The sequence below is a fragment of the Procambarus clarkii genome, chromosome 7, assembly GCF_040958095.1.
Source record: "Procambarus clarkii isolate CNS0578487 chromosome 7, FALCON_Pclarkii_2.0, whole genome shotgun sequence".
In the NCBI taxonomy this organism is placed as follows: Eukaryota; Metazoa; Arthropoda; class Malacostraca; order Decapoda; family Cambaridae; genus Procambarus; species Procambarus clarkii.
This window is the reverse complement of record NC_091156.1, coordinates 11,996,375-12,068,463: the sequence shown is the minus strand read 5'-3', so window position 1 is coordinate 12,068,463 and position 72,089 is coordinate 11,996,375. Positions and strand designations below refer to the sequence as shown.

Genomic DNA, 72,089 nt, shown 5'->3' with positions numbered 1-72,089 from the left:
TAGAAGCAGAAGCTGCGACATCAAGAGAAGCAGCGACATCAACAGAAGCAGCGACATCAACAGAAGCAGCGACATCAACAGAAGCAGCGACATCAACAGAAGCAGCGACATCAATAGAAGCAGCGACATCAATAGAAGCAGCGACATCAACAGAAGCAGCGACATCAATAGAAACAGCGACATCAACAGAAGCAGCGACATCAACAGAAGCAGCGACATCAAGAGAAGCAGCGACATCAAGAGAAGCAGCGACATCAACAGAAGCAGCGACATCAACAGAAGCAGCGACATCAACAGAAGCAGCGACATTAGCTGAAGCAGCGACAAATAGGAGGAGAAATAACACGGCAAGTAGTTGTATCGCAAAGAAAAACGACAGCAGCGCTAATAAGAGCAGGAGCAAAAAGGATAACAATACGTGTCAAAACAAATAATATAACCCGTAAAATAGCAGCCGACACAGTTGACGTAAGAGCAGCAGCCGACACTCTGGAAGCAAGGCAACAGGAGCCCAGTGCACTCAGTAGAGTTTCTTTCAGTCTTGGTATGGTGAGACCGGACGTGGCTATGACCAGGACTGGCAGGCAGGGAGGTCATTAGCCGGTTAGAAATAGCTGTGAAAGCCTCGTAACTCTCTCCTTTACTCTCACACTTCTCCTCTCCTCCTCACTCTCACTTCTCTCCTTCTGCATTGACTTTTTTTCCCCCTTGGTGATGGTGGTGGGGGTATGGTTGTGTTGTTGTAAGGTGTGGTGTTGTGTTGACTCATACATGTGAGTAATGACTACTATCTTGAGATTATCTTGAGTTGATTTCGGGGCTTTAGTGTCCCCGCGGCCCGGTCCTCGACCAGGCCTCCACCCCCAGGAAGCAGCCCGTGACAGCTGACTAACACCCAGGTACCTATTTACTGCTAGGTAACAGGGGCATTCAGGGTGAAAGAAACTTTGCCCATTTGTTTCTGCCTCGTGCGGGAATCGAACCCGCGCCACAGAATTACGAGTACTGCGCGCTATCCACCAGGCTACGTGGCCCCGTCCAGGCTACTATGAGTCAAGACTAACACACTATCCCTAATATATATAATTAGGGACAGTGCTTGCAGAAACGAACATGTATTGGTCATTAGGTCTTCTGCAGTGTCCTCTTATTCTTAAGTTCATGAACCAATAATACTAACACATTGTTTTACACCTCACACGTCACCTTCTTGTATGTATATTCAAGTGTTTGATTTCATTGATTATACACACGTATTTTTGGACTGACATGTGTATAGGTGTATAGTTATATTTTTAGCTTTCTTGTGATTATGTAGTACTGCAAGATAGCCGCAGAGCCGTTCAGTCTCTCTCTCTCTCTCTCTCTCTCTCTCTCTCTCTCTCTCTCTCTCTCTCTCTCTCTCTCTCTCTCTCTCTCTCTCTCTCTCTCTCTCTCTCTCTCTCTCTCTCTCTCTCTCTCTCTCTCTCTCTCTCTCTCTCTCTCTCTCTCTCTCTCTCTCTCTCTCTCTCTCTCTCTCTCTCTCTCTCTCTCTCTCTCTCTCTCTCTCTCTCTCTCTCTCTCTCTCTCTCTCTCTTAATTTTTATTATCTTTCACAGTAGCCTTCTTTCTTGTTCCGTTTCTCAGAGTTCTGCTCTTCTTCTCGACATTTTCTCTCCCATATTCCTATTTCCTCTACAAGTAAAGATGTTAAATGTCACGTACGTGTCTCCACGTCCCGACCGTACTCTCACCACCGCTCCTACTACCATCTTCTCCACATCATCATCATCACTATCCCCATCACCACTGTTATTACCATCACCGTCACTACCCTCCACATATTGACGCCTACACTATAGTCTCTAACTCCTTCGCCTCCGCTTCCATCTTCAACTAGGGGCCCCTATCCTATTTCCCTCCCATTCCTCCTCTCTTCCTCATCCTCATCACTCCCATTAACTTCAGAGTCATCACTCTCCGCTTACCTTTTCATCCATCTATCTCTTCCCTTCCTGAAAATGGAAGAGCGGGGGACCTCCCATTTTCCGATTGGCGGAATCCCGTCTGTCAAAACCAATGAAAAACATCCGGGTTGTGTAATTGGCCAATCATAGCTCGAGTTCAAGACTTTAAGGGTAGGGGGAATGGGAAGCGACGGAGGGGGAGACGAACCGAGGGGTCAGGGGGGTGTGAGGGACGGTAGGAAGAGAAAGCAAGGGAAGGGGAAGAGGGAGGGAAGGTGGGAGGGAAGGTGGGAGGGAAGGAGGGAGGTACTGGTTGCGAGACACCTGTCCGTGGTGTGTTGGCAGGCGGAGGCGCGCCTGGGGCAGGTGCGACAGGTGTCTATAATGCACTCTGTGTTGATGTGCTGGGAGGCTCCTCTTAGCGCTCCTCTCCTTCCTACTTCTCTTTATTGGTTTAATTCCATCTGTATTTTTTTTTATTATTCATTTAACGTCTATACGACAACTACGATTTCTTCTTCTATGACTACTACTCTACTACTACTACTACAACTACTACTACTAATGTTCCACCACTTCTAATGAATTTAAATGCCTGGCAAACGTGATATATACAATTCCCAAAATATGAGAGGAGACGGCGGCTGGGTAGACTGCATCTTCCTAGACTATTAAAAAACATTTTTTTGCAGTTACTTAAGAAAGGAAGAGAAAGAATGGAGAGGAGTTAGAATAACACGGAAAACACTGAAATAGGTAATGGAGTAACTGAGAGAAAATATAGTCACTGAGAGAAGATGTCGAAGAGATCTGGAGAGATGTGGTAAGTGTTGTCTCCTAAGGGTAGCTCCTAGGATCATTATTATTCCTATTTTTTATAAATATCCTTCCCGAGGTAGCGGGCTCGAACATGTCAATGTTTGCATTGACAAAACAAAGCTAATTTTCTAAGTAAATCTCAAGGAAGATTACAGAGAACTGCAGAAAAGCAAATGGTAAACTTGTAGTTAGTAGTGTATTAGAGTTTAATCCAATTAAGTACAAGGTGGTGAAATTGGAAAGGGAGATAGCTTTCTACACCACGAGGAAAGGATAACTGCAGTTATCGAAAAAAAGAAAATGACGTGGGAATGGATATAATACCCGCACTGACACCAGAGGCGCAGATCAACAAGATAACATCCGTAGCAAATGGAAGCTGGAAATTATTAGAGTAGTACGTGAAATTCTTTTTAACATGAAATTCGAACCTTATTAGGCACAAGCGAAAACTTGAAAAGTTGTAAATGTTTTCAGCAGTACAAATACCAGTTTAAAAGGACATTGGCTACGAAAACTGGTTAGGGAAACATAATGGCGGAACCCCAGAGAATAAAGGGAATAGAGTGGATATGATAACCACATGCAGGATACTAAAGGGAGAAAATAAGGTGGACAAAGACAGCCTTTTTTCAACCATTGTGGATATTGGAAATGCAAATGAGACAACGAAACGTAAGAAATTACTCGTACTCTGTACGCATTACTAGCACTATGCGAAGCCGTAGAAGCCTCCATCATTCACATCGTGGCGACAAGAACGTGGACATGGGTTAGTCGCTCCTAAGCCCAAGGCTAAGGCCTGATTCCCACGCTAGAAATATACGGACCTCCACCAGAGTTTCCTCTGGCTTCATCCTGGCCAGGCATAGCTCACCATCTTTCGGTTGCAACAAATGCATCAGGTACAGGAAGGCCAGGAGGCGGAACATGAAGATCTCAACTCTCCTGCCATTACTGTTAAATAAGTACACACTAACAATGTCTTGCACTGTACTAGAAAGGAACCTTGCATATCTAGGTAACGTTTTTAACCTTACAAAACTTTGTGAATTTGCAGACGTCGTACGAGAAAGAGGAAGTATAAACTGGGTCGCATGGGTATTAGAAAGTCTCTGCGTCCCACGTTTGAACAGTTACAGATCATAAAAAGGAGAAAAAACATTTCCTGGAATCAAGAATAAACTTTATCGAAAAGAAAAAGAAATTTAAGCGCCGGGGAAAACATATTGCATCGCAAACCGGAAGACGTTCCAATTGTTTCAGTCTGGATCTTGTCTTGGTCTTAACCACACGCGCTCAAGACATCGTGGAGACGTCTTCTTGTAAAACACAACGAATAAAGTTATGTTTATGCTATTTTCTAGCTCATTCAAAATTTGTTGAATATCACATAAGTCGAGTATTATTGACATCTTTACTTGAGATATACACACACACACACCCTCCCAGTCTCCTGCCACACACACCTTCCCCATCTTTCCTCAAAACACCCTCTCTATTCCCTCCATCACTGAAATAATCACTGTAACTACACGCTACCGTACATAATCACTGTAACCAAAATATTGCGTCTAGAATGCAATTCTGTGATCTGAACATATGTTTTGATTCTTAATATCTGAATACATCAGTATTTGAACAATCACTAAAGTCTATGGACATTTGGCAGCCCATTTCATATCCACCAACTTCGTAAAGAGGGTTCACAGCAGGCAATTCCTTCATGACACTACCCATACCATCACCAGTCACGATACAAAGTTGCGTGAGGCTAGCCTCGAGCATCTGGCTTCATACCTTGGACAGACATTCTATTTTATTGATATACATTTTGTTTATTTTTGGGTGCAGGAGCAGACAACTTCTGACTCCTGTTACCGCCTTAATCTTTATCAATCAATCACTTGCGTGCAGATTTTATATGCTAAAGGCAAAAATCATTCGTTTCAAGCCCCTCGTGGGGTGAAAACATCGGAAATGCTAATGGGAGGCGTGGAAAGGGGGGGGAGGTGGTAGAAGGAGGAAGGGGGAGGGGGAGAAGGAGGGGAGGGGGAAAAGGCGAGGGGGAGAAGGGGAGGGGGAGATGGAGGGGGAGGGGGAGATGAAGAAGGGGGCGTTGCTATTCACGACTCAAATATCACTGGACGTTAAGTGTCACCGCCGCCGCCGGGCCAATGGGGGCGCTGCTGAGTTGTTTACTCTCTGGCTCGGACCCGCGAAGATGTCCACAAGCCTCACGCCTCATCTTCCTTTATGACCGCTTGCGTCTTCTTCATTATTAGCTTCCGGTGGAAAAAAACATCTTTTATAATCAGTGTGTGTGTGTGTGTGTGTGTGTGTGTTTTTATCCCCTTTGAGACGTCAGAGTAGAGTTTAGGTGTACCAAATGAAGTTGCATGTGTAATGTTTGAATGTAAGTCACTGGGCTGACAATGTGTGTGTTTGGGCTGACAAAGATTTTGTTGTTAGGAAAATAAATGGGTTGTGAGAATGGCAGGGAGGTGATGCTGGAACTCCATCTGTGCTCGGATGTGTGATAAAAGAAAAAGCTTCTTCCTTGACATAAATAAACGAGCGTGTTACGTTCATTTATACATGGCACTGCGTCGAGGCTCAACTCCTGGGCTCTTCCTTTTTCGTATTTAGTGAGCCGATGAAGTGATTGCCGCTCCTTATTTTTCTTATCGTATCTACTCTTGAAACGATGTATGAGACTTTTCTCAATTACAAGTCCATTTAGTTAATTCCACTCCTCTCATGAACTCAAGAAGTGTTTCATCACTTGTGTCTCATGTGGGTAACCAGGTCCCAACCTTTCTCTTTCGTACTGTTCTTGCTGCTTAGTTCCCCTGAAAATCTTATATATTTGGATCAAGTCATCCATCCCCGGTTTCTTTCCCTGCAAGATGAAATTTAGATCTTCAGTCTTTCCTCACAGCTTTGCCCCCTCAACACTGGTGCCAAGTCTCTACACCATCTCTTAGTTTCACTCTATGATACTTTAAGAAGGGAACAGAGGCCGCGGGTACATATTCTAACGCTGGCCTCCCAGAAGGACGAGGCTCTTAGCACCCAGCACTCATTAACCCATTTACCTCTCTGTGCCCGGCCTCTTAGCCATTCGTGACTGATGCATTTTTTAAACTTACCTCTCAAGCTCTTTGTCGAAGGTGGCACTAAACTTGTGGGTGGAGGAGGCTCCCTCGACTTCTTCTTTTCAGTGTCTTCCACGTGATGACTACCAGTATAGTGTACAAGTAATTCCTTGCGTTTATTGGAGACATTTGTGCTTCTTGCTTACAATGTTGTCTTCTTTTCCTGTTTTCTCTCAGTGCAACGAGGCTTTCCTTGCCTATATTCCTTATTCCTTTCAGTATTTTATATATAAAAATCATATTCCCTCTGAAGAGATTTAAGTATTCTTCGTCTGTCATTGTAAGTTAACCTCTTAATTCATGTCCTAAAATGTGAGTAAAACATTGTACTTGCGTGTGTATTTGAGCCTGTGGGATCGAGCTGTTAGCTCTTGGACCCCGCCTTTTTAACCGTTGTTTGTCTGATGGATTGACTCCCTATCTATTTTCTATCTACAACATCTATTCCCAGCTCCTCCCCCTCTTCTTTTCCTCCTTATACTTATCGCTTCCTCTGATACTCTCCTCCTTTCTTCCCTTTCTCCCTGGGGCGGGGAGCGGCGGCGTGGGATCTGGCGGGCGAGCCGGGATGAAGCTGTCTATCCTCGTGTTATTGTGGTGTGTTCCACCAGCGGATGGTGTCTGGTGCCTTTTGTTAGCCTTTTCGCTCTCCTTTCCCCCTCTCTCTCTTCCCCCCGGTCTCTCTCTCTCTTTCTCTCTCTCTCTCTCTCTCTCTCTCTCTCTCTCTCTCTCTCTCTCTCTCTCTCTCTCTCTCTCTCTCTCTCTCTCTCTCTCTCTCTCTCTCTCTCTCTCTCTCTCTCTATCCTTCACCTCTTCCCTCCATCAGTGAATTATTAGCAGACAATTTTTTCCCTATACTGAAGATGTTTATATAGGAGGGCCCCACAGCTGTCAATGTCGTGCAGGTGTCACCTCACCGCCTGAACCGGTGTTGACGCAAGACGCTATTTGTGTAAGCCGGAAAAACCTCTCATTGTTGGACATGTTGGCTTTTAGATTTTTTCAATTGAATATTTACTCGCTGGCAACTTGCATGTTGATAGTTTCCAACAGGTCATTGTATTTGTATTATCTCTTCTGTTGTGTTTATTTTTATTCAGTCATTATATTTGTTACTCTCTTATATTCATATATAAATTTTTGTACTCAACTAATATTTTCTAAGTGCTTCCCTTCTTCTTTTTGGTTCGTCTTTACTCACATTTCCTTTAATTCTATTAAGGTTATCTCGTGCTTCCTTAAGTTTCCTCCCACCCAGAGCCTCTGGTGTTTACAATCTCCCACTGTGTTGTCCCTGGCAATTATCTCTCTTTCTCTCCTCTTCATCCTCTACCTTTTGTCTCTCCTCCATCCTCTATTTTCCTCCTCTTCTTTCCTAAGAGGAGGAAATTGATTTATTTTATATAATGTCAAAATTAGTGATAATATTTTAATTCAGTAAATTTCTAAATAGCAAAAACATTAAATATCACGAGTTGTGTTTTATGTACAGAACATTGTATTATATGTGAAGTGTCGGATGGCCAGTGCTATAATTTCATTTATTCAGTCCACCAAAATAAAATTGAGGTCATGTTGGAGCGTTTCACTTTTTGCTTCATCAACCATGTTATTGCTGCCGCAGTGTTTTGACGGTGATCTCATACAGCTCCAGATACAATTTATCGCAGCGGGACAAAAATAGTGTTAATAAAATCAACAGATGAAACGTTGTGGCTGCGTCACGTACTCAAGCAAGGTGGCCAGGTTGACGGGAGGACATAGTGACACTTAGAGTACTTATCCAGTTATCTCACGTTCATTAGAGTTTAACTCCAGTAAGTTCGAGGTAATGAACCTGGGAACAAAAGACCGGACACGTGGTTTCAGATACCATAAAATTTGTCAGTAGAATTGTGATAGAAATAAGAGAACTGAATTGTAATGACATTCTGAGAGAAATGAACTTAATTATCACTTCAAAGGAGAAGATACTGAGGAGATTTGATTATTGCATACATAATATTGAGAGGTAATAGAACATTAGGATTAAAATGAAATGACAGACTCAGATGGGTTACAGGAATATATGGAACTATAAATTCAGTAGAAAATGTATGGAATGATATTGGAGGAGATACAATTGAAGCAAACTTCATCCACAACATCCAGAGCAATTATGACAAGGTGCAAGATGAAAAAAAAGAGAAGTTGCACCAGACAGCGATAGCAGCGAGGCGGGGCCCTAGAGTCGAGGCTCACTTCCATTGACACAAGTATGCACTCACACGCACGTGTAAGCACCCACGCACACACAGATAAACTGCTGGTAAATATAGATATGAACTATGAAATTAAATTCATTACAGTTTGATAAACTAACCTTTCCATATAGATAATAGCAGAAGTGAAAATACCGGCAAGTCGTGCTTGATAAACCTACTAGAGTTTCGTATCAAGGCAACTGTGATAGGGTAGAATAGAATAGGCAAATTCGGCTGTCCTGGGTTGTCCAGAGTCATTTCATACAGTCTCACGCGAAAGGCTTCTATGCAAACTTGTAAACAGATAAATAATAAGCATAACTAAATGGTGATTTTGAAAATATCTCCCTAATTAGACACAGGCTTATGGAGAGATGAGTGACTTCAGAGTGGAGGGAAATCGCAAACTGAGTCCCACAAAGTTTCATATTTGAGCCTACAATGATAAGTCCTTTACATACATACGTAAAGGACTTATTCGAGGAAAATAGATCCATGTTTTCGGGTGCTGTAAAATTAATGACGAGAACCATAACATACGAGGATGTGTGAGAAGATACAGAACAAGACGTGCTGGATAAACTACTAGAATGGTCAAAGAAATCTCTTATTGACTTCAACCCAGGCATATGCAAGTTAATGAAAATTGGAAAGGAACCAAGAGGGCCTACTGCACAGTATAAATGTTCCCTGATGACGATTCCCCGAAACTGCAAAGAAAAAGACTAAAGAGTTTACATAACCCACTGGCACAGCGCCAGGAGCTCCCGTAAATAGGGCACCGAGTTTAGCACAAGGGGAAACCGACAAGCAGGGATGGAGGCCTACAAAACAGTGTGCATGGCGTGTGTGTTAAGCCCATTCTAGAGTAAGGCGCCCAAGAGTGGAACCCCGCCATGAAGAAACGTAACATCCAACTAAAATAGCTCTAAAAGTATCCCACGGGTCGTACCAGACCTAAAAGGACTGTGCTGTGAGGAAAGGGCTAAGGCACCTTAGTAAACCCTCACTACACTTGTTGAGGAACTGAATCAAGAAGACATGACGGTGTGCAAGAGTCTCAGGTGAATGGATAAAGTTGATAAAGAGGAATTGGGATGGAAACTTGAGGCTCAGATGATTCACATGGATGTTAAAATAGCATTTTTTATTTTTTTTTAAGAGTAATGAATAAATGGGACGTACTAGAGGGAGAGATAGTTGAATTAAATTCAGTAAGGTGTTTCAAAGTAGATTTAATCGGAAACATCAGATTGGGCAGGGCTCAGTAGTGTGCAAAAGATCACACACACACACACACACACACACACACACTCACACACTCACACCCACACACACCCACACACACACTCACACACACTCACACACACACACACACACACACACACACTAAATTACTAAGTGCATCTAAAATACAGTAATACAACGTCCACGTAAGACATCGAATTACAAATTACAGTTGAACTTTGAGCATTTTCGTTTTACCAACTCTCCTCTGAGGAATTTTACGACTCATCTTTCCCCTTCTTTTCTTCCTTATTATTTTTATTTTTTCCTCATTATGATATGAACTCCGCCAGCAGTAACAAAGTCAGGTCATTCTTTTAAGTTCTGGTTTGTGTTTACAAACTCGGATGGACGGATTTGTGTGCTGCATGATAGCGGTAATGCGATAATGTCATGGAGAACTCTGTCGTACTGTGAAGGATAGTACCGAGAAGGGCAGTACTGTGAGGGGTGGTACTGTGAAGTGTGGTACTTCTGAAGGGCCGCATTTGCGTGGAATGACAGCGGCTGCTGTTTCGATTTCTGTTACAATCGTTTTTCTTGTATTTTTCTACTCTTCTCACTATTTTTTTCATCTTCCTGGTCTCCTTATTCTTTTTTTTTGTCTCTCCTTGCCCTCTCTCCCTTCTGTATATTCTTCTTCTCCTTCCAGTTTCTCTTATATTTTCATCTCTACGTTTTCGTAGAGATGAAAATATGAAAAGTTTTCTCTACGTCACTTCGCTTGGTGACTTGGTGACGTAAGGCATGTGTTTCCCAAGGTGTTACAATGTTCTGTTCTATATAATTTTGTTCAATATTATTCTCTCTTGCTTTCTGCAGGTTCTGTTCATTTCAAGGTGTGTGTGTGTGTATGTGTGTGTGTGTGTGTGTGTGTGTGTGTGTGTGTGTGTGTGTGTGTGTGTGTGTGTGTGTGTGTGTGTGTGTGTGTGTGTGTGTGTGTGTGTGTGTGTGTGTGTGTAAAATTGTTAGAATAATATATGTTTATCCGTTGAATAGCTTCATACACCTTCACATATGGAATGAATACTTAATACCAGTCCATGTATGCTGATACAACTTAAATAAGTATTATTATAACACATTGTAATTTTTTTACAGGTATGTGATGAGAATAAAGGCTTTTGACACACACCAGAATGTGTCCGTGGTCTACGTACTCCAGGTATGTCTCTCTAACTTGCACTTGTTATCAAGTTACGTTTTCCAGTATGAGAGTTATTCCACACTTATATCCTGTTTGGATTGGCTTATAACCAATTTATGTTAGTGGAGTATGTGATCGACTAACATAAATTTATCGAGTCCTTACCTGGATAAATCATATCCAGGTAAGGACAGGATATAACTATTATTTCAGTTGTGACTTGCCTCTAGATTTCAAGTAATCTTCTAGCAAGTGAAGACTTTTTGTCTACGGTGATATTACAGGGATAAAGTCATTTTCAGCCAGTACCTGGCGCTGCTTTTCCCAGGTCAGCTCCGGCCATTGGCTAGAGCTTAAGTGCACCTCGGCACTTAATGAGTGGCCGAGGCAGGTAACTAAAAGCCTCATGTTTCACTGTACGCTAGAGAGACTCAGAGCCTCCAGAATAACTGTAAACTTAGCCTTTGGTCTTTTAAGTCTCAAACAATTTGCCAGGTGTGTACTTGTGGTATACATCCACAAGTTTCATGTCCATAATGTTCACATATGTAGATATAGATTCGTCACATGATTTGTGAATTGTTTTTATTAGCAATGTACCAATCGTGTTTTCATTATATCGTAGTATCCCAGTTTATCTGAAGGCACTGTTTACAACATGCGACTTTGTTTTGGCACGAGAACAGGAACTCTATGAATTGTCGAAGCTTCATTTGACAAGTTCGAGGCGGTTTGCGTACGGTCGCCAATCCAGTTAACGGTCGGAGCCATCGGTGCTTAACCTGATAGACCAAAGAAGTTCATATGGTCCACAACGCAACGCCAATACATTGGCTTGTAGGTACCTGATAGCCATCACTGTGAGGACAAGGAATCTATGGCTAGTGAAGGCTTCATTCTGTGGCTTCATTGAATCTGTGAATCTGTGTATGTGAATCTGTGGCTTCATTCCTACCTGGGATTTTTTCTTGTTATTGTTTAACTGTATCCGTGTCTTGGTATTTAAGCTTTGGTGAGTTCCATGGGTTTATTACTCTATAGGCTGAGAATCATGGCTTTTTGTCTAGCCTACAAATTGGCTGTGAGAGTTTGAAGATACTTGGTTGATTACCTGTTTGATGGGGTTCTGGGAGTTCTTCTACTCCCCAAGCCCGGCCCGAGGCCAGGCTTGACTTGTGAGAGTTTGGTCCACCAGGCTGTTGCTTGGAGCGGCCCGCAGGCCCACATACCCACAGCCCGGTTGGTCCGGCACTCCTTTGAGAAAACAATCTAGTTTTCTCTTGAAGATGTCCACGGTTGTTCCGGCAAGATGTTGTCTATTTTTGTTTTTTGGTGCGTGTGTGTAATTTTCGTTGGAATTCTTAAGGTTGTGGCCTGATTAAAGTCTTCTAATTTGTCCATGATCTGTAAAGCCTGAATGAGATAAGCCACCCTCCACCCTCTCCTCAAATCTTGTGGGAATATATTTTCTAAGGCCCTCAGCCTGTTTCGGTATGCCTTTCGTCGTCTACCGCTGTACCTTTGTCATTGCAATTGTGTATTTTAGGTAAGATTTACATGCCTGGGTACTGCAGTCTAGCCTGGGACGCAATACGATTTGTACAGTGATGACCAATTTTTGTTGCTTTGGTGTAAAAAAAATAATTTCAATAGTTTTGTGGATTTTTTTTTTACTGCAGCTCTTATTGTTTAGTAACTTCCAGTGAATAATGGGATCATACTGGACTATGATTTAGGTTAACAAAAGTGTATGCCATCTCGGAATGTATAGTATATAATAATTGGTAATTAAAAGAATTCATATAGAAGAGTAATAACAGGGTAATATATTAAAAAACTTTTATTCAATATTTAAACTATTATTCTAGCATGAAACATTAATTTATTTGAATTATGAGCTTCTACAATTTAATTTAAATTTACGCTATAGAGCGCCAATTAAAATGATATAGTTAGTCCTAAAAAACGCAAAATTTTATTTCATTTTCTTTGGCAAACCTCTCACAGAAAATGAAACCAAATGCTTGAAAGCTCAAGGGTAAACTACAACAAACAAATTTCCGTTACTTTGTTAATATTTCTTGCCCTCGACATAATTGTAGCCCAATGATAAATAATAACCATATCACCTCGAGAGTGTCTACTAAAAATGGTTGATGACACTTTGAAAGAGGGTCTCTTTATACTGGCCAAGGAGAGAGGGAGAGTATATTTTAGTTGCCTGATATTTTGAGTTATTTTTATTTGTTTAGGTTACTGTACGCTATTATGGTCCGGTCAACAACAACCATACTGTTGTGGGGACTTTGTTGTGGCTGAGCCTGAGGGCGCGTATACGAGTGCATACAATTGGGCTCTGCAGACCAACCCACCTCTCACTCATGAAAATCTTTTGCAGAGTCAGTTACAGACGCTTGAATTTTCCCTTTAATCCAAGCTAAGATAGCTACAACAACAACCCCCATGTTATAGTTGCTATGTCCGTGTATAATTCGGTTTGTTGAGGACAGGAAGTTTGTCATTCATATAGGCTTGTAGCGAGGTTTCCCTTCAGGTCGAACTACTGACCTCTTCCCTCGATGCTACCCCGCAACAGTTGCCTTAACTCCTGGCCACCTATTTACTGCTAGGTAAACAGATGAATTAGATGAAAGAAAATGTATCTAGATATTTCTGCCCCGCCCGAGAATCGAACCTGCGATCCCCGATTTTGAGTCAAGAACAAAGCCAACTGTACCACGAGACAAGTATTCTACATGTATCATATACTGTTATTGCTGCAATACTAGACAACATCATACCACTGAAGTTCCTTATTGGCTAAAGCTTGGTCGTTTACGTAATCATCGATCCTTTAGTCTATCTCTAATTCGTTCAGCTGTTGAGTGTTCTCGTCCAGTCGTATTGCAGGAACTGGTAAAGTTAACTGAACAATTGAGAATTGTTTTATCTTACAGACTGTCTAAAGATAAGTGATGATGAAATATGGGAGCCCCAAAAAGTGGTCTCTTAGTCATCAATCCAAATTAAGTTTCTGTGTCTCTTAGTCATCAATATTAATTAAGTTTCTGTGACTGAAACAGCGACATAAAGAAAAATGTATGAAGCGACAGGTGGTAATTCTGGTTGACAGCGAGAGCTGTTTATTTTTTTTTCTATGAACTTGGGTGCACAGCATTTCTTTCTTTTTCATACATTTAAACAATGCTAACCAGCATATATATACATTTTCAGCGGCTACAGTACATTGTGAGTTACTGGGCCCTCAGCCACAAGTGACTGAAACACTCATACAATACTGTAGATACATATTTCATGGCGGGGTCCCACATATCCTCTGAAAGCGCTCCTCGTCACAAGTGCGCCGCTCTTTATCTGCAGTAATTATCGTCTCAATTATTTACCAGAATTTGTCTGAAGGCCACCGTCTTTCTAGTGTTCTCAATAGGGGACATGAAGCCGGCGGCTTATCAAAGGTTACCCCCTTTGTTCCTTAGGATATATTCTAACTGGATTTTGAACGTTGGATACAGGCCCTTTTGGTAGTGGGTAATTTGGATACAGCTTAAAGTAACTCGAATTGTGTACTAGCAGCACTTTGATATTATTCTGTACCTAAATAACATGGCTCTTCAAATAATTATATCGAAATAAGTTGTACTGAAATATTGAAGAATGTATTTTAAATAGATAAAATATTAAAAATGATGTATGTTCCGTAGCGTGAACAAATCGATATTTCTTTCTTGCAACATTTTCTGTTCTCGCAAAGATGATTATCAAAGAGAAAACGGGCTTATTAATGTCGCTTGTCAGAGAAAACGGGTCTAGTAGTGTAGAATGGAAGGACTAACATAAGACGAGAATTATCCCCAGATGGTTTTACAGAAAAGTTTCCCTACTTATAATTGTTTGTAGTTCTGAGATAAAGCTGTAACTAAGTAAAATGTAACTAAGTTACACACAAAAGGCAATAAAACACATATTTTAAGCAACTTGAATAATTTAAATACTCAAATTAATGAACGTTATCAAGCATTATTTTTATTATTATTATTATTTTAAAGTAAAAAGTAGGTCGAATTACCCACTTAAAGTGGTTTTCACAGAACTGAAAGGTTCCAGGTTCGATCCCCGGAGCAGGACGAAGCAGTTTGTCCCGTTTCCTTACAATTTATGCCTCTTTTGCCCTAGCGGTAAATAGGTGCTCCGGAGTTAGGCAGCTGTTGTGGGTTGCAATCCAAAGGAAGACACAGTCGCTGCTCTAGACCCTGATTAGGGTTTCCAAACCCCGACAATGATATATATATATATATATATATATATATATATATATATATATATATATATATATATATGTATGTATATATATATATATATATATATATATATATATATATATATATATATATATATATATATATATATATATATATATATATATCCACCCCCCTCTCCCCTGCAAGCGTTAATGCCTCGCTACCTGCTCGGATTACCTGTTGCATGTTAATTATCCCATAATATAGAAGGCGTACCTGGGGCTGTCTCTGTGTTTACCTGATAACATAGAGTGTAATCACTAGTAAACGACACAGGCGAACTAGATCTTTTATATTTTGATAAGCGATGTCAGGATTGGCGATGAATAGTGTCTTTTGTGTGTGTATATTTGTATGGTGGTGGTACTTATCATATAATCTTGGTAGGGTAGGTTGGGGCGTGGAGAGGCACGCCCGTGTGTGGTGAGGAGTGTGATGAGGGGGGTGTGGTGACGAGAGTGGTGGGGGTGTGTGGTGAGGTGTAGAGTGAGGTATGTGGTCGGGATGTGTGGTGAAAGCTGTGAGTGTGTCGTGGTGTATTCATCTAGTTGTGCTTGTGGAGTTTGAGCTCTGGCTCTTTGGTCCCGCCTCTCAACTGTCAATCAACTGGTGTACAGATTCCTGAGCCTACTGGGCTCTATCATATCTACATTTGAAACTGTGTATGGAGTCAGCCTCCACCACATTACTGCTCAATGCATTCCACCTGTTAATTACTCTGACACTTAAAAGTTCTCTCTAACGTCCCTGTGGCTCATCTGGGTACTCAGTCTCCACCTGTGTCCCCTTGTTCGTGTACCACCCGTGTGCATCAGAAGCACAGGGTATTAATTAGCGAAGGAAGTATGAAGTATTTCTGTAAAGTTTAATATAATGTAGTCCGATAATATTATTAGTGTTCGGTGTTTTGATTTTTATGTGTATATATATATATATATATATATATATATATATATATATATATATATATATATATATATATATATATATATATATATATATATATATATTAAATATGGCAATTGTATTGTCAAATTTGCATCAAGTTAAGTATAAAAAGAGTTGCTTTACCTATTGATGAGTGGCGTCTTATCAAGTGGCTGTTATCTCATAGTGTACATTAAACATAAGTCCTGCTTCATCAAGTATTTTCTTCCGTAAAAACATCACTAATTCGACTATGTCCTTTGCTGTAAATTGATCGTAAAGTATTGTTTAAACTGGGACGATCTCTCACCCCAAAACGAGATTGCCGGAACACACCGGAATGCAAATTACAAGTTTAAATCATTATAGATTCAATTTAGGCTCATTTTCAGGGCGGGTAAACATTCCTTGCTTGTAAGGAATCGATACAGAGAGCGAGAACCCGAAGCGTTATCTTTATTGGCGGGTTATTGCCTTAGTAATGCTGAACCTGGTGACGGTGTTGGAGGCCAGGGCGTGAGGTGGTGGGGCTGGTGCTAGTACACTCTCTGGCTGGGTGTGTTCTTCCAGTACACCCTGGCTCTCTAGGGTGTATGCTTCCTGTACACCCTGGCTCTCTAGGGTGTATACTTCTACTACACCCTGGCTCTCTAGGGTGTATACTTCTACTACACCCTGGCTCTCTGGGGTGAATACTTCTAGTACACTCTGGCTCTCTAGTGTGTATACATCTACTACACCCTGGCTCTCTACGGGTCTCTACCTCCACTATACCCTGTCTTTGTAAGGGTGTGCTCCAATGTTTGTAATGGGAGATGACGTGCTTTCACGTCACCTGTTCCCTAGAAGCAGCAATAGGAGTAGCAGCAGTAGTAGCACCAGTAGCAGTAGAAGCAGCAATAGGAGCAGTAGTAGCACTAGTAGCAGCAGAAGCAGCAACAGGAGCAGTAGTAGCACCAGTAGCAGCAGAGGCAACAATAGGAGCAGTAGTAAGACCAGTTGCAGTAGAGGCAGCAATAGGAGAAGCAACAGTAGGACCAGTAGCAACAGAGGCAGTAGTAGAAACAGCAGTATTTGTAACAGCAGAAAATGTTAACAACACGAGGAGAGTGGCAGCAGACTGTTTGTCATTCCAGTCTGTATGTAGTTCCTGGATGAGTATGGCTTTCCCCAGCTGCCCTGGCGTCAGGCAGCAGCAGGAAAACGCCTTCACGATGTCATGAGTAGACAGGCATCAGTCTGTCCGTATATCAGTCAAGGAATGAGTACGTTTGCCCCTATAACCGTCAAAACATGTTTGTGTTCGTCTGCTAGGAGGACATTCAGAGCGTTCATGCGTCTTTGCGCATGTTTTTCAGTGCGCATATCGTCCATTGCATGCTTGCATGTCACTGTGGAATTCATTCTTATCGTAGATTGCAATAAAATAAAAAAAAAACGGTTGAATTGTAAGGAACTTATATAGCAGCGACTTCCGCTGCTGTGACCTCTGTTACCTGTCCATTGCCCTGACCTCTGTTACCTGTCCATAGCCCTGACCTCTGGTACCTGTCCATAGCCCTGACCTCTGTTACCTGTCCATAGCCCTGACCACTGTTACCTGTCCATAGCCCTGACCTCTGCTACCTGTCGATAGCCCTGACCTCTGCTACCTGTCGATAGCCCTGACCTCTGCTACCTGTCCGTTGCCCTGACCTCTGTTACCTGTCCATAGCTCTGACCTCTGTTACCTGTCCATTGCCCTGACCTCTGCTACCTGTCCATAGCCCTGACCTCTGCTACCTGTCCATAGCCCTGGCCTCTGCTACCTGTCCATAGCCCTGACCAGCTATGGACAGGACGTCCCATCCCACATCCATATCCTGATCCCTTCCCAGTGCTATATAGTCGTAATGACTTGGCGCTTACCCCCGATAATTCCCTCTCTCTCCCTCACACACACACACAAACGCCATTTATACACACTTAAAATTCCAATAGTTATCACAGGTAGCAGTCCACGAAACATACAGTTCAGGCAAGCATTCATAAACTCGTGGAAAGTACTCTACTTTCAGTTAGTAGTAATGGTGTACTCTACTTGCAGTCTTCATGTACGATACTTCCCACTTGCAGTATTCATAAATCTAATCCATTTCGTAGAACTTCAAAGAGACTTAATAACACTAGTCCAATACTCGTGGTTGCTCGCCGCTCCGGCTGCTTTATGAGGAAGAGATTTGGCTATTCTGTTTTCCATCAGTTTCCGTCTTATGATGTTTATGGTTGGAAGGCTGCTGTGTTGTGCACAGGGGGTCGGGTGTGGATGTAGTGTGTTGTGGATGTTGTTTGCTGTGGGTGTGGTATGTTGCGGTGTTGTGTGCTGTATGTGATCTGTGTTGCGGCAGTGTGTTGGGGTAATGTGTAGTGTGTTAGGGGAGTGTGCAGCGCGTTGAAGTAGCCTTTAATAGCAGGCAGTCATCAGGCAGGCATACAGTCAGGCAGGCAGACAGGCAGGCAGGCAGGCACACAGGCAGGCACACAGGCAGGCAGACAGACAGGCAGGCAGGCACACAGGCAGGCAGGCAGGCACACAGGCAGGCAGGCAGGCACACAGGCAGGCAGACAGACAGGCAGGCAGGCAGGTAGATAGAGAGGCAGGCAGGCAGGCACACAGGCAGGCAGGCACACAGGCAGGCAGGCAGGCAGGCACACAAGCAGGCAGGCACACAGGCAGGCAGGCACACAGGCAGGCAGGCACACAGGCAGGCAGGCAGGCAGGCACACAAGCAGGCAGGCAGGCACACAAGCAGGCAGGCAGGCACACAGGCAGGCAGGCACACAGGCAGGCAGGCACACAAGCAGGCAGGCACACAAGCAGGCAGGCAGGCACACAGGCAGGCAGGCAGGCAGGCACACAGGCAGGCAGGCAGGTAGATAGAGAGGCAGGTAGGCACACAGGCTGGAAGGAATGCAGGCAGGCAGGCAGGTAGGCACACACAGTCAGGCGGACAGGCAAGCAGGCAGGCACAGTCAGGCAGGCACAGTCAGGCAGACAGGCAAGCAGGCAGGCACACACAGTCAGGCAGACAGGCAAGCAGGCAGGCACAGTCAGGCAGGCACAGTCAGGCAGACAGACAGGCAGGCATGCACACAGGCAGGCAGACAGACAGGCAGGTAGGCACACAGTCAGGAAGGCAGGCAGGCAGGCAGGCAGGCAGTCAGGCAGGCAGGCTGACAGCCGTTCTTCGCCCACCATTGTGCGGCTCCAGTCACAAAAATAACGGCCTCACTTTTATTTGTCGCTGCTCGGACGTTTATGACTTCGGGAGAGGAAGAATAGATCCTCGAGAAGAAATTATATTCACATTTTCTCCGGCGACAACGGCCGCACGACGGCGTTTTGCGACTTGATAATGGCGGCAGGCGGGCAGCTAGTATGCAAATCATGGTGGCCCCGGCGAGGAGTATAGCTTATAGTTAGAGGCAAACTTTGCCCGGCTGTACGTCACGAAGGATGATTTCTTGGGGTATTATATCACCGGTGAGAAAAAGAGCTCCGGAGGGGGTGTTGAAGGGCCACCTAAGGAGAATTTTGCGGGGAAATGATGGTCGAAGGTGAACCTTTTGACCCTCCCATCTCTTCTCTTTCTGCTGCTCCTCTCCCTTCCACCATATTCTTCCTCCTCCTCAGCTTTTACTTTTTATCCTTCTTCTCATCTGGTTCCTCCTTGATTATTCAAGGTCAGGAGTCATGACTCTTCCTCACATTAGATGAGGAATGTTCACTTCACCCCCGCCCCCCTCCCACCCTCCTACTAGACTCAGCGCCACCGAGCTCTCCTTATTAAAATAAAATAAAAAGATTTAATTAGAAATGTAAATTTTTAATCATTATATTTTTATCGCTCAAGACCCAAGCGGGACGCTCTCATTAACTAGCTTGACTTGTATGCAAATGTGGCTCGATATAAATCAAGATTTCTGGAAGACTAACCTCAGGAAACCTGATGGTTAGAGGGGGTAGTAGAGGGGAAAGAAGAGAGGGTAGGCTGCAAGAACTTGGAGGGGTGAGATCGGGTGGGGTGAGAGATGGAGAGAACCACACAGAGGAGGTAGGGAGGGAGGGGTTGGACTGGTTAAGGGGATGCATGTGCATATGAGAGACAGGGAAGGTTTGTTGGAGTGCGTAGCTTGGGGAAAAAGGGATCCGGACAATGCACGGCGCGAAGCGAACGAGCAGGATGGGTGGTGAGGCTTGGGAATTGATTGGTGAGACTTGGGCGTAGCTGGTGAGGCTTGGGGCGTGGCTGGTGAGGCTTGGGGCGTGGCTGGCAGAGTTTGAGTGGCTGGTGAGAGTTGAGGCGTGGCTTGACAGCGGTGGGGGTGGCTGTGCTGATGAGCCGTAAGTCTCATCTAGTGAGGTGAGAGGAGGCGCTTTGGGTGTGGACGGAATGGCTGTGATGAATGGTTACCCAAGCGTATAACAGAGAGAAGAAGAGGGGCCCTCTACGGCTCCCGGAACCCACTCGAAGGATCCACGTGAGAGGAACACAGGAAAACAAACAGGGAAACACATCACGGGTGATTGAGAAGGCCAATGAAAGGATTAAGTTGCAGCTTTATTAAGTAGGAATACAAAGAGGCGAAGGATTTTGACGTAGATGTGATGGTTGAGAGAAGGAAGCCGGTAGATTAGCGAAACAGGAAAACGTATAAATGAAAAGGTCAGTAGGTCCATACAGGATACTCTTCACAGGTTATATGTGAATATATATATTTGATAGAATATATCCTATTCACAATAGGATATTTCTATCCTATTACCTTGTAGGCAATCCACTGAATAATAGAAGCTTTAATAAACTACAAATTTATTAAAAACTAAATTTGGTCATTCTGGTACTTAACACCCAAATTACATCTTGGTCAGTAGTTTAGAATTGTTTCAACGACTGTTCATTAAGCTGCACCTGTACGGTACACCGGCCTGCTGCACCTGTACGGTACACCGGCCTGCTGCACCTGTACGGTACACCGGCCTGCTGCACCTATACAGTACCCCGGCCTGCTGCACCTATACAGTACCCCGGCCTGCTGCACCTATACAGTACCCCGGCCTGCTGCACCTATACAGTACCCCGGCCTGCTGCACCTATACAGTACCCTGGCCTGCTGCACCTATACAGTACCCCGGCCTGCTGCACCTATACAGTACCCCGGCCTGCTGCACCTATACAGTACCCCGGTCTGCTGCACCTATACAGTACCCCGGCCTGCTGCACCTATACAGTACCCCGGCCTGCTGCACCTATACAGTACCCCGGCCTGCTGCACCTATACAGTACCCCGGCCTGCTGAAACTGTAACTGACGAACTGGAACAAAAGCTGAACGACGTTGATGGCGTCTTATTACCATGTGTTCCGAGGACGATTTTATAGCTTGATCTACGAGCCAGATTTTGATGATAGTCATCCGGGTAAGCCGGCGGTGATCCAGTCCTAGCAGGTGGGTTCACGTCTTGTCAACTTCTACCTCAGCTAGGCACACACCGGGAGACTAAGACGCCCAGGTACACTCCGGAGAATACCTTACACAAGGAAGCCACAGTAAGTTGATACATTTACGAGAAAAACATTGGAAAGAAGGACGGGGAATACCCAATACGCTTGTTCGAACCCTGGAGAATTTTGGTTCGAACCCGAATTTTGTCACGTCCAAATATAAATATATGAATTTATCAGCTTATTTTGATTATTTACTCATACTAATGCAGGATTCTTTTCTTACTCATGCTCGAACCTTTTGTTTTCTTTCTGAGAAGTACTATTAAATCTCATTTATAATTCTTCCGCCTATTTCTGCTTTGATGCTTAAGCTTGTATAGTTGTCGCTGAAGTTGAACTCTAACAAATGCTTTCTGACAGTCCAGGAAGACAGAGTGTGCCGACCCGTCCCTCCTGACTTATCTCTATTGCCTTGTCATAAAACTCCAGCATGTCCATTAACCAGAACTTGCCTTCTCTGAAGACATGTTGGTGTTCGGAGAATAGATTTCCCACCCGTTTTTTATGATTCATAAATTCTCCTTCTGATTATCCGTTCCTGCTCATTGTAGTGAATGCTTATGAGCGACGCTGGTCTAGAGTTGAGGGGCTCTGTCCCCCCTTCCTCTTTCTTGAGTATACATACAGTGTTGGCTGTATTCATTATAGTCATTACCATTGCTCTCCTCAGCTTCACGGCTGTATCCTCCTCTAGGATACACTGGAAGAATTTATCACATCCTGATGCTGAGGACTAATAGGGTTAAACTAATTGCGTCTTCACTTTCTTTTCTATTTATTATCCTGTGTGTGTGTGTGTGTGTGTGTGTGTGTGTGTGTGTGTGTGTGTGTGTGTGTGTGTGTGTGTGTGTGTGTGTGTGTGTGTGTGTTTGTGTGTGTGTGTTCGTGCGTGACTGCGGTGTGCGTGTTGCCTGCGTCAAAGTCTCTGAGCACAAATAAATCAATGACTTTGAAGCTTTTGTCGACCAGGTCATCGGGTGGCAGAGTGTGATTGTTAGTGACAGTGTTGGTAGTGATGGTGTCTTTCCCCGATATTGATGGTGCTAGTGCTGGAGACAGAGCTTTCCTAACTATGCTTTCCTAACCGTTACTTAATAAGACTTTGAGGCCAAAATCTTGTTGACCTCCTACACAGAATACGAGTAGAGTATTTCCCTACATTTTTTGTTATTCGACTCATTCCAGTTGCATTTTTCAGCCTATATTATCTTGTCTTACATTCTCTCAATTATACAGTAGCTGTAAATGGGTTTCTAATCTATTCCCACAAAATCTTATATATTGTACTCTGGTCTTTCTCTCCTATAAGAATATGAGTTTAAGTTCCCTTAATCAGTCCACGTTGCTCACAGTCATCCCAATTCATGGAATATTCCTGCTGGTAGCTTCTGCAATTTTTGTGTTTCACGGGAGTGAGGATTCCATGCCGGTGTTGCTTATTCTAGTATTGACCTCACGCATGCTGTATAGATGGTCTTGAAAGAGTTATTTATGGATTGAAAATGCAGTTCTAGTATTTCCCAGGGACTCAGACGCTGCTGATGTTATCTTGTTTTTATGTGTCTCCTATGTTAGCTCTGGTTATTATATCCATTCTAAAGTTTTTTCTTTCTGTCTTTGAGTTCTTATTGCCGTATAATAATAATAATATTTACAAGACGATATAATAAGTATGTGAGATTACATAAGATTGGTATTTTTACATTCTTGCAAAGCCACTAGCACGCATAGCGTGTAGATATATATGTCGATACCTCTTTCTACTCTCCTATCTCCCTTTCCCATCACGTTATTTTATACTTGTAGGGGTTGAATTATATCAGTCATTTGTCTGTTCACTCGTGGAACTTTCAAAGTATTCCTGGAATTCTCTGGTGACCTCCTCGGATTTGGCATTCCAAGTCATCTGGAAACCTTGAAATGTAAGAGATCAATCTCATTGGGTGGATCATTCACAGAATGAAATGATGAGTATGGTGGTAGTATTGACAGTGTAGTGTTGGTGGCGGTGATAATTGGGGTGATGATATCAAATGAAGTTGAGTAGTTATCAGTGAGACTTCTATTGGGGGCAGCTGTAGGCTAATTTGAGATATTGACCAAAATTGCCGTGGACTGTTTAATAACTCATTCAGAATTCAGAGCTTGTAAGAGACTGTCAGGAGCCACAAAGAGCTAATAGAAACCTGTTAACGAAACACATTCCTTAGTGCAATGCTATTGAATGAAACTCGCGTCCCGGGTCTCATAAATATATCACACAACTGTGAATACGTCAGGCATACTCCACAGTCACTGTGTGCATGCCGCCCAAGGGAGGTAGAGATCACAAGGGGGCTCCAGGTTTCCATGGCTGTACCCAGTGTGTGTTTAGGTGGAGACCGAGTGAAGTCTTCCTTTCGTGTTGGGTTGTCGAATGCCATAAAGCATAATTTGAAGGTTCAAGTCGGCGAGTTTTTTTTTTCAAAAAGAATCCGACATGCTAATGCACATCAGTTATGCTTTCAGGCGTGATGTGAATTATTCACGAGTGAGAAACACACGCCCGCACCCTGGCGCACATCTGAAGGTAAACATGCGCCACCTCAGGCACATGCACACACCCGCACGCGCACGCACGCGCGTGCACACACACACACACACACACACACACACACACACACACACACACACACACACACACACACACACACACACACACACACACACACACACACAAACACTGGTGTTACGCGAAAAAGGGGACACAGGTGCAAACTGAGTGCCCTAATGAGCCACACGGACGTTAGAAAGACCTTTTCAGTGTCAGAGTAGTTAACAGATGGAATGCATTCGGCAGTGATGTGGTGGAGGCTGACTCTATACAGAGTTTCAAATATAGATATGATAGAGCCCAGTAGGCCCAGAAATCTGCACATCAGTTGCTTTACAGTTGAGAGGCGAAACCAATGAGCTATAGCTCAACCCCCGCAAGCACAAGTAGGTGAGTACATCTAGGTGAGTACACTCACACGTGCGAAGTGATTATGTAAAAGTTATGAGAAAGATTAAGAGAGGAGGATAACAAGAGACTACTAGATAACCTGGACAGACTAAATGAATGGTTTAACAAATGGTTACTAGAGTTCAAGTCAAGCAAGTGTAAACTAATGAAAATAGGCGTAGGTAGCAGAAGGCCAGCTACAAGGTACTATTTGGGAGATAAAATCCTTCAAGAATCAGGAGAGAAAGATCTGGGGTGGACATCACACCGGAATTGCCCTCTGAAGCCCACATCAAAAGGATATCATCAGCGGCATATGCCCGCTTGGCCAACAAAAGAACTGCCTTTAGAAACTTTCCTAAGGAATCATTCAGAACCTTGCATACCACATATGTCAGACCAATCCATTATGTTAATTTAATCACCAGCCATGGATCCAATAGTCCCACGTCCCAATTACAGCTAGAAATCCCAGGATCCCAGTCATAGCTCGTAGTCCCAGCGTCTTACCCCACAATCATATCCAGGAATCCTAGAGTTCCACACAATCACAGGCTCTTCGGTCTTTAGGTCCTGGGACTAGTTTGGGGGGGGGGGTAGTGGTCTTGGTGCGTGGGGTCCTAGCTAAGGATGGTGGTGACGGCTGGTGTTGATAGTGAAGAGTGCGGTGATGATGGTGGTGGTAGTGGTGGTGAGAGCGGTAGTATCATTGCCTGTGATGGTGGTGACAATTGTGGTGATAATGAAGAGTGAAGTGGTGGTGGTAGTGTGGGCTCTGTGATGGGTGTGGTGGTGGAGATGGCAGGGGGATGGTGGTGAGGGTGGTAGTGGCGTAGGTGGTTAATGGTGGTTGTTTGTTGTTTGGGGGGGGAGGGTTAGTGGTGGTTGTTAGGGAGGGTGTCGCTCTGATCAGTAATGGCTCACGGATTTGCGTGTCTCACTAGCATTCATTAATTCTCTTTGACTTTCAAGCTTTTTGCGTCCAGTTTTGCCAGTGATGTAGGAGCTCGGGGGGGGGGGGGGAGGGGGGTGCTGGGAGGGAGAGGGAGGTGGGTGAAGAGGTGAGTGAGAGGTAGGAGGGTGAAAGGTTGAATGGGAGAGAGAGAGAGGAGAGCGAAGGAGGCAGGAAAACAGGGAGCTGGGAGAGAAGACATCTTGCTAGCACAACAAGAGCGCGAAACTGGTTTTGAAAGGAGAGGGAGAAGGTCAAGGGGCCAGATAGAAGGAGAGGAAGGTCAAAGACCTGATGGAGGGAGAGGAAAGTCACGAGCCAGATGGAGGGAGAGGAAGGTCAAGAGCCAGATGTAGCGTAAAATATAATTCAAATTCCTTCACTAGAAACTTCACTATATATGCAGTGTTAGGGCGGTGGGCTGGCTGGACGTACCTGAAGGCAGAGAGACAGAAATCTCTCACCCAAGTGTTCCCCGCTGAGCAGTCAGCTTGTTGCGGCCTGGGGCCAGATTCACGAAAGTACTTACGCAAGCACTTACGAACCTGTACATCTTTTCTCAAATCTTTGCCGGCTTTGTTTACAATTATTAAACAGTTAATGAGCTCCGAAGCACCAGGAGGCTGTTTATAACAATAACAACAGTTGATTGGGAAGTTTTCATGCTTGTAAAATGTTTAATAAATGTAACCAAAGCCGTCAAAGATTGAGGAAAGATGTACATGTTTGTAAGTATTTGCGTAAATGCTTTCGTGAATCTGGTCCCTGGCCCTTGTTCCTCTGTTCTTGCCGTGTTCTTGTTCTGCTCTTGTATTGTGTTGTAGTGTGGTGTCTCTTGTTCTCGCTGGTGTTGTGTGTCCATTATTTTAAATAACTTGATTGTTCTTCTTAATCCCGAGAGTAGGAAAATAATTAGAAGCATAGAAAGCTTATATTATAAGATCTATAACGCCAGCAATGTGATCATATTTAACCAAACATCCTTATATATTAATTCATTTTTAAGTTCCACAAGATATTTTTAGGCGCAAAATTATTTCTTAATTAATAAAGTAATAGTAAACATTACCTCCATCCACAACATTAAGACAAGATTCGACAAAAATGTCGAAAGTGAAACACTAAAAAAAAAAGTGCATGAAGTATAGCAAGACTAGGAGGAGGGGGCATACAGAGCTACACCTCACTCCGCCATTCGCACTGTTAGGTAGAACACCATTAGGTAAACACATGCCCAGCTATGTAATAAAACTATACCACGTCCGTGTACCCATCTCTCTCGTGCCTGCCTCTTACTTTATCAGGAAAGAAAGGTTCTTTCAGGCGACTCTATAATATAAATTAAAATTAAGCAAGGAATATTGAGATATTTTGTTTTCCTATTTTTCTGTCGCTTGTTCTTTTTCTGTCCCATTTTACTAGCAAACTTTTCAACGAAGACATTCCTCGTAAATGCCTCTTATGAAAAGAATTACGGCATTGTGCTTCTCGCTTCCGGCGCTTCTACACTAAACTCTGATATCTCCAGTTCATATTGGCATATATTTTGTTATCTAATTTCATTCGCAGATTCGAAAGGTTTGGGGTGGACAAAAAGAGAGTAAGGAACTGTATTTGGTCTTACGTAAATACAATACCTTCTTTATCTCTCTCTCTCTCTCTCTCTCTCTCTCTCTCTCTCTCTCTCTCTCTCTCTCTCTCTCTCTCTCTCTCTCTCTCTCTCTCTCTCTCTCTCTCTCTCTCTCTCTCTCTCTCTCTCTCTCTCTCTCTCTCTCTCTCTCTCTCTCTCTCTCTCTCTCTCCGTTACACATAGTGTCGCATTATCGTAAAGAATAGAGATGGAAGAACATATTTTTATCAACAACGAGAATATTTCCGGACAATGTATACTCTAGTCTCCGTGAGTTTCCAGACGCCAGCCCTGGGCCCGCCTAGATATGTTCCAGACGCCAGCGCTGGGCCCGCTTAGATATGTTCCAGACGCCAGCCCTGGCCCGCCTAGATACGTTCCAGACGCCAGCCCTGGCCCGCCTAGATACGTTCCAGACGCCAGCCCTGGCCCACCTAGATACGTTCCAGACGCCAGCCCTGGCCCGCCTAGATACGTTCCAGACGCCAGCCCTGGACCCGCCTAGATACGTTCCAGACGAAAGAGATGTAACTCATGATTCCATTTCTCATAAGTTGTGCATTGTTTATATTTAAACCTTCATATCTCGAGCAGCTCCTCAAGCTGTCCCGCCTCGCAGTTCTAGAAACATTCCAAGCAAATGGAGTTAAAACTTTGAAAAAAACTTCAGTTCAGGTTCTGCGGAAAAGAACAGGAAGAGAACAGTGGTTTCTACCCGTGTGAGGGTTCAACAGTGGCTTGCCTTACCGGCGGTGTTAGGAACTTCCGTCTAAATTCTGGCCAAAGAACAGCTCGAGAACGGTGGATTCTCGTGGTGTAATTTTTTTCCTCTTGTGGCGCCTCTTGTGGCGCCACAAGAGGCGCCAGGCTTTGATAAACAACAGTTTCAACTTTCCATAACGTTGATGAGACGTCTGGAATAAACCAGGCGTCTACGTAGGCCTACCACTTCACTAGCTAAGCCTAAAATGTACGCTTTCCGGTTCCAGCATGTGGTTTCAGTATTTACGACGGGAGGAGGAAAGGAGGGGGAAATGGTATTAAACAGGAGGGAGAAGGGGATGAGAAAAGGGAAAGGAAAGCTTTTGAATTAGGTTAACTGGAAAAGACAGGGCCAAACGTATAAGATTTTGGAGCAGAAAAGAGTCGATGTGTAAGGGAAGTCTGGAAGGGAACGGAGCTGGAGGGAGGATCTGGAAGGAAAGACTGCTGGTGGGAAGGGTCTGGAAGGTTGGTGGGAGGGGTCTGGAAGGAAAGGCTGTTGGTGGGAGGGGTCTTAAATGGAAGGCTGTTGGTGGGAGGGTCTGGGAGGAAAGGCTGTTGTGGGAGGTGGTCTGGAAGGAAAGGCTGTTGGTAGGAGGGGACTGGAAGGGAAGGCTGTTGGTGGAAGGGGTCTGGAAGGGAAGGCTGGGAGCAATCCGCAGGGGAGAAAACTTTGATCATTACGGAGCAGCTAAGTAGATTTAACAACATTAATGGGGGAAAAAAATAGTTAAAAGCCCATTGGCAGCGATACTAGGAGCTGTGAGTCGCCTTGGCTAGCAGCGTGTGGTAGCAACATGTGGTATTTACTTGTTTAAATATGCTATACATTTTCGTAAATTAAATTCTTTAGACAATTGCACTCCAAACTCTGTTGTTGCTGCTGCTGCTGTTGATACCGTTGCTGCTGCTGCTGTTACTATCGTTACTGCTGCTGTTGATACCGTTACTGCTGCTGTTGATACCGTTGCTGCTGCTGCTGTTACTATCGTTACTGCTGCTGTTGATACCGTTACTGCTGCTGTTGATACCGTTGCTGTTGCTGTTGATACCGTTGCTGCTGCTGCTGTTACTATCGTTACTGCTGCTGTTGATACCGTTACTGCTGCTGTTGATACCGTTACTGCTCCTGTTGATACCGTTGCTGCTGCTGTTGATACCGTTGCTGCTGCTGCTGTTACTATCGTTACTGCTGCTGTTGATACCGTTACTGCTGCTGTTGATACCGTTGCTGCTGCTGTTGATACCGTTGCTGCTGCTGCTGTTACTATCGTTACTGCTGCTGTTGATACCGGTGCTGCTGCTGTTGATACCGTTGCTGCTGCTGTTGATACCGTTGCTGCTGCTGTTGATACCGTTGCTGCTGCTGCTGTTACTATCGTTACTGCTGCTGTTGATACCGGTGCTGCTGCTGTTGATACCGTTGCTGTTGATACCGTTGCTGCTGCTGCTGTTACTATCGTTACTGCTGCTGTTGATACCGTTGCTGCTGCTGCTGTTACTATCGTTACTGCTGCTGTTGATACCGTTGCTGCTGCTGTTGATACCGTTGCTGTTGCTTGGGTTTTTGTTTGGGCGTTAACCCTCTCTTTGACTTCGGGCGTGAACCCTTTTTTGGACGTTGAGATCTTCCGGTCCACTCGATGTAGTGGCCTTGCAGCGCTAGTTTCTTGGCCTTGCGGCAGTTTCATGTGTAGCCTTGCGACTATTGCGATCGTCTCCCGTCCCGACCGACGGGAGCCGGTCGGCCGAGCGGACAGCACGCTGGACTTGTGATCCTGTGGTTCTGGGTTCGATCCCAGGCGCCGGCGAGAAACAATGGGCAGAGTTTCTTTCACCCTATGCCCCTGTTACCTAGCAGTAAAATAGGTACCTGGGTGTTAGTCAGCTGCCACGGGCTGCTTCCTGGGGGTGGAGGCCTGGTCGAGGACCGGGCCGCGGGGACACTAAAAAAAAGCCCCGAAATCATCTCAAGATAACTCAAGATAACTCAAGATTGTCCTTGTAGACTTGCGGTTCGAGTATACCTGGGATATATGCAGCATTTGATCATTCCCCCAGGATGCTACCCACAACAGTCGACTAATACGCAGGTTCCTAATCACTGCTAGGTGAAGAGAGGTAACGGGTGTAAGGAGACTTGCCCATACGTCTCGCCCTGCCTGGGATCTGTGTGGATTGGTGGGCGCAGGATGGCAGTGGTGCTACTTACCAATCACGGTTCACCCACCTGTGACCACACGGAAGTGAAATCTAGCTCATTGTGCCCCGTCAATTTGCCTTGTTGTACCTGTTGCCTTGTAACTGAACTATTCTGACGCTCGAATTCTTTGTCTAATCCGGCCTTTAAGCTTTGGATTGAACTGGCTTCCACAACCTCTTTTCTTGCATTCCGCTTCATGACCACACAGAGTATGACACTTTTCTACCATTTCTTCAACTTGCCTCTATGTCCTCTCCTCCGTCCTTTGCGGGGAAATAAATTCACTCTAAACAGGTTATCATTGTCGACCTTGTCAATCCCGTTCAGGTTTGGGTTATGAGACAGGAGTTGGGGAGATTGAGAGAGATGGGGGGGGGGGGGAAGAGTCCCGGGCATGTCCGGGTATTCTCACCCCCTTCCCCCATCCCCCTAGTATCAGATATGAAAGTTATGATTCAATTAGGAGAGAGAATGCACGACTAGGATGGTTTATATTTAGTGAATTCAAGAAGGGATGTGACCGTCATCCATTCTTACTCTAATATACAATGTGCTCATGATTGTTGACCAGTAAGAGAAGTGAATGTTATCAGCTCTCTCCGTATACAGTGTACATCTCTAACTCTTCTGTGTGACTATTGTGGAAAGTGAGGCTTTTCTATATAGAACACTTCAACAGACACACTACACAAGGGTGACTATCATAGATGGAATTGGTGATAGTGGTAAGCTAGACTCGTGGTAGAACTGGTGACGTGGTAGTACTGTTGAGGTGGGAGGGTTGATGGTCTAGGGTGAAAGAGGTTCCCTTCCTGCCTCCCGCATCTTTTCGATCTCAGAGATTGGATAAAATTAGGCAGGTCACACCGCCCTATCTGTCTGTATTTCCTCCTTATTGTGGGCGTCTGTCTGGCTTGCTACTCCTGTGTCGGTCCAAGCTCTCGGGGAGCTCTCGCGTCTCCCCACAAACGCCTCCCCCCACCAACGCCTCCCCCACCAAGGGCCTCCCCCACCAAGGGCCTCCCCCACCAATGCCTTCCCCACCAACGCCTCCCACTACCTCCTGTGTTCCATTTAGTGTGTCTTCTTTGTTGCATTGTAAAGTCTATGTAGGTGGATTTCTGTGCGCAATTTAGCTCATGTATGTATGTGTATTGTTTAACATACAGCTCCTTCACAAGTGGGTACACAGTCATAAATCAGTCAGTATCTTGATAACAAACCTGGCAACAAATCAGTCAGTGTATTGACCCTGAACCTACAACCAATCTAGTCAATATATTAACTCAACCAAGCCTCAAACCTACCAGTATATTGACTGAACACAACCACAAATTCTCAGTAAATATTGACCCTAAACCTGCCACCAAATCAGTCAGCATATTACCCTAAACACAACAACAAAACTTCAGCATATTGACCTTTAACCCAACATCAGATCAGTCACTATAGTGACCCAATACCCAGCAATAAATCAGTCAATATATTGACCCCTAAACCCATCACCAAGCCATTCAGTATATTAACCCTAAACCAAAGAACCAAGTCAGTAAACAGGCAACGAGATGGCTGGCTGAAGCGTGCTATTAACTTTCTCAGTCACTCAGTTCCGGGTTAGTTCCACTAAGCATTCGTGCCTGCAGGCAACGTCACCTCCTGTCACCTCCCGTCGTTTCCCTGACATTTCCTCAGCATTTCCCAGTTAGTAACGCTCCATTTCCCTACCAGAAAGACCACGTTCCAGGGGCTCCTCTGCTCCGGCATTTCCAGTAATCAAGAGCTCCAGGAACGGGGTTTAGAATTTCTTTTGGGGTAACAGTTTTATGCTTAAGCCTTGCTGACGTATTTTCGGTGCTTGACCGACGGGTCTATACCCCAACCCGTCCTCTCACCATATCTTTGTGAGTTAATGTTCCAGTCGTGAGAAGCGGAGTTGGTGAGGCATGAGGGAGGCTGAGTGTGGTATGAGAGAAGTGAACTATGGTATGAGGGAGGGGGAAGTGGTGAGTGTGGGGAGGATGTGGTATGAGGTCAGGATGAGTGAGACGAGAAAATATACATGAGGGGTGAGTCAGAACAAGTGAGAATGAATCAAGACAAGTGAGGAACATCTCATGGTGAGTGAGGATGGGTCAGGACGAGTCAGGATGGATGAGGAAGAATGAGGATGGGTTGTGACGAATGTGGGATTATGACAGAACGAATGAGAATAGGTCAGTGCGCATGAGGGTGGGTCAGAGCGAGAGACAGTGGGTCAGGGTGGATCAGGGCGAGCGAGAGTGAATCAGGGTGAGTCAGGGTGAGTCAGGGTGGGTCTGGTAGGCAAGTGCAGCATGTACACAGCGTGAAGGAGGTATCCGTTTGTGTAATGGCCCGCTGGGTGCCAAGTTTCTTACTAAAGACCAAGCTCTGTGTAATCTCCCGTATAATGTTTCCACGACGTGTGTGTGTGTGTGTGTGTGTGTGTGTGTGTGTGTGTGTGTGTGTGTGTGTGCGTGCGTGCGCATTTTTAAACTAGGAGTAAGACTGATGGTGCTTGAACCTAGCGCACTAATGGAATATTCTGCAACCTGAAACACAAACAGACGAGATCAACCTATTTCAGCGTGTGAATGCAACATGACCACTTTTGTTGGGTTTCATTTGAAATATTTACAATTTGCAACATAAAAATGCAATTAACCCAATATTTGTGGCAGTAATACTGCAATATAAACTGCACAGGGTAAATACGCCGCCAAAAAACTGAAATTGCAGCATTAAAACTGGAAAAATACATAAGTTGAATCGCCGAAAAAAATATTCGCAATTGAACCAAAATATGCAACGTTAATTCCAATACCCTCAGCAAAGGGGGAGAGACGAGGAATACCATCACTACAGCAACAGGGTAATGAAGGTACACCATCACTACAGCAACAGGGTAATGTAGGGACACCATCACTACAGCAACAGGGTAATGAAGGTACACCATCACTACAGCAACAGGGTAATGAAGGGACACCATCACTACAGCAACAGGGTAATGTAGGGACACCATCACTACAGCAACAGGGTAATGAAGGGACACCATCACTACAGCAACAGGGTAATGAAGGGACACCATCACTACAGCAAGAGGGGAGGCGAGGGACCTCTACCCCAGTAAGAGGGGAGACAAGGGGCCTCTACCCTAGCAAGAGGGGAAATGAAGGACACGATTTTACCACGTGATTTTCATTTCGGTTTAAAGAGGAGAATAATCATTGCACTTTTGTTGTCAAAATCTGGTTGTAATGTTTCCCATTTTCTTTGTAGAAATTGAATGTAGGTGAAGAAATTTGAAACAAAATATGTTAATTTTATTGCAATTGTTAATTCTCTGTTTCTCACTGTCACCCATTTATGATTCTACGACTTAATGCCTTAATTGTCTCTTTCTCCGTTCCTCTCCAACCATCCCTTCCCACCTACCTTACCCTCTTTTCTTCCCCTCCCTCCCTTCGACCCACTCCTCCCCTTTCCTTTTCCTTCACCTTTTTTTTCTAATTGTTGCCGGCGGAGGCGGCTAGTTTATTGTACACCCCATACTCTTCCTGTGAGCGGTAGCGCAAAAAGCATTACAGAGGTCACAAAAGGTCTTTATCAGACCTCATCTTAGATTATTACATAAACAATTTTATCTATCCTTCACACCTTACAATTACAATGTCAGCTAGTTACAGAGAGTGTTCTATGTCAAAAGCTATATATTTACAGTAAATTTTTATATAAAGTAGGTTTTATCGCCAATACATAATTGTTTGATCACCTTTCCTCTCCTATTCCTGCCTTCCTCCATCTCTCTCTCTCTCTCCTTCTATCTCTCTCTCTCTCTCCTTCTATCTCTCTCTCTCTCTCTTCATCACACCCATCTCACCAGCCCCCCCCCTCCTCCCTTCTCCCCTGGTTCCCCCACTCACCGTAGCGTGTTCACCGTGTGTTGTCGTACTTTTAATTGGTATCATCTGGCTTCCTTAGCATCATTTGTCTCGTTGGACTCCTCATTACCCTTGCCTCTCCATGTTTTATTTTTGTTGTTTTTGTTTCAAGTTCCTTAGATAAAGATCATTTGTCTTTGTGAGGGGTAGAGGGGGGTGGGGGGTTCATCCCTTTCCGTCCGTCGTCCTGCACTCTCTCTCTCTTCAAGTTCAAGTTCAAGTAAGTTTATTGATGAGGTTATGAAATAATTCTCTCTCTCTCTCTCTCTCTCTCTCTCTCTCTCTCTCTCTCTCTCTCTCTCTCTCTCTCTCTCTCTCTCTCTCTCTCTCTCTCTCTCTCTCTCTCTCTCTCTCTCTCTCTCTCCCCTCTCTCTCTCTCTCTCTCTCTCTCTCTCTCTCTCTCTCTCTCTCTCTCTCTCTCTCTCTCTCTCTCTCTCTCTCTCTCTCTCTCTCTCTCTCTCTCTCTCTCTCTCTCTCTCTCTCTCTCTCTCTCTCTCTCTATCTCTTTCATTTTCCTATTTCTATTTATGTAGTCTCCCTTCGCTCATTAGCCCTCCCTTTATCTCTGTCTCTCCCTCCCTCGTCTGCTCCCTTTCTCAGCTGGGCTATTTACTAATTTCTTAGCGCATGATTTTAATATGGAATACCTCGTGAAGTGCTAAATATATTAACAGTTAACCGTAAGAAGTAGACGGTGGGATATTGTAAGGGCATTTAATCAACCCGTCCTCTCAACACTCCGTAAAAATTACTCTTGTTTTGCCTAATGAGATACGTACGAATCCTAACCTATCAAGGTTATTACTTATTAACGCACATTAACGCACTTATTAACGGATTTGTCGATTCTGTTAAGATCGTAACGTAGTAGGCGAGAGAACAGGGGCTGTAAACAAAGGCAGTTGGACAAGAAATTTTCATTTTAGGTGTGAGTCTTTGCTGGTCAGAGATCGGGCCGCGGGGATCTTGATTCCCGGAATTAACGCAAGGTAACCGCAAGGTTCTCTCTTTCATCATACTTCATATTCGTTTCATATTCTTTCTCTCCGGGTCTCTCGATGCTCCGTCTCTTCCCTATTTGTAATGGTTGCTGGAGGAAACAATGTCCCAATAGTTTAGTGAATAAACTGTGATTCGTAACTGAAGTACTTCTCCGGGTTAAACTTTGAGTGAACTTTTCTTCAATGTTCTTCTTTGAAGAACTTTTCTTCTCCGTCAACACTTAATGGCGCCCTCCTCCTATTTCATCCCCCCTCTCTCTCTCCTATTCCACCCACACTAAGTCTGTTCCAACCCTCCTCTTCCTCCTTTTCAATCCTACTCTCATATTCCACCCCCTCCCTCACTTTCCCTACAATTCTACTCCCCTCCTCTGCTTCTCTTTTCTTACTCTTTTCTCCTAGTTATCACAGTGACCCTCCTCTTCCTCCCCTTTCCACCCTTCCCTTAACTCTTCCATTCAAATCCGTGGTTTAAAAAAAAATGGCAAGATTTATTTTGATGCAGTAAACGCTTCGGTTGTTTTTATAAGGGCTGGGTGTCCATTAGTGGTTCCTGTGACCGGTTTAAACTCTGACTGGCGCCCCTGTTGTGACTTTTGATTGTATTCCTGGTTGTCTGTTTGTAGACTGTTTTCTGGGGATTGTGTCTGTTTGTAGACTGTTTTCTGGGGATTGTGTCTGTTTGTAGACTGTTTTCTGGGGATTGTGTCTGTTTGTAGACTGTTTTCTGGGGATTGTGTCTGTTTGTAGACTGTTTTCTGGTGCCTATGTCTGTTTGTAGACTGTTTTCTGGTGCTTTTGTCTGTTTGTATGATTTTTTCTGGTGCTTTTGTCTGTTTGTTGACTGTTTTCTGGTGTTTATCTCTGTTTGTAGACTGTATTCTGGTGCTTGTGTCTGTTTGTAGAATGTTTCCCGGTGCTAATGTTTGTATATAATTGTGTTATGAGTGCTTGTCATTTCACTTGCGTTTTAAGGTTACTGCACCTGTTTTTTATGTTTTTTCTTTATCATTATTTTGTGAAAGTTTTTTATCTTTATAATTACACTGTTTTTTTTCTATGGATTTTAGTGTTATTCAAGATTTCGTTTGATTATTATTATTATTCGATATCATAGTTTCAAGTTCAGTTACTTATTTACTTATGAAGGTCTTTTCAGTAGAGCCTGTGAGTAGCTCTTACCTTGAAACCCGGAGACAACAATCTTATGATTTTAACTGTTGAAATTTCAGCAGAAAATTAACAAATGCAAGAGTCGTTTTGGAATTTATATTTCCTTTCTGCTCTTATGAATATATATTTTTGAGGGATATGTTTGTCATCAAAGGCCGCTCTCATCAGAGGAACAATGCAAGTGATCAAAGCCTTGCTTGTAGCGTGTGTGGAGAGCATTGATGCCCGGGTATAGGTGGAGCGTTGATACTCAGGTATGGGTGGAGCGTTGATGCCCGGGTATAGGTGGAGCGTTGATCCCTGGGTTTGGGTGGAGGGTTGATGCCCGGGTTTAGATGGAGAGCATTGATGCCCGAGTATGGGGGAGATGAGTGCCTCTCCAAACACAGCCTCCCATCCCTGGCTGCCTCCAGACTACCAGCTGGGAGGGATGAACAACAGGAGAAGGAATAGGAGGAAAAGAGAGAGAGAGGGGAAGGGAAAGGGGACAGGTCAGCCTGTTCTCTTGCTTTATCACTCCGTAAAATACCCAACCTTCTAAGCGGGGAGAAGCAGCGGGGGGGAGGTAGAGGCGTGTATGAAGGCGTGGGCATAGATCAGGCTGTGTGGCCGGGTCGTAACTCTCCGTGTTGGCCAGGATTACCTTCTAGATATACGGCTTCCACCTCCTCCAACACACTGGTTTATGTTGCGACAAATTTCCCTGTCTTCCTTCTTGCTGACTCCTCCCTCCCCCCCCCCCCCCACATACCACTCTTCCCCTTCCCCTCCACATACCACTTCTTCCTCGTCTCCTCCCCAACATATCCTTCCACCCACCCCCCTCCTATCCCCACTTCAACATCCCTAGCCATATACCTCTCCGTTTTTCACCCTCTCCTGCCCCTCACATAATAATATTAGCTTGTTTCTTTGCTGGGTTGGTGCAGGGAAAGCTGTTGTGAGGGAGTACGGGGGTGGTTGTGAGGGGGAGTAGGAGGTGGTTGTGAGGGGGAGTAGGTGGTGGTTGTGAGGGGGAGTAGGGGGTGGTTGTGAGGGGGAGTAGGGGGTGGTTGTGAGGGGGAGGTTGTGAGGGGGAGTAGGGGGGTGGTTGTGAAGGAGTAGGTGGTGGTTGTGAAGGAGTAGGGGGTGGTTGTGAAGGAGTAGGGGGTGGTTGTGAAGAAGTAGGTGGTGGTTGTGAAGGAGTAGGGGGTGGTTGAGGGGGAGTATGAGGGAGATGAGGGGGAGTTATGAGGGAACAGGGCAAGTGGGGGATAAAAAGAGAAACATTTGCCATCATCTTCATCATCATCCTCTTCATCATCATCCTCCTCTTCCTCATCATTTTTCCTCCATCAACAGTCACTATCACCGCAATTATCAACCATCACCATCACCCCAGCCCTTAAATAAGTATTCATTCTCCCTCTTCACCCTTAATTCATCAATTGTTTATATCACCCCCAACATTCCCTATTAGCTCTTTCACCCAACATCTCATTCCCCCAATCCCGGAACCTCAATTCCCATCCCACAATCTCTATCCCCATTCACTCAACCCCCCCCCGTCCCGCTCTTCAATCCCACCCCCACCCCCTTCCCCTACCTCACGAGTACCCTAACTTTGCCTCACCTGCATTCAACATCGTTCGGAATGCTAAAAATGCAATACTTTTTGGGTAGAACTTAATTAGTGTCACCTGTTGTTGATGTTCCGGCTGTTGCTGTTGTTGTTGCTGTTCCGGTTGCTGCTGCTGCTGCTGCTGCTGTTCATGCTACTACCGCTGCTGTTTCCGTTACTGTTTCGTGAATTCAATCATATCTACATTTCTATGTATTACATTAACTTCAACTTCCTCCTTTAACTCCATTTACTCAGTACTCCTTGACAATATAATAAATGTTAACTGTGTATGTGTGTGTGTGTGTGTGTGTGTGTGTGTGTATTCACATAGTTGTGCTTGCGGGGATTGAGCTAAGCTCTTTCGGCCCGCCTCTCAACTGTAAATCAACTGTTACTAACTAGTAGTTTTTTTCCCTCACCACACACACACCCCAGGAAGCAGCCCGTGACAGCTGACTAACTCCTAGGTACCTATTTACTTTTAGGTAACAGGGGCATCAGGGGTAAAAGAAACTCTGCCCATTGTTTCTCGCCGGCGCCCGGAATCGAACCCGGGACCACAGGGTCACGCGTCCAGCGTGCTGTCTGCTCAGCCACCGGCCCCCAGTGTGTGTGTACTCACCTAGTTGTACTCACCTAGTTGTGTCTGCAGGATCGAGCATTGACTCTTGGATCCCGCCTTTCGAGCATCGGTTGTTTACAGCAATGACTCCTGTCCCTGTGTGTGTGTGTGTGTGTGTGTGTGTGTGTGTGTGTGTGTGTGTGTGTGTGTGTGTGTGTGTGTGTGTGTGTGTGTGTGTGTGTGTGTGTGCGTGCGTGCGTGCGCTTTTCATTTTCTTCATAATCCCATTCTATAAGCGCATATAATGAATGCATTAATTAGCGCCTGGTTTATAATACTGGGCCGAGCGAGCATTAATACAGTTTGCACACCAAAAACAATATTCTGATCCATTGCAGCTGCATGTGCAAGCCTGCAGGCACTGTAATGGACGTTCGTTACTCTGCTGCACGTAATTAACAGCAACAAAGGCTTTCCCCCCTTCCCCCCCCCCTTCTCCGTCCCCCCCCCTTCTCCGTCCCCCCCTTCTCCCCCTTCCCCCCCCCCCTTCTCCACTACTCGTACCAGCTTGGATGTTTAGTTATATAGTGAAGCAATTATAATCAAATTTATTTGGGGATCTGTCATGAAATATTAAAAAGTAACAAACAATTTAAACGAGGTTTTTATCAAGTTTTGTGATTGTGTTTGGGGTGTACTTTTTATGTGTTTGTTGTTTTTGTTCGTGTGTGGATTTTGTTTGAATTCCGTCGAGGAACTTCATGTGAACTTTTGTTGTAAGCAAGCAACATGAATTAAAAAGAACATTTCATGTTTTGTTATTAAACTGTTATTTGCTGTTATTTCTTGTTAGAGCTGTTCTAGTGAGGTGTAATTTCCTCTAGTAGCGCCGGGTCCATCCTTCACCGCACGGCATAATTAACTTTTAACAATTATTGAATAATATTTTGTGTTCGTCATTTACCTGCATAATTTTAAAGTAACTTTGAAAGAGAAGGCGTTCACTCAGCAAGATGCGAGTTCTTCAAGAAACGATATAAGCATAGACCTTCTTCTGGAGGTTATCTTGAGAAGATTTCGGGGCTTAACGTCCACGCGGCCCGGTCCTCGACCAGGCCTCCTCTATGTTACACATCCCCCAGGAAGCAACCCGTAGCAGCTGTCTAACTCCTAGGTACCTATTTACTGCTAGCTAACAGGGGCATCAGGGTGAAAAAAACATTTTGCCCATTTGTCTCCGCCTCCACCGGGGATCGAACCCGGAACCTTTGGACTACGAATTCGAAATGCTGTCCACCCAACTGTCAGACGCCTTGTTTTCATCGAAATATCTGTCTGGTAGTTACTTTTGGCACCTGTCGTTTGGTAGTTTCTTGAGAGAGAGAGAGAAAACTGGAGTTAAACAAGGTGGGAATATGCAGTTTGTCGACTTTGCAAAATATACAGACTTATGTCATCTCTTCCGTGTTCCATCTCCTTCTATAGATGAAGTTCTCGGTTACCAGCTTATTCAATTTGTTTACAACTTATTCTCTCAATTAAAACTTATTTACATCTGTTCCTCTTGGTTTGTCTACTTTCCAAGGCTCCCTCTTTTTTACCATTCTCGCTTGAAACAGCACCTGTCATTGGTGGGAAGATTGTGTGCTTTGATGACCCGGAATGCGGCTCTCTAGAGGATATGAGACAAACTTAAAGATGTCCCCATCTTGTAAACATGGCTATACTTGGCATCAGAGCCGAATCCCTTCCGGTTTTTCCTTCCTGTCGTAGAGCCTACTTGATATTGAAAAGATCGCTGTTTTTCAACGCCTTCCATTCCTCACTCCCTCACTCCCCCAACCCTCGTCTGGTCTTCCCCCTCCCTATTCTCCCTCCCTGCCTCCCTCCCTCTACCATTGACCCATTCTGCCCTCTCGTGCACCCGGGCTCTTTCATGCCCCACTCATCAAAAGCCTTCATGCATCGAAACCTCAATACAGCCATTTTTCCTTCCCTTCGTCAGCAGGGCCAGGTCTCTCTTGCCATTGATTAGTGATTAACTGCATGCAAATACTGCCCTCCCCCCTCGTGGCCGACTGTGTGTGTGTGTGTGTGTGTGTGTGTGTGTGTGTGTGTGTGTGTGTGTGTGTGTGTGTGTGTGTGTGTGTGTGTGTGTGTGTGTGTGTGTGTGTGTGTGTGTGTGTGTGTGTGTGTGTGTGTGTGTGTACTCACCTAGTTGTGCTTGCGGGGGTTGAGCTCTGGCTCTTTGGTCCCGCCTCTCAACCGTCAATCAACTGGTGTACAGGTTCCTGAACCTATTGGGCTCTATCATATCTACACTTGAAACTGTGTATGGAGTCAGCCTCCACCACATCACTTCCTAATGCATTCCATTTGTCAACCACTCTGACACTAAAAAAAGTTCTTTCTAATATCTCTGTGGCTCATTTGGGCACACAGTTTCCACCTGTGTCCCCTAGTGCGTGTGCCCCTTGTGTTAAACAGCCTGTCTTTATCAACCCTGTCGATTCCCTTGAGGATCTTGAATGTGGTAATCATGTCCCCCCTAACTCTTCTGTCTTCCAACGAAGTGAGGTTTAATTCCCGTAGTCTCTCCTCGTGGCTCATACCTCTCAGCTCGGGTACTAGTCTGGTGGCAAACCTTTGAACCTTTTCCATTTTAGTGTTATGCTTGACTAGATATGGACTCCATGCTGGTGCCGCATACTCCAGGATTGGTCTGACATATGTGGTATATAATGTTCTGAAAGATTCCTTACACAAGTTTCTAAAGGGCGTTCTTATGTTAGCCAACCTGGCATATGCTGCTGCTGTTATCCTCTTGATATGAGCTTCAGGGGACAGGTCTGGCGTGATATCAACCCCCAGGTCTTTCTCTCTCTCGGACTCTTGAAGTATTTCATCTCCCAAGTGATACCTTGTATCTGGTCTCCTGCTTCCTACCCCTATCTTCATTACGTCTTCATGTGTGTGTGTGTGTGTGTGTGTGTGTGTGTGTGTGTGTGTGTTGTGGGTCAAGAGCTGAGAAGTGTTGCCATCGTCACGTTTATGTTGCCACTATTGAAGGGTGCAGATTGGCTGTTGTATACTGGAGAGGGAGAGATAATTACAAACGATGTGACCAAAGTGGTGTGTTGGCCATAATTATGGTATGTACTCAAAGCGAAGGGGCGGCTACTGTTTGGTTAGGTCTGAAAAGAAAGAAAGTGGTCCCTATTTGTCTTGGACCCAAGAGATGGGGGGAGATGGTTCTAGTATAGTCATGGCCCCGAACGGATGGCCACTAATTACATAAATCCTGAGGAAAATGGCCCTTCCGAGTGGTCAGACGTCACAGTTTCTGAACATGTTAACTATTCTGTCGGATATTTTCCTTTTAACTAAGCCCACTAAAGGGCCTCCCTGCTAGGCAGATTTAACAAAAAAAAAAAGAAACTGGAAATAGGCCATAAGCTCAATTTAGTGGGAATAGGGTCACTGGCGAAGCGTACGATTGATTGATGAAGATTCAGCCACCCTAGAGCTGGCATGAGGCGTACGCGGTTGATTAGCAAGACATACATTCCAAAAAATATTTTTTCACCCTCCTGTTCCCAGGAGTTCCACGGAAACTAATATGGGAGGGAGAGTGGCGGCGGGAGAGTTATGTGAGCCATGACGCTGGAAAATAACAAGCATCCATCGCTTTCCAGTTTTCTGTTTGTCTCCTCTTTCTATCACTTTGTGTGTCTATTTCATATTTTCATTTTTTATTCCCATTTTCTTATTTTGATTTGGTTAGCTGTCATTAAGCTTAGCGAAGATTTCCTGTATTGTTATGTTAGCTCATTTTTCATTCTTTACTTCTCACATTCTCTTTTCTCACCTCACCTTCCCTCTTGCCTTACATTACCTTTCTCTTCCTTTACTCGACCTCACGAGAGACATCTCCCGTCACGCAGAGGGCAGTCGCACCTCCACAGATCTCCAGTATCAGCTCTTGATACTGGTAATGGCTCAAAAGGGCCACCACTTACGGGCTATTCATGCCCGTGCCACCTTTTGGGTGGCTTAATCTTCATCAATCAATAAATCACCCGACCTGTTAAAGGGTCCAGACGGACCCAGACATCGTCACTTTTCCTCCCTTTTCATATTTGGGAATTGGTTGACTAATTGTCCTCTTCCCCGGAAGAGGAAACAAATGGGCAAAGTTTCTTTCACCCTGAATGCCCCTGTTACCTAGCAGTAAATAGGTACCTGGGAGCTAGTCAGCTGTCACGGGCTGCTTGCTGGGGGTGGAGGCCTGGTCGAGGACCGGGCCGCGGGGACACTAAAGCCCCGAAATCATCTCAAGAAGATTCCCCTTCTACCTCGTTGGGGCGTATACGAACCAAGTTGTTGCAAGTTTTGTGGTTAACAATGGCATGGGAGTCGTTCTGAATAACTGGCGGACAGTGCCGGTAAATGCTAAACGCTCTCGCTTCTCACACATATTGAATTTGTCAGTCAACAAGTCACACTTGTTGAATGTAATTGTTACTTGGAATTAAGGATGGTGGGAACCCATTCAAAATATTACAGTTTCGCTGTAAAAGTTGCAAGGATCTCACCGCTGGTAAAGGAACACTTGGTTCCTCTTACCTGGGAGGTTAATTGACCTCCTGTATAGATATAGTGGGCGTGGCCAAGGTCACGTGCCACACCTTGTTAATTAATTAGTGTGGTGGGCCAGGTTATTGTCGTTGTTGTTGTGTGTGTGTGTGTGTGTGTGTGTGTGTGTGTGTGTGTGTGTGTGTTTGTACTGAGCGTTTTAATTAAAATTGTTAGATTAAATAAAGAGTTCATTACACTCTAATTACCCTGATTAAAGGGATCCTGTAGGTGCAGGGTGTAGCCTTTGTGTAATTCAATGTTTGCATCACGTTACTGAACCTGCTGAACCAATCTGTTTTTACTTCAAGGCACAGATTTCTGTTCCACATTCACCTACAACTGTCATTCTATAAGTAACCACAACATGCTCACAGAACTTCAACTAACATTCTCCCCCTAACTACTTTTCTTCCTCATTGGGGTGAGGAAGCCAAGAAGAACCAGACAATGGGGGTAGGGCGAGGAAGCCAAGACGAACCAGACAATGGGGGTAGGCCGAGGAAGCCAAGACGAACCAGACAATGGGGGTAGGGCGAGGAAGCCAAGACGAACCAGACAATGGGGGTAAGGCGAGGAAGCCAAGACGAACCAGACAATGGGGGTAGGGCGAGGAAGCCAAGACGAACCAGACAATGGGGGTAGGGCGAGGAAGCCAAGACGAACCAGACAATGGGGGTAGGGCGAGGAAGCCAAGACGAACCAGACAATGGGGGCGAGGAAGCCAAGAAGAACCAGACAATGGGGGTAGGGTGAGGAAGCCAGAAAGAACCAGACAATGGGGGCGAGGAAGCCAAGAAGAACCAGACAATGGGGGTAGGGCGAGGAAGCCAAGAAGAACCAGACATTAGGGGTAGGGCGAGGAAGCCAAAAAGAACCAGACAGTGGGGGTGGAAAAAATCCATTCACACGCAAATCAGCCAGCCATAAACAGCAACGCCGGCAGGGGTCCAAACTCTGATACAGGGACAAGTGCGACAATTAGAAACTGTGTCGGATGTTCAAAGTGAAAAAAAAATACAGCGCCACGAATTGATTATACATCCAAGCTGGAGACAGTCTTAATAGTGAAGACTCGGCCTCTGGCGATCAAGGACCAGTAGTGACCTTAGCCAGTGGTGCAAGTGGGGGTAGTGACCACTGTAGAGGCGATTGTAGCCAGTGGCATTCAGCCTCCACCACCTTATATGACTCTGAGCGATAGGGGCACATTATCGCCTGGCTCCCCTGTGTAATTTCCCGGCTGACAGCAGAAATATTTGACAATCCGTGTCTCAGACAAGTTAGGAAATCCGGTCTTACATCATGGGACTCGCAGCACCGCCAACTGTTGCTTGAGGACAGGCTCAGAGGCACTGAGAGGTACCCAGGCTCAGAGGCACTGTGGACGGAGAGGCACCCAGGCACTGAGGAGGGCCACGGAGGCACTGTTGATGGAGGCCCTTTGAAGCTGAGACATGAGGGTTGAGCTATGAGGGCGGTGGCCAGGTGAACCCTACACTTTGAGGGGTTGAGATACGAGGAATTGTAATCTCTGTAGAAATAAGGAAATCAGAATTAGAGACAGAGGGATTATTAGCTGGCGTTAAAAGATTACACCAGATTCTTGGACACCTCGCGGCCATATGATTGAGCAGTCCAAAGGCTCGAGGCTGAGGAGCGAACACTCTGTTGGTCTCCGCCCACACCATGTATTATAGACCTGCTGACGTCATCTTGCCCCGCCCATCAGTAGCCAACCAGCCAATTACAATAAAGAACTGCGGGTAATGGGTAATGCCATGCTCACTGGAAACCACACCCACAATTGAATTTGAAACGTGTGGGTTTGAACTTATTCCTGAAGGGGGCGACGTTGGCTCCTTACCTGCCTCGCGAACGTCCGTTACCTGGGCCCCTCTGCCTCCGTTATTAAATCTGTTGCCTCTGTAGCGTTGCCTCTGCCTCAGGTTACCTCGTTGCTGCCTCAATTACTCAGTCATCAATCTAGCTTCTTCAAGCAGACGTGTCGCTCTCCGAGCCTCTGTGTTGTAGACGCCAGCATCACTTAACCCTTGTGTCAGTTGCCTCAAAAAATGGTGAGGGAGATCAAGGTTGTGATAGATGGTGACGGAGATCAAGATTATATTCACAGGGTCAGCGTTATGTCCATCTGGAAAAATAAAAATGATTGTAAATACATCATACAGTCATTTTTGTACCGTGCATGCTGCCCTAGGCACCGACCACCAGTCATTCAGTTGTGTTGGCAAAAATATTTGGATAATGTACATATATATTTTTTTTTTTAATTAGGGAGAGAGGAAAGATAGTAACATATCCAGATGGTGAGGCACACGCCACTCCTCCAGTGACAGGTCCTGATGGCGACACACTGTGTCCAAGATAAAGTTACAAACGCTAGTGTGAGTGTCGCTTGGCAGGCTGCTCTATCAACTAAATTAAGGCTCACCTAATACCCCCCCTGTGGCACGAGCTTTCATTCACATCTGTTGATTAAAGGGAAGCTCTGGTTTCTTGATCCACGCAACGGTACAACATTGCATCAAGGTAGTGGGTAGAGCAGATGTTCTTCACTCAAGTTCATTCAAGAGTGGAATTGAGCGTTATCTGCTGGACGAGGTCTCCCATACGCAAGCTTCTTTCTTCACTCTGGGGCCTTAAGGGGACCACAACCCATACTGGAAATATCATTATGCAATGTACCAACAATCAATATGTCATAAATCAATTCACGCATTTGGATTGCACTGGGGCCTAAGGGAATCTCAATGGGGTCAATCAGTATGTAGGCGAGAGATAACTTGCAGGAACGAGAAGCAGACTTGAGGGAAGACATCCGACATCCTTGGCCAGAGGGAGCAGTCCACGTCACTTGTAGGACAGGACGTGTGTCTGGAATGCCTGGCTCCTGATTGGTCAAGTGATACGAAGTCAGTCAGGACCAATTAGGTGTCAGTGATTACTGGGCATTGTATCCTTCTGCCTTCCTCAAATATCACGTCTGCAGGACTTTTCCCTGCGGCTGTTGTCAGGTTTTGAGGACTACCAAAAGCCTGAAAGTCCATTAGCTTGCGGCAGTAGTTTATCATCACGATTGTGCAACTTGAAGCTGGAAATTTGAATGTTTACTCTGATCCCTCAAACGACAACAAGTTAGCCATTTTTGTTCAAAACTGTTTACAAGCAAACCAGAGGGACCAGACCAGACAAGCACCAGAAAATGCATATTTCCCATTGCCCATTGTCTAGGACAAGCAGCCTGTTAGGCCGATTGAGGTCCCCCTAGGCCATGACCTGACCTTCGCCAGAATGCAACCCACAAGAGTTACAGAACTCCTGGGGTACCTATTTACCGTTCGGTAGAGGCATTGGATTTAAGAATGACTTACCCCGCCCGGGACTCGAACTTGGATCTAATCGGTTGCTAGTCAGTTAGGCTAAATACTAGTCTTAGCTGCTTGTTATAACAAGCAATTGCTTCAAATGGGGCCAGAATCTTATCCTCTTTAATCACGTCTTGGGAGACAAACTTCCTCAGAGACAGGTCCAGGTGACGACGAACACTTCCGTCCTCGTGACGAGAGGCGATGAAGGGGATAACTCACTTAAAATTACTTAACTTACAGAGACAAGTCAATATAAACTGCATCAAGTCCGGCGGGTTCATTTCACAAGTCCCCCACTTGAAGAAAGTTATATTAAGTTAAATCCCAGAGGCCATTGGTTATCCCCTCCTCCCACCTTACCTTTCCTCCCCCTATTCTCCTCCTTTACTTTCCCCTTACCTTCCCCTACCCTACCCTCCCCTCCCCTTCCCTCCCTCCCTTCCCCTCCCCTCTCCTCGAACCTGGCGCGGTAAAATTGAAAGAAATGATTTGAAGGCGTATCAAGGGGAAAAGTCCGCTGATGCGTGGTAGCAGCAACGTCAGTCTTTCCCCTCCCCACGACCTTACTCAATTCACCCCTCACTCGTCACCCCTCACCCGTCACCCCTCAACCCTCACGCCTCACTCGTCACCCCTCACCCGTCACCCCTCAACCCTCACGCCTCACTCGTCACCCGTCACCCTACACAGCTGGACAGTTCGACACTGCCTTGTTGACTTAATTCGCACAACTTTTGCCGCCTCCTGCCCACTCCCGCCTCCTGCCCACTCCCGCCTCCTGCCCACTCCCGCCTCCTGCTAGAAGGTCCAACAGCCAATAATTGCTTGTGAGTCAACGTGGTCTGACGCAGGCTGTGTCAAGGAAGGTTTGACAATTCGTGAGTCGTGTGTGTAAGCGCACTATAAGTTGCTGTGATTTGCTTCATTAGCAGGTGTTGAAGGTTACAGCTTGTCTCAGGGGATAATAGAAAGGCTTTATTGGTGGTGGTCATTTGGGGGGGGGGGTAGTTGAGGGGGTTGGAGTGACGAATAATTGGCTTGGGACGCCGCTGGCTTCTCTTCATTACCTTGACAATGGTGGCTCTGGCGACCCCATTATCTTCCCTCCTCCCCCCCCCCCTCTGTCCCCTTTCGCTGACCTGTAATTGGCACTGCTGGGTCATTCGCGACTTTGGCCTGTTATTGATGCGCTATGATGGGAGTAAGTAAGTGGAAGTGTGGCCGGAACTGATGATAGCAGCAGCGCTGAGGGAGGAAGAGACGTTGTAGCTCCCTTTGATCCACTGATGGTGCCCGTATTGAGGATGGCAACAGGTGAGAGGGCCACCGAGGACCTCCCTGACCAGTTATTGGCACCAGCTGTACGAGAGGTGTGTGGACTAGGAGTCAACTGATTGCATTTTCAACACGTGTTGGTTCTGCATCATATATTCTTACCTCCTCTCTCATAACTCTCCCTCGACCCTCCATCTCGCCTATCCAGCACCACCCCACTCTATATTAGGTTTCCTTTTTACCCTATTCCAGGCCCTCTTATACCACCGTACTCTCCACCCATCTTAAATGCCCCTTCATCACAAGGTGCAACTGCCATATGGCCCACTAGATGACCATTGTCCAGAGTAGGAAGAGAGGGATGGGGGAGAGGAAAGGGGGAAAGAGGCTGGGAGAGTGAGAGGAAGGGAGGGAAGGAGGGAGGGGTGGGAGATAGGGATAGAGAGTGGGAGAGGCAGCTATTGTCATCTACCCCCGGCAATCATCAGGGCCTCCACAGGGGGAGGACAGTAGCCAGGCAGGGTTAGAGACACAGCAGGAAGACGCAGGTTGAAAGACACAACAGGAAGACGAAGGGTGAGAGACACACAGCAGGAAGGCGCAGGGTGAGAGACGGGAGAGACACAGCAGGAAGGCGCAGGGTGAGAGACACACAGCAGGAACGAAGGAGATCTAACGTTCAATAACGTTCTGCCCAACACTAAGAGTGTTGGGCACACGTCGCTAAAACTAACCTACAGTAAGGGCGCCAAAATCCTCCTCGACGTGAGACGACAATAACACTATAAGGAGGGATGGACGAGGATGGGGTTGAATTCTTAGAGAAATGGGAAGCTATAGTTTATAATCTTACCTGACAGCTTATTTGCTCGCCCTCTGGCCTGGTGTTAGAGAAAACAACGCCTATTTTGGCCATTGTTTCTTTAATCAACGGCGAAGGGGACTCGTTGTTTACCCAGCGTGTCACAGCTGCTCGTCGCGGTGAAGGTTAATTCTATAATTCACTGTTTTCTGTAAGACGGGAGCCAGGGAAGCAAGAGCTCTAATATAAATATTAGTAGCAATGTAAATACTGGAGTCAATAATAATAATAATAATAGTAATACTAATAATAATAACGAGAAAATCCACTAGGACTATAGGTGGGCGCGAACCTGTGACCCCCAGCATTGCCAGTCTCGTACTCTACACCTCGGTTCAGGTTCGAGCCTACCTAACAGCCCTAGTAGATTTTCTCATTGATATATATCACGTTAGTGTGATTTCTGTGTGTTAATAATAATAATAATAATAATAATAATAATAATAATAATAATAATAATAATAATAATAATAAATCTCCCTTCTTAACATCTAAAGTCGAAAAGACATAAAATTTGGTTACCTCGTGGTTCTTCCGTGGATCATTGTCTCCAGCGGCCCGGGCTCTGATCCGGCCTCGGTGAGGCTGTTGGTGACAGCAGCTTGCAGTCCGACAGCTTTGTCATTAGAGTACTCTATGGCGGTGCTTATCATGCTTCCACATGAATACAGTTAGTGTTGAAACCTTTGAAGAGTTTATGTTTATATAATTATGTTCTAATGTGTGCTACCTGTTGTAACCCAAGTACAATACTCTTGAGGAACAGTGTTGGAGAAAGTACAGTACTCTGGGGGGACAGTGTTGGAGTACCCTGGGGGACAGTGTTGGAGAAAGTACAGTACACTGAGGAACAGTGTTGGAGAAAGTACAGTACCCTGGGGGGACAGTGTTGGAGTACCCTGGGGGACAGTGTTGGAGAAAGTACAGTACACTGAGGAACAGTATTGGAGAAAGTATTATATCCTGAAGAAGTGTTAGGAAGTTGAAGATCCATCTGCATATTTTCCAGTCATTCTTTTCGTACACATTTTATATAATATTACGCCAGGGGATTTCACGAAGTCTGTGTAAATCATCCCGACAGTGTGTTTGTCTTCCACGACACCGTGTCACAGTGGTCCAGCAGCCGCGAGAGCCCTGCGTAAGACTCTTGCTGTCCCGGAGAGTGTAGAAGTTGGCACTCTACGTGTTTTGAAATATTTTTTTAACAGTCATATTTTATGAGCTGTTTCCATATCGATCTATAGGTCTTTGTAAATGTTTATCTACTCCCCCGTCCCATCCCAAATCCTTATCCTGACCCCCTTTCCAAGTGTTATATAGTCGTAATGGTTTGGCGCTTTCCCTTCATAATCCCCCTCCCTTGTAAAATACAGGATTTCAATTAGTTTTGGGGAGTCAGGGATGTCTCCTATATGTGGGAACAGTCTCAATTGCATTTTTTATTTTTTGGCAATGGATTTTTCTTCGCGAGGCCTAGTCCTCTGGGAGGCCCACTACGTATTAGTCATTTTAGGCTGCTTCAGAATCCATTGGGATCACAGTGACATGAATCGACGATGGTATCACGTTTATGAGGAATTAATTTGGGTTGTCAGTCTTCAGTTTAGTGGTAGAGTGGAAATAATCGTACTACTGTATCTTCAGTTTTACATCTAGAGCTAACTCAGTAAATACCAAAGCAGACGGTAATATACAGCTCATTCTGTCATTGCGCCTCGGAAGATAAGGATGTTGGGTCCAGTGGGTACTGTAGTGAAAAGTGATCAGGGGAAAAGAGCAGTCACTGTTGACACCTTATCGAAATTAACCGAACTGTGTGATTCATTCTCTCTCTCTCTCTCTCTCTCTCTCTCTCTCTCTCTCTCTCTCTCTCTCTCTCTCTCTCTCTCTCTCTCTCTCTCTCTCTCTCTCTCTCTCTCTCTCTCTCTCTCTCTCTCTCTCTCTCTCTCTCTCTCTCTCTCTCTCTCTCTCTCTCTCTCTCTCTCTCTCTCTCTCTCTCTGTATTACATAAAAACAGATGATTATAATCACTCAGCACCAAAACACCGATTTCCCTCTTCACAGTGACCGGCGCCGAGGCCAAATCCGTGGCCGAAGCAGCATTTCCGAACGGATATGACAAGCTGGACGCGTAAGAACAAGAAGAGGAGTAAAGAGAGGGGAGAAAGGGAGGAGGATTACAAGAGATATATTTAGGGAGTATGAGAGGAGTGTGGTGTCGGGATGAGATAAGAGAATGAGCGCCTCATGGGAATGGAGAAGGCCAAGCCAGTGAGAACACCAACTGAGATTGTATAAACATCAGAGGCACAAGGTTGTTCAACATCCTCCCAGCGAGCAATAAGAAGTATTGCCGGAACAACCGTGGACATCTTCAAGATAAAACTAGATCATTTTCTCCAAGGAGTGCCGGACCAACCGGGCTGTGGTGGGTATGTGAGCCTGCGGGCCGCTCCAAGCAACAGCCTAGTGGACCAAACTCTCACAAGCCTGACCTCGGGCCAGACTTGACGAATAGAAGAACTCCCAGAACCCCATCAAGCAGGTATCAAGCAGGTATCAAGCAGGTTATAAATGAGGTGGAGTGCCATATGTAAACAAGTGATGAACCAGTTTCATGTGTAAACCTGTCTTGTGTGAACCAGTGACATACGAACCAGTGTTATATGTAAACTAGTGTCATATATGAACCAGTGTCATGTGTGAACCAATATCTTATGAGTCAGTGTCATATGTGACCCAGTGCCATATATGACCCAGTGTCATATATGAACCTGGGTCATATATGAACCAGTGGCATATGTGACCCAGTGTCATATACGAACCAGTATAATATGTGAAACAATATCATTCCAGCCATAGCAACTAACAAGTCAACTACCCTTATTTCTAATCAGCCATTCAACCAACCAGCCAACTAACCAACCAGCCAACCAACCAACCAACCAACCAACCAACCAACCAACCAACCAACCAACCAACCAACCAGCCAACCAGCCAACCAACCAACCAACCAACCAACCAACCAGCTAGTCAGTCATCCAAGCTGCCAATCAGTAAACCAGTCAACTAGCCAGTCACCTAATCAGTCAGCCAGTCAACCAGTCATCGAAGCAACGGCTACACCTCCATTAGTCAACCTCCCTCGAGCCTTCACTCCAACAGCTCCTCCATCACTCGCTAATTATATCTCTCTCGCCACAAGGAATCCACGTAGTCATGGCCAGAGATGAGGCTAAGAGGAGGAGGAAGAGTGCAAGAGAGAGAGGAGGAAGAGCAAGACAGAGAGAGAGGTGAGGAAGAGCAAGAGAGAGAGAGAGGAGGAGGAAGAGTGCAAGAGAGAGAGGAGGAAGAGCAATAGAGAGAGAGAGGTGAGGAAGAGGAAGAGAGATGTGGAAGGGGAAGAGATAGAGGAGAGAAGGGCAAGACAGAGAGAGAGATGAGGAAGAGCAAGAGAGAGAGAGAGAGAGGAGGAGGAAGGACAAGAGCAAGAGGAAGGGTAAGAGAGAGAGAGAGAGAGAGAGGAGAAGTGTCATGAAGAAAAAGAGGGAGAAGGATGTGGAGAAACGACAGGAAAAAGACTGAAGGGCAAGAAAGAAGAGGTTTTATCAACATAATTTTCTTTCATTTTAGTGAAGATGAGAAAAGATTATCGACGAAGAAAAATTGAAAAAATTATGAAATGAAAAAGAGAATAACTAAGGAATAAATGAAGTTTGAAGGAAAGCGAAGAGAACACATTAGGAGTAAAGGTAAAATATAGAAGGAAGAACTGTGAGAGTTAAGAGAGAACAAACTATCAGAAGGAACAGCAGCATCAGCAGCAGGAGAAGCAGACAACACAATATCTTGCTATAAATAAAGAGCTTTGGCCTCACACACACACGTGGAGGTCCGCAGTTCGAGTCTCCTACAACCCAGGTGAATGGAACAATATCTTGCTGTCTCTGCTCGAGGATGCCTGCTGGAGTGGGATGGTATCCACACGAAAGAGAATCTAAACCTTCTCACTCAAAATAAGTCACAATAGAATAACCCAACCCACACATACAAAATGTAATGTCAGTGTGAACGTTTCGGTCCGTCCTGGACCAAAACGGGTCTAGTTTCGGTCAAGGACCCTTATCAACCCGTTACGACTTGATAAGGGTCCAAGACGGGTCGTAATGTTGTCACTTTCATTTCACTACACACGTGTGTGGGTTGGGTTATCTAAACCCTGTATTGTGTGCATCGAGCAGGTCCTTCTCAACGCTCACATCTCAGGTGTTGTATTGGGCCTCGGGTGTTCCTTCGTATAATCACGGAAGCAACCAAGCAAGGAAGCGTGCACAAGAAATCTTAATTTTACAAACCGATTTGTATGAGAACTCTCTACTGTTCAGTGTGTTGTTTCTACTGTTCAGTGTGTTGTTTCTACTGTTCAATGTGTTGTTTCTACTGTTCCAATGTGTTGTTTCTACTGTTCAGTGTCTTGTTTTGACGGTTCCTTTCCCCAGAGTTTGATTGATAATTGTGTTTTGTTATTCAGAGAATAATGAAGCAACGGAACACTACGTACGCTGTAGCCGTTGAAGCTAGGGGGAAAATGTAGCCGTTGTACCTGTTGATGCTCCGGAGCGCTTGTCGTTGAAGCTATGAAACATTATATCGAATGTAGCGTTGATGGTACGGAACACTGTACCGCTTGGAATCGATGCAGCAAAAACCTTGTTCGACTTCCCCAAAAAATTCCCGTCTAGCATCGTCCACCCAGAAAGTCTCGTCCAATACCGTCCACCGGGATAGCCACGTTCAACCATTCCACCCAGAAAGCCCCCCTCGAGTACCGTCCACCCTACAAGTCTTATCGGACGACAGGGTTGGACGTCCCCCCACAGCCCCCCCCCCCAAGTTTCCTGTCCCACGCTAGGACATGGTGATACAAGCACGAGGGACTTTCCTATTTACTGTAATTGGTGGGATAAGATAAAATAAAATTATGTTGAGGTAGTGGGAATCTCAGATATATCATGCTTTCCATTTACGGCGAAGGCAGGTTACGTCGTTTAGTGGTTGGTGTGGTGGTGGTGGTTGATGATGTGGTGGTTGATGATGTGGTGGTTGATGATGTGGTGGTTGATGATGTGGTGGTTGATGATGTGGTGGTTGATGATGTGGTGGTTGATGATGTGGTGGTTGATGATGTGGTGGTTGTAATGATTGATATAGTTATGGTTGCGATTAAGTTTGTGGTATTGTTTTCGACAGAATTGTGTTCGTAGTGATTGTTTTATATGAGAATAATTGTAGTTTAGAGGAGAAGTTTTCCTTCACCGCATTGTTCAGGTGTCTGTAGTAGTTGCGATAGGGTGGTTGTAATTGTGGTAGTGTACCAGGGAGTTGTAGTTATTGTGGTGTTGCTGTAGTTGTTGCTGTAGTGTTAGTAGTCCCTCCCTCCCTACCTTTCACGACCACTTACGGCTCTCAGGAGGCTCTGCTCACCCTGATATTAATGGCTTTCTGCTTCCTGTAAGCAATGAAAAATCGACTCGTAGTAATCACCCCCCCCCCCATCTCCCTCCCATTGGCCCCATCCCTCCTTCCCAGCCTTCCCTCTTACTTCCACTGCCTCCCCCTCCCTTCTTTCCCTCTCCTTCTCTCCCTCCCACTTGCCCTTCCATCCCCTCGAGATAAGTAGCTCGGCGCGTTCATTTTTCTCTGAAGACGAAGAATGAAATTGATTCATAATTTTCCCTTTTGACGCATTCAGGAATAGCTTTTTGCTCCAGACACGCGAACGCACGCACGTACTCACACACACACACACACACACACACACACACACACACACACACACACACACACACACACACACACACACACACACACACACACACACGCACACACACACACACACGCACACCAGAGAGCCAGAAATGGGTACCTCAGTGTAAGGAGAAAAGCAGAGAGGCGAGCACGACATAGCAAATAAAGGCAAGACCCAAGCAAAACTGCTATACAGCCACATCAGGAGGAAAACAACAGTGAAAGAACAGGTGATGAAACTGAAAAAGGGATTGGATAGGTACACAGAGAATATCAAAGAGGTGTGTGAAGAACTCAACAAGAGTTTCCAGGAGGTCTTCACAATGGAGCAAGGGGAATTCTCTGAACTAAGACGGATGGCGATAAACCAAGCAGACTGGGTTTATCGTCACAGACTACACACACACACACACTGATTTCGCTACTCAGTATCAGAGTAGCTAAAAAACTGTATGACAGTCGAATAGGCTCCGGAACCTGTACACCAGTCGATGAAGGTTGAGAGGCGTTCCGACTTTATCAAAGATGCAAAAATAAAACGAATACCCGCATGAGAGAGTGGAAATTCAGGCGATGAGTGACGGTGTGTGTGTGTTTAGGATGAAGTCTTGAGCTGCGTTGTCTGTCCCAGAAGACTAATAAGTAACCTTACCGTCAACACACACACACACACACACACACACACACACACACACACACACACACACACACACACACACACACACACACACACCGTCAGGTGTTTGTGTGACCTGAAGCGTGTGATGGGCGCATCCCCGGGCGTCATACTTTTCACATTCATCATCCATTAAGAAAATATTCAAAAGTGAGTGTGTGCGCGGGCGTTTTCTTATGAGTTTGTGTGTGTGTGTGTGTGTGTGTGTGTGTGTGTGTGTGTGTGTGTGTGTGTGTGTGTGTGTGTGTGTGTGTGTGTGTGTGTGTGTGTGTGTGTGTGTGTGTGTACTTATACATGTTTGAGGAGACCGAGTTCCCGCTTCTGGGTTCCGCCTGCAAACCAATTATCAGATCATGTGATATGAGTCCACATGACTTCTTCAGGAACTGTCAACCACGATGGCAAAATCACGGAAGCATTACGTGATGCTGCCTGACAGCTGAGTGGACAGCGTTTGGGATTCGTAGTCCTAAGGTTCCGGGTTCGATCCCCGGTGGAGGCGGAAACAAATGGGCAGAGTTTCTTTCACCCTGAATGTTTCTGTTCATCTAGCAGTAAATAGGTACCTGGAGTTAGACAACTGTTTCGGGCTGCTTCCTGGGTGTGTATAACAAAAAGGAGGCCTGGTCGAGGACCGGGCCGCGGGGACGCTAAGCCTCGAAATCATCTCAAGATAACCCCCAAGATAACGGTAAAAATGAAGAACTTAAAAAACGAATTACAGGATATAATACAATCAGATCTCTTCATAAAATGAAAACAAACATGTAATGTATCTGGGAATAATGATGTCTGACGACCTAACGTTTAGTAAACATAACCAAGCAAATAGGTCATGTATGCAAATATTTCCTCTCAAATAGTCAGCGAGAAATATGATAGGATGGATTATGAGAACTTTCAACTCCAGGGATCCCACCACAGTGCTCCTACTTTTCAACTCACTCGTGCAATCCCACCTCGAGTACTGCTCGGTTCTCACTTCCCGCTTCAGAGCAGGAATGATTGCTGAAATAGAGGGAATACAGAGAACATATACAACACGCATAGACACGATAAAACATATCAATTATTGGGACCGTTTCAAAACTCACAAATGATCTCTGAAAAAAAAAGGTGACGAGAGAGAGGTACAACATGGAATATCCTGGAGGGCCAGGTCCAAAATTTGTACAGTAAAAATAACAACATACTGGAACGAACGATATGTAACAGCCTAAGACTATTCAGCATTTTCCACAAAGCATAAGAAATATCGCCAGTACAAAACTGGCCGTGTTCATGAAAAAATAGACATGATCCAATAGACAAGAAGTGCCGGACCAACCAGATATATTGGCCTGCGGGCCGCTCCAAGCAACAGTCTGTTGGACTAAGTTATCACAAGTCGAGCCGGATTTAGAGAGTATAATTAATAGAACCCAAACCCAGTATTCTCCAGATATGGATGACTCGATGTGGGGGCTGGGTATGGATGACGGAAGGTGTGGGGGCTGTGTGGAATGCGTGGGGCGGGTGACGGATGATGGGAATTGTATTGTAGGTCTGTATTGTTGTCGTGTGTCGGGTGTCGTGTGTCGGCAAGTGAGTGAATTGTGGTGAGTGTCGGGTGGAGGTGGACGGGTGTCGGGTGCCACGTTACGCCACGTCACTAGACAGTGCCAGGCGGTGCCAACCACTTCACTGGGCCGTGTTTATGGTGTGCCAGCCAGACAGCTCATGACCATAAAACCGTCGACTTTGTGATAAATTTGCATATTCAAAAGCCCTTCCTCTTATTATTATTATTTTTTTTTTTTGCTGAGTCTTCTAGTTCATGAAATAAGGTCATATTCGCGAGGACACTAGAGTCTCGCTTGCGTCCATATTAGCGAGGACATTAGAGTCTCGCTTGCGTCCATATTAGCGAGGACACTAGAGTCTCGCTTGCGTCCATATTAGCGAGGACACTAGAGTCTCGCTTGCGTCCATATTCGCGAGGACACTAGAGTGTCGCTTGCGTCCATATTAGCGAGGACACTAGAGTCTCGCTTGCGTCCATATTAGCGAGGACACTAGAGTCTCGCTTGCGTCCATATTAGCGAGGACACTAGAGTCTCGCTTGCGTCCATATTAGCGAGGACACTAGAGTGTCGCTTGCGTCCATATTAGCGAGGACACTAGAGTGTCGCTTGCGTCCATATTAGCGAGGACACTAGAGTCTCGCTTGCGTCCATATTCGCGAGGACACTAGAGTGTCGCTTGCGTCCATATTAGCGAGGACACTAGAGTCTCGCTTGCGTCCATATTAGCGAGGACACTAGAGACTCGCTTGCGTCCATATTAGCGAGGACACTAGAGTCTCGCTTGCGTCCATATTAGCGAGGACACTAGAGTGTCGCTTGCGTCCATATTAGCGAGGACACTAGAGTCTCGCTTGCGTCCATATTAGCGAGGACACTAGAGTCTCGCTTGCGTCCATATTAGCGAGGACACTAGAGTCTCGCTTGCGTCCATATTAGCGAGGACAGTAGTCTCGCTTGCGTCCATATTAGCGAGGACACTAGAGTCTCGCTTGCGTCCATATTAGCGAGGACACTAGAGTCTCGCTTGCGTTCATATTAGCGAGGACACTAGAATCTCGCTTGCGTCCATATTAGCGAGGACACTAGAGTCTCGCTTGCGTCCATATTAGCGAGGACACTAGAGTCTCGCTTGCGTTCATATTAGCGAGGACAGTAGAGTCTCGCTTGCGTCCATATTCGCGAGGACACTAGAGTCTCGCTTGCGTCCATATTAGCGAGGACACTAGAGTCTCGCTTGCGTCCATATTAGCGAGGACACTAGAGTCTCGCTTGCGTCCATATTAGCGAGGACACTCGAGACGCTTGCCAATGAAAAACGACGAACTTTTTTTTGCTAATGAGGCTATTTTGTTATCTCTTTCTCACTGATGAAAATATAATAGTTTTCTTTTATCTGTGACGGGTTAGGAGTCACAGTGAAGTGCACGACCACCTCACCCAGCACGGGCAGCGACCAGGAGTCCACACACACACACACACACACACACACACACACACACACACACACACACACACACACACACACACACACACACACACACACACACACACACACACACACACACACACACACACACACACACACACACACACACACACACACACACACACACACACACACACACACACACACACACACACACACACACACACACACACACACACACACACACCTCATTATAACTGTATGGTCTGTAAGGGTAGATGTAATTGTTAATGTTAAAAATTTCCGCTGAGGTCTGGTTCCTATTCTTTTTGCGCTACCCGTCATAGGATGAGCGAAGCACAATAAACTAAGCACCTCAATCACTCGTCAGGGCGAGCATCAACCGCCTTGGCGACTGGTAACCAGAACTAGGATACAATATCTCTCCTCGCGGCCGATAGCCATGAAGATATCTCACCTCAACATACTTGAAACAGGGAAGGGAAGTCGGCAAATTAGATCCGTAACTTCGGGATAAGGATTGGCTCTGAGGATCGGGCCAGTCGGGCCTGTGCAGGAAGCGGGCCTGGGTTCGGGCGCAGGACTGGGCGAGGTGAAGGACGCCGCCTCGATTCAGGTACGCCGGAGCGCAAGACCACGAGGAGGAATAAATATACTGGCCATAATACCTGTGAATCAATGCCCCTTGTGCTAGATTTTGCATCCCTTAGACATGGGTTAGCACAGGTAGAAAGGTGGGTATGCACAGGCAGGGGTAAGCACAGGCCCCATCACCGTCAGGGCCCCCAGTATAAGTAGACGCATCGCCACCAGGACCCCATCATGCAGACCCATCACCCCCCTCCCCTCATCTTGCGCCTCGCCACTCCATCATCGTGTGTAAGAGATGGAGAGAGCAGAGTAATGGAGGAAGATATAAAAGCGAGTCACAGTGAGGGAGTGGGAGGCAGTGAGGAAGGAGTAGGGGAGGGCAGTGGGATAGGGAAGGCGGTGAAGAAAGGGATAGGCAATGAAGGAAGGAGCCACTGAGATAGAGAGAATGGAGAGGGAGACAGAAGATAAAGCATAAAGATTATGTGAAAACAAATTCAGAAAGAAGCAATGCACATATGAAAAGAGATACAAATAATCCTGGTGAGTGGAGGTTGAGGAGGATGCAGAATGGAAAAAGAAATTGAAAGTGCAGGGAGCAAAAACGCAACGAAGACAGTTGATGGAAATAAAGAGGGATTGAGCCAAATAGACAGAGACAAACACGCCTGTGGAGGGCTGGTAGTCGGGTCTGGTCCTGTCAGCCTGACAGATGACGCCCTGATGTCAACTCGGAAGCTGACAGAGGTGACAGTAATGACATCCAGCTGCCTCCCCGACATCCCCTCCTTCAATTCGTATCTCCGTCCCTCCTCCAACCCTTCCCCGTCTCTTCTTCTTGGCCTTTCGCCCCCCTATTCCTCCATCCCGTTCCATCTAACATTGCCCCTCGTCCCTCGTCCTTCCGTTGGTGTCAGTGTTTGTCACTGATCTCTGGCTGACGTTCAAGAAGTATACGCATCTCTTCTATCCATAAATGTTGAGGGCTGCTGGATATGGACCTTCCCTGGCATCAGTAGGGACCTTTCCTGGCGGCAGCAGGACCTTTCCTGGTGGCAGCAGGACCTTTCCTGGTGGCAGCAGGACCTTTCTTGGCGGCAGGAGGACTTTTCGTGGCGGCAGCAGGACCTTTCCTGGCGGCAGCAGGACCTTTCCTGGCGGCAGGAGGATCTTTCCTGGCGGCAGCAGGACCTTTCCTGGCGGCAGGAGGATCTTTCCTGGCGGCAGCAGGACCTTTCCTGGCGGCAGCAGGAACTTTTCTGGCGGCAGCAGGATCTTTCCAGGCAGTAGGACCTTTTCTGGCGGCAGCAGGACCTTTCCTGGCGGCAGCAGGACCTTTTCTGGCGGCAGCAGAACCTTTTCTGGCGGCAGCAGAACCTTTCCTGGCGGCAGCAGGACCTTTCCTGACAGCAGGACTCTCCCAGGCAGCGTCATGGGCGTCTGCATGCCATAGCGTGTTTACATGACCTCGACAACAATTTATTGTGTCCGTGATATCATTAGAGCCTTACAACATCTAAATTAAACACAGTATTCAATTTCCTTATCTCTAAATTGCCATAAAGCCCGTCATTAGAGTAGAAATGTAAACTTCTTGTTAGACCTGCAAGATCTTGGGTCGGTGACGCGGTCAACAGTGTAAACCAATAACAGTATAACGCGAGCAGCACATGTAAATGAGATAGTATTATATTAATATATCATGGCTTCCTGTGCTTTACCCTCCAACCTCCTCCTCCACCGTCTGATACTCCGCAACCGACGCTCCCCCAGTCTACATTCTCCTCATACCTCCCCAACATTCCCTCCCCCACCGTATGGGTGGGGAGGGAATGTCCTCTCGCTATCCATGTCTCTCCCCACCTCCTAGACCCATTCCTGTAGGCTTCTAACTGTCCCTCTTCTCCAACTTCTTCCTGTTCATCGCATCTACCTTCCCTCGGCCACATTCTCCTCCACCTCCCTGCTCGTATACCCCCCTCCTACACACCCCAACCCTGAGGCACCCCGCAGCGAGGTCATTCTTGAAACTCGTTAATTCCGCGCGGCTCTGTAATTACCATAATGTGGTGGTTAGTGCTAGCAACACAGTGCTCAGTCCCAACTGACTCGCTTAATTAAGAACGTGATTGTAAAGGAAAAAAAAACTTCGATTGGTTTAATTTTTTTTTAAATTAATTTTTGCTTCTTTAATCGTAACCATTTTCAAGACGAAATGATTTCTATTATTAATAAATATTATAGTCTACCACCAACTCCTCCATCACCACCATAATCACAACACCACCATCACCACCATAATCACAACACCACCATCACCACCATAATCACAACACCACCATCACCACCATAATCACAACACCACCATCACCACCATAATCACAACACCACCATCACCACCATAATCACAACACCACCATCACCACCATAATCACAACACCACCATCACCACCATAATCACAACACCACCATCACCACCATAATCACAACACCACCATCACCACCATAATCACAACACCACCATCACCACCACGTCCTCATTAGATATATAAAATAAACACATAAAACGTGTAAAAGTAATGAATACTTGGAAGACAAATAGAGCGGGGATATGGGAGTGGACCTCACAACACAGTAACAGTTGAAGGAAGACGACTAAAGACCCCACCACCATCACCCGACTACCTTCATCTGGAGGCAGGGCTGACCCAACAACGGGCTCACCATAGCCCGTGCTGTTTGGAACTTTTTGTTCCAGGTGGCGAGTCTTTAACAACAACAACAACAACAACGACCCTCCATACCGACCCAAGAACTCAGGAACATGCCCTCTATAGTGATATTTCTGGGAGTAATAGTGATGGTTTTGTTACTTGAGTTTGTAAGTATGAGGGGGGGGGGGGTACATATCTTTGAAGCGCCTATAGCCAATTAGACCACTGGATAAGGAGGGGGAATTATGCTGTTGTGTCTGGTTCTGCCTCAATCACTCGCTCTGCAAATTATCTCCAACTTTCAGGGAACTGAAGAAAATTCCTTTTTTTTTATATGTATTTTGTTATTTTTTGGCTTCATCAGCACCAAGAGTGAGGGATGGGATCGGTGACTACTGAAGAGGTTATAGGAAAAAACCTTTCATAGGAAAATACAGACTTTCTCCTTTCTTCCCTTCCTATTTTCCTGTCTCCGTTTTTACCCTTTTTCTTCTTCTTCTCCATTTCTATTCCCACTTTCTCATTCACTTCTCCCTTCTTTCCTCATCTTTCAATCTCTCCTCCCCCCTCCACCCTTCTCACATTCCCCCCCTCTTTCCCTGGCATTTCCACCACAGGGAGAAATCTTAAATCATGGTCATTTGTGAGAAGTTTGTGAATGGTGTTGTAAGGCTGTTACGAGGCTACGGCTGGCAGTCAGCTGATGATGCGGAGACCGTCTGTTGATCTCGTCTGGATGCTGGGAGTTCCTCTCTGTACACAGGGTGGTGTAAACGTATGAGTGTTTACACTGGGTCTGTGTAAACACTACCAACAACAGCACTATTTTGCCCATACTGTTGCCAGTGCCACCACTCTACCACTCCTCTACCCACATCGCTGCCAACACCATCCACTCTGGACACTTCCGGTCCGCTTGCGTCCGGCGCCACGCTTGGAATAAATAGCTCATCCAAGACGGCCGTGTGAGAGGCACTTAAAGCAGGCCTGAGGTTTACTAGCCATCCATTGCCTCTTTTTAGGAGACACTTTCGAAGTGGATTCAGCGAAGTGAAAATGAGGTCTCTCTCTCTCTCTCTCTCTCTCTCTCTCTCTCTCTCTCTCTCTCTCTCTCTCTCTCTCTCTCTCTCTCTCTCTCTCTCTCTCTCTCTCTCTCTCTTCTCTCTCTCTCTCTCTCTCTCTCTCTCTCTCTCTCTCTCTCTCTCTCTCTCTCTCTCTCTCTCTCTCTCTCTCTCTCTCTCTCTCTCTCTCTCTCTCTCTCTCTCTCTCTCTCTCTCTCTCTCTCTCTCTCTCTCTCTCTCTCTCTCTCTCTCTCTCTTTCTCTCTCTCTCTCTCTCTCTCGCTCTCTCCGAGATAGTCATCTTTCCGGAAGGAGTATAAACTCTTCTTATTGAATGTAGCTTAGATCTTCTTTTCCCCACCAGGAAGAGGACCTCCTCTCTCCTCGCCAGGCTTACCCTTCTTCCACAAGGAAGGCCACGTCTTAATGGGTCTCACCCCCATCAGGATGAGCACCTTCCCCCATGATGTACCCTTCAAACCTACAGAGCCGAGAGTGCTGTTGGCCAGGCCACAACCCAGATTTATAGACTATGCGTCCTGCAAGCAGTAGAGGCTCCGAGAGGGAAGTACTAGATGGGGTGAAATGAGAGGTGGGAAAAGAGAGAAAGAAGAGGCGGGGAGACAGGATAGGTGTGGGGGAAGAAAAAGGGGAGGTAGGGGAAAGAGAAAAGGGAGGTGGGGGAACGAGAAAGCGGATGGATAGGGATAGGTGGAAGAGAATGGTGTGACAAAGCGGCAGATGCAACAGGAGATAAAGGTATGGATATGGTTGACAATGGAAAACTAGAGAGGAGTATTCAAGTGGTGATATATCGTACTAGATAAAGTGGGTTAAGGAAAGTGAAGAGAGGAGAAGAGAAGAAAGAGGAGAGAGAGAGGAGAGGAGAGAAAAGGAAAAGGAGACGAAAAAAAAGACGAGGGGAAGGAGCAGGAATGATGGGGAGCTGTGCTAGACGGAGAAAGAGGCTACCATGTAACATCTATCAGAGCGGGATCTATGATTTGAAAATCTTCAGATGTGGAATGGTTGGCAAGAATGTAACGAGGAACGGGAGCGAGGAGGATAGTGGGGTTGATGGAAGTGCCGGTGCTTATCGTGAGCAGTGGGGATGGTCAGTGGTGAGTAGTGATTGCAGTGGTGAACTGGTGAGTAGTGGGGAGTGTCAGTGGTGAGTGGTGAACTGGTGATTGAAGTGCTGGTGGTAGTGAGTGGTGGAAGTTAGGGTAACAGTAGTATAGTGGTGGCAATAGTGGTGGAAGTTAGGGAAACAGTAGTATAGTGGTGGCCATAGTGGTGGTAATGGTGATGAAAATGCTGGTGATTGTGGTGCCCACAGTGGGAAGGACAGGAGGGCGGAGTAGTAGTGATGAGAGTGAGATTTCTACTAGTTATTACCGTAGCGTAGCGTGTCGGAGGTTAACATTACAAAACTGCTAAGAATGAGCAGTCAGTGAATGTTGGTTATGCACGAGAGTGTCAACACGGTGTTCTGATCATTATTCATTTATTGAAGGATTGCGAACGTGCCACATTATTATCTTACTTTTTGGTAAGACAATCAGAAAGCGTGTTTCCATCTCTCAATTCAATGACAACACCTCCAAACCCTAGACAATGTGGATCTTTGTTGTATGTATATTTTTTGGTATGGTGAAGTGGCGGTTACAGTGGTGAACTGTGAACTGGTGAGTAGTGGGAACTACTCACCAGTTTATACACAGAAATCACAATAACGTGATGCATCAATGAACAAATCCACAAGGGCCGTGACGAGGATTCGAACCTACGTCCGAGATCATCCAGTCGCTGCCGTCTGGGATGATCTCGGACGTAGGTTCGAATCCTCGTCACGGCCCTTGTGGATGATTTGTTCTACTCACCAGCTCGTTGGTCGCACTGTGACGGATGGTTGCAAGAAACACACAGCCCTAGGATAATATCGGCTGCATATACACGATTGCAACGTCTTGCAACTTTCAGAAACACCGATAAGATGCCCTTCGTCAAACGTCAATGACCAATCATTGGAGAGTCGGTGGGGGGGGGCATGATCACTACATAAATGGTACTTGAATGTGTACAGGTCAAGAAATGCATATGAGGAGAAACAAATGGAGACAGAGAACTCAAATGAGGCTGAGTTTCCTTATGTGCTTATTGTAAGGGTCGTTAGCAAGCGGCAGGCCGGTGATGGGAGAGAGACACTATCCCCAGAAGAGTATGGAATTGAGTTATTACGTCAATCTATTGATGGTGAAGAATTACAGTTTGAACCTCACCCATAACCCCCTACCTACCACCACCTGGAACCATCGCCACCCACCACCTTGCAGTGATATCGAGGATCAACGTGCCCCTCGGGCCGGTCTCTAACCACGCTCACATAATCACTACCACCCACATAACCACCACCACACCAGCAGCGACATCTTACTCAGAAAACTTAGGGAGTGGAGCGGGGTTTAGTGTAACGTAATGTAGAGTGCCTTAAACCTCTGTTAGGTATCTCTCTCTCTCTCTCTCTCTCTCTCTCTCTCTCTCTCTCTCTCTCTCTCTCTCTCTCTCTCTCTCTCTCTCTCTCTCTCTCTCTCTCTCTCATCTCTCTCTCTCTCTCTCTCTCTCTCTCTCTCTCTCTCTCTCTCTCTCTCTCTCTCTCTCTCTCTCTCTCTCTCTCTCTCTCTCTCTCTCTCTCTCTCTCTCTCTCTCTCTCTCTCTCTCTCTCTCTCTCTCTCTCTCTCTCTCTCTCTCTCTCTCTCTCTCTCTCTCTCTCTCTCTCTCTCTCTCTCTCTCTCTCTCTCTCTCTCTCTCTCTCTCTCTCTCTCTCTCTCTCTCTCTCCTCTCTCTCTCTCTCTCTCTCTCTCTCTCTCTCTCTCTCTCTCTCTCTCTCTCTCTCTCTCTCTCTCTCTCTCTCTCTCTCTCTCTCTCTCTCTCTCTCTCTCTCTCTCTCTCTCTCTCTCTCTCTCTCTCTCTCTCTCTCTCTCTCTCTCTCTCTCTCTCTCTCTCTCTCTCTCTCTCTCTCTCTCTCTCTCTCTCTCTCTCTCTCTCTCTCTCTCTCTCTCTCTCTCTCTCTCTCTCTCTCTCTCTCTCTCTCTCTCTCTCTCTCTCTCTCTCTCTCTCTCTCTCTCTCTCTCTCTCTCTCTCTCTCTCTCTCTCTCTCTCTCTCTCTCTCTCTCTCTCTCTCTCTCTCTCTCTCTCTCTCTCTCTCTCTCTCTCTCTCTCTCTCTCTCTCTCTCTCTCTCTCTCTCTCTCTCTCTCTCTCTCTCTCTCTCTCTCTCTCTCTCTCTCTCTCTCTCTCTCTCCCACACACATACACACACACTCTCATACGGTCTTATTGGATACAGCAAAAAGTAGGAACATTAACAGAATATACTTTCATTTTTCTCGATTGCAAGACATTTTACGGTTTCGCCAATGCCGTGTATCAGACGTTGAGTGGGCGTGAAGTGGGCGTGAAGTGGGCGTGAAGTCTGGAGTGCACTGCCTCAGCCCTGCCCACTTGCACCACAAACAGCTACACTAAAAAGCAGTATTAAATACCACAAAGAGAACAAAATGTATGAAGGCTGTCTCCATAATCAACAGCACAGCAACCACCACTTACATCTACACAATCATTACCATCTTCACCATCCCCACAGTGGGTATCACAATCATTACCATCACCACCTGTTGCTGCTACTAAATTTACTATCGCCGTCGTAATAAATGCCACACTCGCTACAATCATTACGTTTCTAACGCCGCCACAACCCACTAACACCACAATCACTAGCACTACAAGCCATCACTACCAACTTCTGACCTCTATCACCGCACCACCACAGTCCACATCACCACCAAATACCACAAGAATTAAGTCTATATCATAGACTTATTTCCAGCATTGATCACTAATACCACCACTAGAGACTAATACCACCACCACCAGAGACCACTACCTCCACTAGAGACCACTACCAGCACAAGTACCACTACCTCCACTAGAGACCACTACCAGCACAAGTACCTCCACTAGAGACCACTACCAGCACAAGTACCACCACTAGAGACTAATACCACCACCACCAGAGACCACTACCAGCACAAGTACCACCACTAGAGACCACTACCAGCACAAGTACCACCACCAGAGACCACTACCAACACAAGTACCACTACCTCCACTAGAGACCACTACCTGCACAAGATATTAGAACGTTTAGAGACCTAAACCAGGACACTTTCTAAACAATCCGTACAGCCTTTATTATTCCAATATTGGAATACGAAACACAGGACAGGAATCCGCGCCTTTTGGAGCATAAAACTGACAAAGTGTAGAGGTTTGCATCAGGTTAAGCGCCAGAGATAAGAGGGTTAAGCTGTGAGGGAAGGTTAAGCCCTTACAACACTGAAAGAGAGTAGAAGTAGAGATGAACATGATCGCGACATACAAAATACTGAAGGGAACTGAGAAGGTGGACAAGGACAGCAACTTTATAGTGAGAGAAAGTGAAACGGGAAGACATAAGTGGAAGCCGGGAACGCAAATAAATAGGAGGACATGTAAGAAAATTCTGATATCCTGAACGGTTCGTTAACAAGTTGAATACACGGAATGAAAACGTTGTGGAAGCCACCTCCAACTGCAGTTTTAAGGCCAGATTCGATTAAGAATTCGAACTTCAGAATAGCTAATTAATAACGCAACAGGATCATCAAGGCTGGCAGGTGGATCATACGGAGCAAGAACTCACTACTCCTTAGACACTGATAGGTAAGAGACATTCTCTACCACCACTACCACCACCACTACCACCACCACCACCACCACCACCACCACCATGACACCACCACCGCCACCATGCCACCACCACCACCAGAGACCCCCACTACCACCACCACCACCTCAACAATAGCATGTACTAATCAGGTAGTTTAGTGGCACGTAACAGCCGTCATGAGGGACTGTGGCACTACTTAGTGCCTCTACCCTCCCGCCCATGCCCTCTGCCTCCCTACATTGCATTTGTAAATACCATTTTTTATAAAAGGAGTATTGTACCTTTTGTGTGTTTTTGTGTTTGTGTATTCACCTAGTTGTGTTTGCAGGGGTTGAGCTCTGGCTCTTTCATCCCGCCTCTCAACTGTCAATCAATCAACTTTTGCTTTTCACACACACACCCACACCCAGGAAGCAGCCCGTAACAGCTGTCTAACTCCCAGGTACCTATTTACTGCTAGGTGAACAGGTACATCAGAGCAGATACTCAAATGGGCAGAAACTCTACGCATTTGTTACCGCCTTCGCCGGGGATTGATCCCTGGACCCTAGGATTACGAATCTCGAGTGCTGTCCACTCACCGACCCAGGCCCCCTATATGTGTGTGGATCTGAGAGACTGTTCCACAAACAGTCTCTCAGATCCACGACTAGTCTCTCAGATCAGCTATAGTTCCTCACCTCATTCTGACAGTTCGCCCTTTTTTTTCCCCCCGTCTCGTGTCATCGAGTCATTGCTTCCCTCCCTTGCACGGTTATCGAGCCTCATAACCATTATTTTCAGCCCACCTGGAGGGCCGTAAACCAGACTAATTACAGACACGGGTGAGACTTACCACCTGCTCTATTCATTAGACTCTTGCTGAAGGAGGTGGGGGTAGGAGGCACACTCGTGTTTGTCCCCGATTTTCCTTGTTTGTTTATGTAAAGGTGTGGAGTGTGTGTGTGTGTGTGTGTGTGTGTGTGTGTGTGTGTGTGTGTGTGTGTGTATGTGTGTGTGTGTGTGTGTGTGTGTGCGTAAGGAGAGAGAGAGAGAGAGAGAGAGAGAGAGAGAGAGAGAGAGAGAGAGAGAGAGAGAGAGAGAGAGAGAGAGAGAGAGCTCAGAGGTTCGCCTTAATTACGTGCATGGATAAGCGTTGCTTATTTCAACTATTCGACGGAAGAATCAGAAACCGTAAATATGGACGAGTAATTGAGGGGAAAAAAGGAAACTATTATCGTTTCATAATAATATACGTGACACTACAGGAGACCGACTGGCCTGTGCCAGGCAGAAACAGTTGACACCCTTGAATTTTCATCCTTGTGGCTCAACAACCTATTTTTAAAACAGTTTAGTGTGTCCATTATAGTGACCCTATTCTTCTTTTTTAATAGATCAAAACTTAGGTAAGTTACCCAAAAAATATCTAGACTTGACTCACATCCATGACATGACTTTTGATTGACATTCACAGCTACACGAAAACACCCAAATTTCAGGGCTTCAACAATCCCCACCCCTCAAAAATAAATTGAAAGTTAAAATATATTAAATATAGAAACAGCAATATAGACATAAATCCCCCCTAAAAGCTCGTGAGAACCCGGCCGCTGGCGTCTCAGTGAATGGGGTTCTCGGAATCATGTTTACAAAAATCACATCATGTAAATCCCTGTTATTGGAGCTCTGACTCCTGGCTCGTTTGATTTACATAGTGATGGTCGCCAGTCTGAGCCGCCGGGCCGCTGCCTCCCACACCGGCTTCCTCTGGGCCAATAAACGTGAACATCATTCCCTTCTGTTTTAGAAAGCGGACCGTATTGAAAAAAGAATAACTCTCTCTCGAAACTGATTCGAAAATAGTCTAAATAATGAAATTATTATTATGGGAGTATTAGTTACAGATCCATAAAGGGCGCTGCTGTACCTTGATAAAAAAATATATAAAATTACTTTCCTGTTAACACAGAACTGGGTATGTAATACGATTTCATAATGTAACCTAAAGTACACCACCTCCATGTCAGTTTATCCAAATAGGGAAACACCCCCATTTACCTATATCCAAATTGCCCTACTTGCTTGCATCTAGGTTATTGTTCATGCTTTACGCGATTCTAGAGTTAGTCTTGAGAAAGCGTTGCATGTTTTCCAATATGGTCCGCTTTCCAAAATGGAGCAAAGGGTGATTGCAGGAGTTTTTGTGGCTAACTGTTGTGGATATTGTCGAGTGAAGTCCATAACTTTGAATGATGTGAGTGCAATTTCGGTTGAAGACAAACACACACACACACACACACACACACACACACACACACACACACACACACACACACACACACACACACACACACACACACACACACACACACACACACACACACACACACACACACACACACACCACACGCGCGCGCGCGTACGTATATAAGGAAAATTAAACACATGCCTTCCAAGCTGTTTCATGTATTTCCATCATCAAGAGAGTGTGTTACATTCGCTTGATGATGGAAGCACACGAAATCACCGGTGGGTTCGTGTTAATCTGTGCGTTGTGACCGGCATCTATACTCGTATGTTTATATATATATATATATATATATATATATATATATATATATATATATATATATATATATATATATATATATATATATATATATATATATATTTCGAGAATTAATAAAAAGCGGGGAACAGTCGCTCATTTCAGCTGACGGAGACATTGGTTTACCTACGTTTTACATTGGTTTACCTTGACCGACCAACCCTAAAAAAAAAAGGAAGCCATGAGTTCAAACTAAGGTTGTCAGCAGTAATTGGCAACAACATGTTTATAGACTCTGGAACAAAGGTACAGCCAGTTGCCGTCAACAGGTGGCAGCACCACCATCACACTTTCTGAATTCTTGATCATCTATGGTCGGTTTTGTTTACAAATTTGGATTATAACCAACTGTAACGGACACTTATATCAAATACCAATGATATCACCTATATCTTTTGTATTATCGATTTTTATAGCGGGATTTATTGTGAAGAGTATATATATATATATATATATATATATATATATATATATATATATATATATATATATATATATATATATATATATATATATATATATATATATATATATATATATATATATATATATATATAAAGGGGGTGGTATGAGAAGCGAACACTCATACGAATTCAGAGTTAAATGGCAAGTTTTTCTCTGAATGCTCTGTGTTCCTTTCTCTGAGGCTGTGGGTCCCTATAATTGCCCCAGAGGTGGTACCCCCCTATATATGTTTATATATATATATATATATATATATATATATATATATATATATATATATATATATATATATATATATATATATATATATATATATATATATATATATATATATATATATCTTTTGAGATGATTTCGGGGCTTTTTAGTGTCCCCGCGGCCCGGTCCTCGACCAGGCCTCCACCCCCAGGACGTGACAGCTGACTAACACCCAGGTACCTATTTTACTGCTAGGCAACAGGGGCATAGGGTGAAAGAAACTCTGCCCATTGTTTCTCGCCGGCGCCTGGGATCGAACCCAGGACCACAGGATCACAAGTCCAGCGTGCTGTCCGCTCGGCCGACCAGCTCACTATGGAAGCTGGAAGTCATATATGTATATATGACTTAGACAAAGTACAAGATTGGAGGTCATCGTCTCAGTCAAGGAGAGTCAAGACTAGACGAAGATCTCTCTATTTAAATATGTAAACATGAGCCTGCATGGCAGAACGCTGTGATGGTATGTTATTTACATAACATGTATGTTATTTACATAAATTTCAGAAGCGTCTTCTGAGCAGGTGTATTATATAGCCAGATATGATTTAAGATTAGGCAACAGGGAAAAAAAAAAAAAATATATATATATATATATATATATATATATATATATATATATATATATATATATATATATATATATATATATATATATATATATATATTGTTGAATATGACCGAAAGGGTAAAATTAATGATTCTAACACGAATCTTCTCAATATTTCTTCACTGTCGAGGGAAGTTGAAAAATTAACTCTCCAAAGTTCATTTTCACATAATAATATGGTCTGACGCCCAAGGATGCGTTTCGCAAGTTACTCCTTACATTCTCAAAGAAAGGTTTACCGTGTTTAGCACAGTATTATATTCTCTTTGGGTGAGGTGATAAAAAAGAATTAGGTCAATGGGGTATAATATATACCCCAGTATATATATACTGGGGTATATATATACCCCAGTATATATAAGGGCATAAGGGGTATTAATTGGGTATTAAATGTATCAACGAGAGCTTATGTTCCTGAGGTACGATCATTAGATCCTGTCTCTGCGTTGGCTCGGGGTCTTGTAATTGGGTAAAAGTGGGTAGAATGCAATTACGTGTTAGCTGGTTGTTGATTGCTGGTCTGGACTTCTTGATATATAGTGGCTCGCTGATGTCCAGTCTCCTGGTGTCGTTATACCTGTCGATTATGTCAGTGTTGTTTGTCAAGATGTCTCTGATGATGATCTGGTTGTGTGTGGAGATTATATACTCCTTGCTGAAGGCTTGCTGTTTGTGCATTATTAATCGCCAAGAGAGACTTTATTTTCTGGCCTATATATTGAGATCTTTGGGGCTGACAGTCCCTAAGTGGGCATGTGAAGGCATAGACGACTTTAGTCTCTCCTAAGGCGTTTTCCTTGGTGTCTGGAGAGTTCTTCATAAGCAAGTTGGCGGTCTTTCTGTTTTTGTAGTAAATTGTTAGCTGTATCTTCTGATTGGTGTCTGTGGGGATAACGTTGCTATCAATAATAGTTTTCAGGACTGTTTCCTCCGTTTTATAAATCGTGGAAAAGAAGTTCCTGTAAAACAATGTAATAGGAGGTATAGGTGTTGTGTTGGTGGCTTCTTCAGAGTTTGCATGGCGTGTCACCTTATTTTTAATGACGTCTTCAACATAACTGCTAGAAAGGGCAAGATCACCAACCATATAGATAACTGTTAACAAAATGCATTACTTTTAGTATATAGCTGAAGGAATTGATTCACATAA

General features: G+C 45.2%; 2 protein-coding genes across 2 annotated transcripts; both read right to left on the bottom strand.

Moving 5' to 3' along the window:
* Positions 1 to 23,213: 23,213 nt before the first annotated feature.
* LOC138357707 (putative uncharacterized protein DDB_G0274535) lies at positions 23,214 to 59,255 on the bottom strand. The gene is made up of 5 exons (XM_069314699.1): positions 59,138 to 59,255; positions 55,816 to 55,878; positions 44,832 to 45,009; positions 29,077 to 29,258; positions 23,214 to 23,308 (listed from the first exon to the last, which is right to left on the bottom strand). The coding sequence occupies exons 1-5, from the start codon at positions 59,253 to 59,255 to the stop codon at positions 23,214 to 23,216; spliced, it is 636 nt and encodes a 211-aa protein (XP_069170800.1).
* Positions 59,256 to 59,439: 184 nt separating this feature from the next.
* LOC138357700 (uncharacterized) lies at positions 59,440 to 59,907 on the bottom strand. The gene has a single exon (XM_069314688.1). The coding sequence runs from the start codon at positions 59,905 to 59,907 to the stop codon at positions 59,440 to 59,442; it is 468 nt and encodes a 155-aa protein (XP_069170789.1).
* Positions 59,908 to 72,089: the final 12,182 nt, after the last annotated feature.

What these genes read in the sequence shown, in the direction of transcription:
- LOC138357700 (XM_069314688.1), bottom strand. Translation starts at nt 59,907, where the DNA reads ATGACGCTGCCTGGGAGAGTCCTGCTGTCAGGAAAGGTCCTGCTGCCG.
- LOC138357707 (XM_069314699.1), bottom strand. Translation starts at nt 59,255, where the DNA reads ATGTCGGGGAGGCAGCTGGATGTCATTACTGTCACCTCTGTCAGCTTC. An exon ending in TACCAGCCCTCCACAGGCGT is followed by an intron (nt 55,879 to 59,137) that starts GTTTGTCTCTGT and finishes CCTCTATTTCAG; the next exon opens with CAATCATTCCTGCTCTGAAG. An exon ending in CTCGAGGTGGGATTGCACGA is followed by an intron (nt 45,010 to 55,815) that starts GTGAGTTGAAAA and finishes TTATTTTTCCAG; the next exon opens with ATGGACATAACGCTGACCCT.